This window comes from Triplophysa rosa, linkage group LG18 (assembly GCF_024868665.1).
Source record: "Triplophysa rosa linkage group LG18, Trosa_1v2, whole genome shotgun sequence".
Classification (NCBI taxonomy): domain Eukaryota; kingdom Metazoa; phylum Chordata; class Actinopteri; order Cypriniformes; family Nemacheilidae; genus Triplophysa; species Triplophysa rosa.
This window is the reverse complement of record NC_079907.1, coordinates 5,003,210-5,063,705: the sequence shown is the minus strand read 5'-3', so window position 1 is coordinate 5,063,705 and position 60,496 is coordinate 5,003,210. Positions and strand designations below refer to the sequence as shown.

General features: G+C 38.6%; 2 protein-coding genes across 2 annotated transcripts; both read right to left on the bottom strand.

Annotated features, from left to right (window-relative positions):
- Positions 1-25,621: 25,621 nt before the first annotated feature.
- Positions 25,622-31,453, bottom strand: kcnj2a (potassium inwardly rectifying channel subfamily J member 2a). Its single transcript, XM_057359345.1, has 2 exons — positions 31,296-31,453; positions 25,622-29,052 (listed from the first exon to the last, which is right to left on the bottom strand). Exon 2 carries the CDS (start codon positions 28,793-28,795, stop codon positions 27,512-27,514), a length of 1,284 nt encoding a protein of 427 aa, XP_057215328.1. The 5' UTR covers positions 28,796-29,052; positions 31,296-31,453; the 3' UTR covers positions 25,622-27,511.
- Positions 31,454-34,592: 3,139 nt separating this feature from the next.
- Positions 34,593-45,687, bottom strand: kcnj16a (potassium inwardly rectifying channel subfamily J member 16a). Its single transcript, XM_057359088.1, has 2 exons — positions 45,586-45,687; positions 34,593-36,075 (listed from the first exon to the last, which is right to left on the bottom strand). Exon 2 carries the CDS (start codon positions 36,062-36,064, stop codon positions 34,901-34,903), a length of 1,164 nt encoding a protein of 387 aa, XP_057215071.1. The 5' UTR covers positions 36,065-36,075; positions 45,586-45,687; the 3' UTR covers positions 34,593-34,900.
- Between the last annotated feature and the right edge of the window lie 14,809 nt (positions 45,688-60,496).

Genomic DNA, 60,496 nt, shown 5'->3' with positions numbered 1-60,496 from the left:
ATTAAAGAATTCTATTTCCATCTTTGATGCGATAATTTTGGATGTTTTTTTTGTAGCACTGTTTACAAATGGGTTTGATTGATGAGTGTTTGGCTAAAAGGTGTTCAGCTGGGTTTAGGTCTAGGCTTTATACAGACCAGTCAAGTTCTTCCACATTAGACCTAATCAATCATTTTTTTGCTTTGTGCACAGGATCATTGACACATTGGAATGGATAAAGGGTCCTGACCAAACTATAAAATTAAAAGCACTCAGTTCTCTAGAGAATCATTATACTGTATGCTGTTGCATTGAGATTTGTGCTCACGGAAATGACTAAAGTAGTCAAAGCTGTTCATTAAAATGAAGCGGCATCCCAATATTTTTGTACATAGATTTTTGAGATTTAGAATATTTTTGTACATACACAAATCTCAATTGATATCAGTAGAGGAATTTATGTGTTCATAAATGTGCCAGAAGAATGTGTGACTCATATTTCGAGCCTTCTGAGGCCATAAATAGCACTGAAAATATTCCCTCAAATCTTCACTCAATTCATTTTCAATTTAATTGACATTTATTTGTATAGCATTTTTTACAACTCATATAGTTTCAAGGCATTTACACAAAAAACTGAACTAGACCTCTGCAAAAATATCAATAACTGTTGAGTAGTTTTAATGTAGTTTTATATAATTAATAAACAATAAAATAATATGAATTAATATTAATTACATAGGTCAGAAGTTAACTTCGGGCCAGGCACGTGTCCAATTACACTGTCTATAAGATAGTCTTTTATAAGAGAGGTGATGTCAGAAAGTACAGTTGTAAGATATAAGTATAAATTATAGTATTTTACATATTGCAAAATTAATGTAAAGCAAAGATAACGTGATCATAGAGATTATGTGTGTAAAATATGTCATGCTCCATCAGAATCCGTCATAAGTTCTCAGAAGTCAATTTTGAGTATGATGTAATGGATTTTAATGTTTTAAATTCAATGCGAGCACACACTATTTCCTTTCTGCAAGAAGCATTTCATTAAAGAAAAATATAGCGAGTTAATGATGACAGAACTGTAATTTTGGACTATCCTTTCAATGTAAACCAGATTTAAATGCATGAACCTCATAATACGATTATAATGAGATTTTGGCAGTATTGCAAATGTAAAATTAAATGTTCACAGTAGGTATTAAAGTCCCTGTTGGGTAATTTGATATAGACAGTTTTACAGTGAATGCAGGTAAAAACAGTGTACATCGTATTTTGTGACTGAATCTCTCCAAACACATTCAGAGGCAATGACACAGATAATTTAAAACATGCACAGCTGAAACTCACTTAATACAGCTGTTCGACAAAAATAACGCAGATTCCACTCACACATCACAGCTAAATTAAAATATGCAACTATATACAGCATGGAGGAATGGACACGGGTCCCGTTAACACAGAAATGGAGAATATGACCTTGTCCTTGTTTTGTATTTACAGTATGCAGAGTTGCCATGCCAACCTAAACTTATTGCTTCCAGTGGCAGTGGATCTGGCATATTGAGATTAATGGTGTGAGAGAGGGGAAGGTGATGTCTTTTCAGGTCGTGTGGTGGACAGCTCAGGAAAGATGTCACACGGTCAGCTGTGACGCTTTCTCCACCTGTCCAAAACAATACACGGAACCAGCTGCTGCTGTGAGAGTCACTACAACACCAAGGACCCGACTGAGGACCTGTTTACCCGTGTACAGCCCCACCGTGCTCAAGCCGGACACACACACACAAGTTACGCCACTAGTTTATCAAGTATCCCCTTTAGCCTGCATGTGATGCTGTTATTGTGACAATCACATCTCACCTTCAGTTTGTATACAGTAACAACATAGTGATCTGAACACGTTTTGAAGATCTGAGCAAAGACATTTGAAAGAACTTTCTTTGTTGTTAGCAGACAGCACACCCACACAAACCATCAACAAAACACTTAACCGTCTGCTGAATATAGCACGCATAACTGGCAAGCATTTATTTACACATTTTTAGCTTTTTTTCAATTATTTTTTTAGCTTTCTCTAACGTATAGTTTCCTGTTCTGGCCAATAAAGGCAAAAATGCCCCTAAAAATATGTTTTAAAAAAGTTCTCAAAATAAATTTTGGACGCAGCCATCGCATCTATTCAGCCAAATAATTCATAAATATAATCATACACTTAAAAAAATAAGAAAAAAAACTTTATGAAAATGTTAATGTTTCTTTATGAACCATTCACTCAAAAATGGTTCGTCTGTGGCATCACTCATAACGTCCTTTCAGCATCCTTCTCTCGGCTGCTTCATCCTGCCCTTTATAACTTTTTATATCCATTAAGTAGTCCCATGGGATGGAAATCGTATTTCAAGTCGAGTTTCCTCCTTGAGCGTGACCTTTGAACCCCCAATATGCTTACATGTTACGATTATAGGAACTCACAGTTAGTAAGCGGTTTTGAAAACTTCTTTTGGCTAATTGTGTTAAAATGTGGTATTTAAAAATACTAATATTGCAGGATGTTGCAAGTTGTGATTATATATCCAAAATGAAACTTGCTCATTGTTATGCAGACAGCAACAAATAATGCAAAAGATGCATAAATCAATTTAAATGAAAAAAAAACAAGATTATTAATAACCCACATATATCTTTACAGCCTGATGCAGTGTGAGGAATCTGGGAGTTCTGAGGAACTCTCACAGTCAGCTGTGCTCATGAGTCTTCTGCAAAACTGCAATGAAACAATGTATAGATACTACAGCACGTGGCCGTGTGGTCATGTGGCCCTGGTTTCCAGGTGATGCTTACTGTGATAGAGGCTTCGACACAACAGGAAATCGATGAGAGGATCGAGAAAATTGCACACAAACACACTCCCTCACTCTTGTGTTTCCTGAAGGTAGGATATGACACTTTATATTTGGATCACAGCTGTTCAGCATAATAAAAATATTCAAGGACCCTTGTGGCCAACGGGAGGTGAATGAGACCATATGCACGACAGTTTCTGCAGATGTCTGGCTAGCTGAAGTAACATGACAACTACAATGAAGATTTTTAAATATTTTGTTAATATTGATCATCTTAATACAACACACATGCAAATAGAATTTCTTAAATTGCTTGTTTGTAATTGTAATGTTGGATTAGGGTTATTTTTTGTTATTAAAGCTCCAGTGTATGAAATCTAGTGGTATCTAGTGGTGAGGTTGTGAATTGCAACCAACGGCTCACTCCACCCTTCCCTTTCGAAGCACTACGGTGGCTCTCACAGAACGTCGCATTTTCGCTTCTTTGTCGAAGGAGATAACGTATTTACAAAACGAAAAAAGCAGTTTGTCCGTTTAGGGCTGCTGTAGAAACAACATGGAGAATTCTATGCAAGGGGACCCTCGGTGTATGTAGATAGAAATAGCTCATTCAAAGGTAATAAAATCATTACGCTTCATTATGTAAGGTCTTTATACACCTCTGTAGACATAGTTATATTATATTGCATTTCTGTCAATAGATCATCCAAAAAAATGACACGTTGGACCTTTAATTTTTAGACATTTTTGATGCTCCAAGGATGCCCCATCACCCAACGCATGAATTGTCGGTTTGACATCCGGAAAAATGAAGCAGGTTGGCATTTGTTACATATCTTCTATGTTGACCCAAATGTCCAAAGAACTCTGTTGCTACCAGTAAAGATATAATAAGAACACAGACTGGAAAACAGGGCTTACCTAATCTATTCTTAGACATTTTTACTGGAAGATAGTAAAGATCAATACTCTTTCATTTTGATATTGCATTTATTTTATTTGAATCATGCATCAATACAGTGCCGTATAGATAGTCTTGAATATTGAATCTGTGCATTCTGTGATCTACTGGCATCTGTAAACCATCGGTATATGGTGAACCGGGTGGGAAGTCTATGGACATCCAGACATGTGTCTTTGCTTTCACGAGGGTCAACTGTATGCGTCCCACCCTGGGATTTCCCATTATAGTGTCTCTCTGTGTGTGTGTGTAAGAGGAAAACACCATATTGACCTTAGCTAAGTGTGTGTGTGAGGCAGCTGCTCATTGCAATGCTAGGCAGCTGTTAGAGACAGAGCGAGAGAGAAAGAGAGAGAGAGTATTGGATTGTGTGCGGCTTCGAAAGAGACAATCGCTGTATTAGAGCCGCTTGCTGTTTTTAAACTCTGTGTGTCCCGTTTTGAGTGTGGTTCTGAGTTTCCAGGCCAGAGAGGGAAGTATTTTGACCAGCTGAGCGGGAAAGCGGAGACAGCTGTGTTGAAATCTGAAACAGCATCAGACAGGCTTTTAAAAATAAAACTTTCATTCCTTTACTAGAGCTGTTTTTATTCTGTGAAGGTCATTCAAGGGGGAAAGTGGGGTCTTCCTTTAATTGTCATCTAATGACAATAATAACAATAATGCCTCTTTTCCATAAGGCAGAATATTCCTAAAAATATAGCAAGGTGCAGATCAAAGGGAAATAGGCACATTACTGTAATGTGCGTGTGAAATTGATGGAACTTTTATATTTAAGGCCTATATTTTATATATTGACCTTTTAGTTTTTTTCCACTTCTTTCTTCTATTTTTATAACTTCAAAAAGTGCTTCACGATGCCATAGAATAGCTATGTTTGGCTGAATGGTTCCATAAAGAACCACGAACAGAGAACTGTAAAAGTTTCTCTGGAAAAGGTTCTGCAGATTATAAGAAATAAATAAATAAAGAAATAGTTCTTCTAAGAACTTTTGAGTAAATGGTTCTTTGAGGAACCAAAAAGCATCACTGTGCACCATTTGTAGCACCTTTATTTTTAAGCGTGGAAAGGTAAAGTTTATTGAAAACTTTGACTTTTTATGGCAACGACAAATGTGGATGGTAAGACAAATATGAAGTGGCAATAAGAGGACAATAAGCTGTGAAAATGAACAACATAAAACATCTGTGACAACTTGCCCCAATGGCATTAAACCTGGCATTTATAAAAAAAAACACTCTTGTTCTCAGTGCAGAGTTTCCCCTCTAAAACAAAACGTAACTGGGTTTTATTAATGTAATGAAACATTGAACACTTAGTCATTATCAGTGACAATAAATAACATTTCTAAGGGTTATATCTGAAACTGAAAGTTCTAAAACAAACTGACATCTTCAAAATGTCCTCTTATTTTCCCACACGGTATCTTCCACCAAAAACTCCCCGCTATAAACAAGACAACGTCTGTCTGCTTACGATATTGATTCTTGTGGATTTACCCTTTTCAGTGTCCAGAAACAAAGCTGAGAGGAACTATTAGGGTAGTGAAGAGGGGGGTCTTTGTCTTTTACTTCACAACCACAGCATTAGTTCCCGCGCAACGACGTCATCCAAAACAAGTGTCCAAAGAGAACATTGTTTCAAAATTACTCTTCAAAAAGATCAATCTGAAGACAGGGTTGAATGGCCGTCTGAAGCAGGTCCTCAAGTTCCTTGGGGAGTATCAAACCCTTCTTCTGAGGACACTTAGCTTTGAAAAATTCCCCAAGTGGCTGAAATCTGATTCCCGCAAAAGGGACACGGGACCCATCAGTTCAGGCACTGGTCAAGCTGAACTCATTCAGATGGAACAATGAAGCAGGTTAGCATCTGTTAAATATCTTCTGCATTGACTCAAACCACGTCTTAGCACACTCTTTGTGCAATAACCTTGCTGCTCTACCACTAAAGCTAAAATTAGAACACGGACTGGAAAATAGCACGATGTGTTATGAACCATTCAAGGGCACACGTTGTTTTGACAAATCTGATTCTGGATATCTATGCTCAACAGAACGAACGGGCCTTGAATTTGATGTTGCTCATTGCTGAGTATGAACCTGGAACATCTGAACATAACCTGCTTGCCAAAACCCATTTTTAGTTTGAAAGGAGGTCAATTATATTCAGTTAAATAACAATTGTGGTATATTCACAGCAGTAGTATTTCCATAAGTTTGATTTCCTGAAAGGGATGGAAGAGAAGAGTGATCACAGGCTTGTGATTGAGGATCCGCTTTGGTAACGTAAAACAACTGCAATTCGATCCAAGACAGAAGTGACCTGTGAACTGCAGAGTTACTGAGACCCCTTCGGATTGGTTATCTTCTTGTCACCGGCAAATCTTTAAAAATTAATGCAATGAATTAATGCCGAAACAGAATTGTTATTCCTTCATAACATCAAGTGTAGAAAAGATTTTAGCAATTATTATTATTATTATTATTTTTGTCTGAACAAAAAGAAGATCGGTCTGTTGCCCTAGGTGATTGAGGCACTGTGATGTCCATCAGTTTTAACCTTTGAGAGAAGGATGGTTTCCCAGACACTGATTAAGTCTAGTCCTAGACTTGTATATATATGCATATGAGAGCTGTCCAAATTGAAAACAACTTGCATATCTTAAACTACATTAGTACCATTGTGTTATCTCAAAATGCACACAAGAAATGTTTTTATGAAAGGCATGTTTGTAAAAACTACTTAATTTTCCTCATTTAAAGGGACAGTTCACCCAAAAATAAAAATTCTGTCATCATTTGCTCACCCTCGAATTGTTCCATATCTACACAAATTTCTTTGTCCCAATAAACACAGAGAAAGATATTTGGAAGAATGCTTGCAACCAAAAAGTTCTTGGTCACCATTGACTACCGTTTGCTTTGCTACATTCTTCAAAATATCTTCTTTTGTGTTCAACAGAACAAAGAAATTTTTTAAGCATGTTTTCCTACTATGGTAGTCAATGGTGTACGAGAACTGTTTGGTTTTAAGCATTCTTCCAAATATCTTTCTCTGTGTTTATCAGAACCAAAATCTATACTGATTTGGAACCAGAGGATGAGTAAATGAAGACAGAATTTACGTTTCTGGGTGAACAGTAAAAATTCACACTGAATTTCACTTTATTAAAAGTTGCACTATACAGCAAATAACTGGTTAAAACCCATTAAATAGCACTGATTTAATAAAACCCAGTCTGTTAAAACTCATCTTTAGTTTGCTGGTTTTCTCTCAGACCCTCCGCATTGACTTTACCGTTAATACACAGAAGCTTACTGTCAGCCTATTTTAATGTCTCATTAACTTTCATTAGGTGGACACTGTAACAGCTGTTAGTACTGCCATCGTCATGACGACCAGCTGTGAGAACACCTCTCAGCTCTTGTGTGGGCACAGCGCACTTAACCCGATGCTCCGCAGAGCTACGGCACTTGTTTTTGTTCCTTGTGAAAAACTTAAGGAGAACAGACAGGTTGACTGACTGTGATATGGTCTGTCAGGCATTTCTTGAGAAAAATACTGCTGAAACAGACAGTGACTTCAACTTGAAAAAAGACAGAAGGTGTCTTAGGTGAGCTTCTTGGAAACCAAGGAACAGAGAAAAAAAATTAATGAAAGTGCAAAATTAACACAGATTTTCATATTCTCAAAGGGTCATTGTAAGAAAAGGAACAGGGAAGAAATACACTTGCATTGTTGAATACCCATTAACTACCATAGAAGCTATTTTGTAGAATGTAGGAAAGCAAACAGTTCTGGGGCACTTTTGACTACCATTGTCATTTTTCCTACTATGGTAGTCAATGGGGGGCAATAACTGTTTGGTTACAAGCATTCTTCCAAATATCTTTCTCTGTGTTCATCAGAACAAGGAAATTAAAACAGATTTGGAACAACTCGAGGGTGAGTAAATGATGACAGAATTTTTATTTTTAGGTGAACTGTCCCTTTAAGGGTGTATATTATATAGTATATATTATGGGGTCCATTAATGTCAAACCTTTATTTACAACAAATTAAAAGTACAAGTTATAATATAAGAATAACAATTTTGGAAAAAAGTTAAATTCCAAGATTTACATGAATTTTAAATAGTCTTAGAAGTTGACGCCCCCTTTTGCGTTAATGACAGCTGGCATAGACTTGAACATGATCCATGTTCCAAAAAATGTTCCAAGATCATCTTGTGCTTCAAAAGAAGTGTAAAACAGTTTGCATGAAACAGTTCATAGTCAGCGTCACAAATGTATTCATTTGATTAGTGATCTAATAATAGTGCAGAACATCTTCAGGACATGTTGTGCTGCATAACATTTTTGTTCAATTAAAAAAATGTGATGGCCTGGCCATCTCCGGGTGTGTGCTGCCTATGGCTCAAGATGTTGGGATATAATACATACAGCCCTCCTGTGATCCAAACAGGATAGAATTCTCAAAGCGATAAAACTAACAACCAATTGGACAGTCAATCTCGGACTTTTGAACCCAACAGTATTTTATATACTACAGACCAATAGTAGGTCTATATATTATGAAGACTCCATAGGATTCTGTGTGTCATGCAAACACAAAAGGGTGTGTGTGAGAGGAGGAGACTAAGAATGTTTAATTAGACTGATTAAATTGTGCCTCTTCTCTCAATTTCCCTTTCACGTCAGCACTTGAATCTTACACCTTAAACACATGCTCATGTACTGCAGAGACCCAGAAGCATGTCGTGCTTGAACGAACATGTAGGTGACTTGACTGTATATTTTAACAGAGATGGATGGAAACGCGCACACACAAATGCTGAAGATTCATGTTCTTTGGCCTCTCCCGTTACATGTCTGCTGATTAGATGTGGAAAACCATCCTTTACAGCATCTCTAATGCCGCTCTTATCTAATGGGGTTGTCTATCCCATGCTGGACCAATAAGGTTAAGATCACATTAACTTAATGTATTAGTCACTGTGCGTGTGTCAGTTGGGTCTGTTCTGCATGGAAAAATGCACTTTCATTTACAGACGTTGTGTACATAAGGTGGTAGGGATCCGATATGTGTGTTTGCCTTTTGTTTGAGGGTTGATATATGTGTGTGTGTCATTCAGTTTGCTGTTTAGCAACACCCAGCAACTTCAATAGCACATTTTCATTTCATCACCGGTGTGATTGTCTTGACTGAAACCTGATCTATTGCAGTAACGTACAGAAGATGCCTCATCGTGTCGGGTATCAATATATTCAATCCATTTGCTGCACTTCTCACAGTAACCCGCACTACAAACATTTACTTAGGGTTTTTATTACCTTCTTTTTCTAATGATACTCCAACAGGAAATTAACATGCCACTGCAATAAATTATAACATCTATTGATGGAAAATTATAGGGAGCTGTTAATGTGAGCACAAGTGCTTTGTCATTTTACATGCGTATAATGTAGTATCCAGTTTCATAGCACTTCCATGTGATGTGGGGTGCAAAAGTGCAGTGCATAGGTTGGATTTCTTTCTTTTTTTGTTTTGGAACACAGGCCCGGTTTCATAGACAAGGCTTAGCCTAAGTCAGGACTATGCCTTAGTTAGTTTAGGCTATTGAAGTTGTTGTTATTAAAATGCCTTAGAAACAACATTACCGATGTGCATCTTGAGACAAAACAATGGCACTGACATATTTAAAGATATGACAGGGCAAGATATTTTCAGTTAAGACAGCTCAAAATTCCTTTTAGTCTGGGACTAGCCTTAAGCCTTGTCTGTGAAACCGGGGCATAATGTTTTAGGATGGTAAAAAAGTGAAAACATACAGTACAGAAGTTTCTAGGTTGCTATAGCGAATTTGTAATATTGACCCTGTTTAAACACAAAAGGTCAGATTTTTTTGCTAGCACACTTACAGAAAAAGGTACCAAAGCTAGTAGGATTTACTTAAAAAAAAAATATGACAAGTTTTTCATTTACTTATCACAAAAGATGTGTGCAAAAAGTAAGCAAATTGTCACAACAAATTAAGTAAATTCTAGTTGTACTGGTACCAAATGTATACACATCTGTATACCTAAATGGTACATTATAGGACCTTTTTAAAGGTGCGTTCCCATTTTTACCTTTTTCTGAGAGTTCACATGCTGCTTGTTTTGAAGATTCTCAGTCATGGGATCAGTGTGTGTGTGTGTGTGTGTGTGTGTGTGTGTGTGTGTGTGTGCGTGCGTGTGTGCGTATCGCTGCTCTCCTTCTGAAACCTCATATCTCCATATTTCGTCATTTTAATTTTTGCCATGATTCATCCGTTTTTGTTTGGCACTGGGTTTTGCAAGTATCTAACTGATAAAAAGTATTAAAAAGTGATTGTCAAGTTTGACAACGCAATATAATAATTTAAAAACAGTGTTTTTTTCCATTTCCTGAAAAACAGCTAGGTTTTAGAAGGACTGTTATACTGTACATATAATGCATTAATATAAAATATTAATATACCAATTGAATTTCATTTATGTACTAAATTAGAAATGTATGTGCATTTATAAAATAGATTTGCTGTTCTTTGCTGTAAACAAAAATGTATAACATAACGCATGACAAATGTTTTTTTAAACAAAGCACACATTTTCCCTTCCATTTCAAAAGTTGATGAAAAAAACTTTCCAAGGCTGCATAGACGGTTAACTTCCGGTTTGTGTTTGGCTAGTGTATAATAATATAACTATTTATATTTATTTTAATTTATGTTAATATTAATTTGTATTATTATTTTACTGTATAATAATATTAAATAAACGATTTGTTGAATTGTGTTGTATGTTCATTTTATTAAATAAACAATTTGTTGAATGGGTTCTGTAGTTCGGTCGCATTTAAACAAACCGTATGGTACATTGACATCTAGCGGTTGAGCTTGGTATCGGAGTCTAAATTCAAAATATTGGAGAGACGAGTTTAGCCAAATTACGGTTCTTCTCGGTTTGATTGTTATCAGAAATAATCTAAAGGCACTCCAATGTTTGTGAATGTGTACCGGAAGTTCAGTTGGGGGTCACAAAAGTGCGCATGCGCAGTAACGTTTATTTATGTTGTTAAGATGAAACCGTCTATAGCTCTGCATTCGCATCTGTTTTATGGAAATGCATATATTTCTCTTTAGCAGGTGGCACAGGTCCACGGGTCAAATCCTGGCATTCAATTCTCATGACTCTGCAGACATGCGTAATCTAAGCCATTAGAGAACTTTCCCTGACACACCTCTTTCTCATCTTTTCTCCTCTATTTCTTGTCTTTTTCCCAAGGCTGTTAAACGTGCATTGTTTACCTGTCCTCCCATGCGGCTGGTTGCTATGACTGTGTGTGTGGGGGTGTGTGTGTGTGTGAGAGAGTCTGTGTGTGGTTTATAGAGGGAAGGTTCAGCTGACGGAAGAACTGCTAAGAAGGGTCAGGTGATGGGAGCAAACACTTACACCAAACCATTAGTGCCGAAAACAACACACCTAATGTTGACATTAATCTTCCTCAGACCTGTAAAGTAGGGACACTGTACAAGACGTTCCTGTCCCCTCCTATCCAAGTGTCTGGTTGCGTGTGAACAGTCTTTGTGTTACCTGTAATTCGTGCCCCGATTGTAGCTCGGTTTGGTATTGCCTGGTGCTGTCAATGCCAAGGTCATGGGGTTTAATTCTCAGAGAATATATGTGCTTGTGAAACTTATAACTTGAATGCATAACTTGTTTTTGCAAGCATTGTTATTAAGCAAAGTCTGCATGTGCTTCACTACGTTTCAATATGTTCTTTATAATAAAGCATCAGCTTGTGCTCACGTGCATATGTTTTTATTCTCACAGTGCTTACATCACCTTGTCTTTACCCTCCCATGACTCAACCCTGACTGCTGCAGTCGGTGCGTTGCCTTGGCGCTGTCTATGCTATTATTGGATGGTTAATTGGTTAAAGAGCATGGAGGAGGCACTGGCCCATTCTGCGCCACTTTTCCATGTCGGGGTTTAGTTTGGGTGATGATTCACAGGCTTCTAACAGGGTCCAGAGGTGACATGTGTCTCTCATTTACACATACACAAGGAAGTTTATCCACAGAGCTAAACAAAACGTTTTTAATTGAATAGCACAAGGTTTAATGGTACAGGTGTGCACATGTTAGGATAGAACATATCACTTACACCAAACACCTGTGATGATTCACTGTTAATATGAGTGAACTCTTCATATTATATTATATTACAGAAAAAAATGAATGTGAATATTATAAACTATAATATATATACAATGAAATAAATAAATATTTTAGATTAATATATTATATTATATATAGTCATATTTTATTTATGCGAATATTTAATACGTATATATATATATATACATATATATATAGACAAAAATAAAACATGCACACAGGCTTGTTATTCATCTGGCATGCATTTAATTAAAAAAATATTGTTAACCAACGGCTTATTTATTATTTACATGCCTCTTTCACTTTCTCTCTCTCTCTCTCTCTCTCTCTCTCTCTCTCTCTCTCTCTCTCTCTCTCTCTCTCTCTCTCTCTCTCTCTCTCTCTCTCTCTCTCTCTCTCTCTCTCTCTCTCTCTCTCTCTCTCTCTCTCTCTCTCTCTCTCTCTCTCTCTCTCTCTTTCGTTCTCTCTCTCCAGTGGCTATGTAGGTCTCCTGTGAACTTCAAATGTGCCTGTAGAACAGTTGTTGGTGCTCAGATACTCTTGGCTTATTTTCCACAGTAACAAAGACGTGTGGGAGTGATTCGGTTTGAACGTGAATACATATGTGTCAAGTTTATCAAGTTTCTGGGTCTCAGTGGAATCTTTGTTGCTGTTTTAAAAGATCTCATTGAAATGCTAATTGCTGACATTTTAGTAAATGCTCAACCGAGAATTTTGAATATATGATATGAAAAATGCTGAAATTTGCTATTTGTTTACTTTATTCAGGACCACGAGCGACACCCGCGGTAGTCTGTTTTGGAAATTTCTGCGCTCGCAGCTGTCTTCTCAAGTGGCTGTGTCTGATGCGGACCTGCGTGTCTCAGCTGACTGATATACCCAGGAAGCCATAGAGATGGCCACACAAAAAGTGTGATCGGAGATGTTTGCCAGACTCCTGGCACACTGAACATGCTCTCCAAAACAATCTCATCCTCGCTACAGCTGTTGTTTTCTCTTTACACGCCCCATCCTTCCCATATCGTGTCTTTGCACCAAGCTCCTGTTACCCCAATGAACCAGATTTAACATTCTCATATTGACTTTCACATCAGCATTCTGACCCACACACACCCAATTTTTCCGTCTGGTAAAGTCATCTATACTTTTTTGGACTGTTCACTTTTCTAAAAAAAAAAAGTTGGTGAAGTCAGTATCATTCTATCTATGAGTCATCTAACTTGGATTGCTTTTTATTGTTGTTTTATTGTTATTTTATTTCTTATTTTATTTTCCGGCCTGTTTACTTTTCTTCTAGACAGCTTGAGGATATAATGATATAAATTAATCATCAATAATAGTTACTACCCAGTGCAACTGTTAATTTCAGAATGCTTTTCATATGGTAAAAATACAAATATTTTATGCACACTTTCTAGTTACTGTATATCATGAAGTAGATGATCTTCATCAGTGAATGAAAATTCTACAAAGTAAACTTTTTGCCCTTGTAAATAGCCCTTGTAATTAGTCATACATGGTATGCAACCACAAAGAAAACAAATTAGATCGCCTGTTTCCACTGTCATTTATACTATTGTATATACTGTAGCTATCTCTGCTGATTATAGTAAAGACCTATCATCAGCTATTGTTTTTTTCTCTTTGTTATATAACAGGGCTGCAGATAGCTCTCTGAACAATACCACTTGAAGTGCAACAGAGTTATTTTTAAACCGTTGTTTGACCTCTTAAACTCTCCGCAGGACTTTTCGCATTCTTTTAAACACATATGTAACTCATAACTGCGTGTTTATATCCATGAGCTTGCACAAAGCCAGACTTCAGTTACAGACACAATGCTACTGGACTTACAACTCATATGACATAACTGTGTAGGTTGATGACCAACACTGGATTACATGTTGATCCAAACGCATGGTTTGGAGAGGTTTATCAGCGCAGTAAACAGCAGTCTGACCTATGATTTGTTGACTGTCATTGGGGCTCAATCAGTCATCCTTATGTTAACTCGAGTAGGTCAACATTGGAAGGACAAGCACATTTCCCAAAGTCCTTCCAGAATGGCTTCATAGATACAGAAACGTGTGTGTCCTTGACATTAAGTCTGGCTTCAATACACAGTGACACCTGTTCCGGCCTAGGTGACTGTTGTTACTGTTGATAAAAGTATCAGATGTGTTGTTATTAGTCCTGTTTGATATCAAAGCTATGGGTAAAGAGACCGAAAGAGAGGGGTCAAGCGAGCAAGAGAACCCTGTGCAGAAGCGTGGCTTCCAAAATTAGTGTCTGTTGAAAGATGCCCAGATGTCAAATGGTCCTGCCAGCGCTTGCGGGACAGAAGTGATAGATTCTCACTGGCATTATAAACAGACATGCATCTGCAATTGCACACCAAGAGACAAGCAAAAGCCACATAAACAACCAATAAAAGCACACAGAGACCCACACATGAGGTCTGCGTTTAACTGCAATGCAGCATTGACCAAGCTTTAGTGTAGACTGTTCAGAAATGCTGCTCATTTACAACCCTTAAAGGGATACTTCACCCAAAAATGAAAATTCTGTCATCATTTACTCACCTTCGAGTTGTTCCAAACGTGTATACATTTCTTTGTTCTGATGAACACAGAGAAAGATATTTGGAATAATGCTTGTAACCAAACAGATCTCAACACCCATTGACTCCCATAGTAGGACTCCCATTATCATTTTTTTGTTCTGTTGAACACAAAAGAAGACATTTTGAAGAATGTAGGACAGCAAACAGTTCTGGGGCACTTTTGACTACCATTGTTTTTTTCGTACTATGGTAGTCAATGGGTGTTGAGATCTATTTGGTTATAAGCATTCTTCCAAATATCTTTCTCTGTGTTCATCAGAACAAAGAAATGTAGACAGATTTGGAACAACTTGAGGGTGAGTAAATGATGACAGAATTTACATTTTTGGTTGAACTGTCCCTTTAACTTCTTAAAGCTGCTGTGTATCATTTATTGACAGAAATGCAATTTACTATACTTAACTATGTCTACAGAGGTGTGTGAAGACCTTACATAATGAAGTGTTATGTTTTTATCATCTTAGAATGAGCTATTTCTATCTACATACACCGCGGGTCCCCTTACATGGAATTCATCATGCTGTTTCTACAGTAGCCCTAAACGGACAAACTGCTCTACAGAGCGTATTTCGTAAACACGTTATCTCCTTCGGCAAAGAAGCGGAAACATGATGACATAGTTCTGTGTCAGCCGCCACAGTGCTTCGAAAGGGAGGGGTGGAGTGAGCCATTGGTTGCAATACGCAACCTCACCACTAAATGTTGATAAAATCTCCACATTGCTCCTTTAACAGATACATTTTACATTTTGAGATTACATTTAATTTCCTTCTAATACATTACAAAAGACATATGGGTCAATGACTAATCATGATTGGTGTGATTTGTACTTTATTCCTTTGTTCTTAAGGTATAAAAATAAACATCATGTTATTGACCCATATATCAAATTTCACATCTAAACAATACACATTATGGTGACCCATAAAAAAAAATATGTACAAACGTGACAAGTGTGCTCATAGTTTAATTTGTGTGCTTTTATTGGATGTGTTAGTCAACATTTGCTTTATAAGTCAGATGCTGTTGTACTGTGCGGACAGGATGAATGCCAGTCCCTCATTGCTGATGAATCTGTTTTCATTTTAAACATTTAGTCTGTGAGCAGCGAGGCGTGTAAAAGAAAAGAACAACTCTAGCGCACGGGACGGCACGGATAGCTGCTGTGCATCTCTCTCAGATGAGCTCTGACTCAGGGATGAGATTCATCAGATTCAAGGACCAGGATGATGTGTGTTTTTCCCTTTCCTGTCTTCATCATAAAATATCAACGCAGCAGCAGACAACACCAGCCCGGCTAATGCTGGCTACTACCTGTACAACCAAACAACTGTTGTGCTAATCACGTCCTCATTTGAAATTCCCATCAAAAGCAAGCCAGACAGAAAAAGCTCTTCCTATTGTTCGTGAAATTCCTGACCTCGGTGACCTCTCCTGATCCCTGATCTGCCCATACTGTTGGCTCGGTGATCCCAGCTGTCAGGGGTCTAGCCACTGTTTACACACCCTAAACACAGCACAGACTGTGTGTCACTTTTGTCTAAAACGACAAATTGCAGGTTCATTTAACATCCCTGATCTCTGTTTGTTATCAGTTGTACAGATCTGTTTTTTATTTATTTATTCTTTTTGTAATCCAGAATAGTGTAAGTACAAAGGAACACGTGCCACATTTAGTGTTGGAGTATTTGAGTATTACAGAGCTCATGGGATTTCTTAACTATTTAACAAGGTGGCTAATTCATATGAATTCAGACAATATGAATCATACAAATTTGTATGATTAGTAGAAAAATGCAATACTGAAGTCCCACCCTTAAGCCGCAGTCAGACTTGACTTTGAGCATGCAAAGATCGTTCGGACGGTGGTACGAAAATGGGCGAAAATTTCTCCATTTTTTACATTTCTGTACCGAGAGGTCACGCTGTGACGTTTTGATCTTCTATTGGTCTCACGCACACATGTGACACGAATTCGCAGGTCAGAGTTCAACAAACTTGAAGTTTGCTACACAGCGAAATGCGAAATCGTTGGACGGGCTTGCGTTTCCTGTCTGTTGCATTCGCATGCCTATGAATGGAAGTCAATGGAGGGAAAAGTCAAGTGTGACCGCGGCTTTAAACTTCACTTGCAAGAAAGCAAATCATACTAAAGCATAAGCATATCAATGAGAGTCCACGAATTCATCAGGGTGCGTTTCCCAAAAGCATCGTTAGCCAATATGGTCACAAGTTCCGTCGTTACAGCATAGTTCAATGATTTAAATGTTCCCAGAACAATCGTTCCCACGATCAATCGCAAGCAGCATTGCAAAGTTGCGTGGTTGGAACTACAGGTCTAAAGCTGTGGATAGAAGCAACGTTCCTTATTATTATGACATGTAGACTTACATGCATCAAGCACAGTTTTCATGCGTCTTCTCATGCTTTCAGTCTTTCACATTGCTTTTGGATGACTTTATGTCACTCCTGAGGTTTGATTATATTGAAATTCAAAAGACACTGGACCGGAATGGACACAATATATCTAGAAATGATGATTAAATTAACATCTGGAATGGATTTTGATAGTATGTGTGTGTCCACAGTGTGCTACCAATCAAGCCTTAGGAATTTTTAAACGAAAAATGCTTGGTTGTAAAACATTGGTATTTTGCATATAAATTGATCACCTTAAATAATACTGTAAACAATCTAATTTATTTTATTTGTGTAATTCTGTTCGTGCTGAACAAACATAGTACTACACTTTAAAAAAATGCTGCATTGTTTTTAACCCATGGTTGTTTTAAATTAACCTAGAAAATGTCCATATTTGACCCAACCATGGGTTGAAAACATCAGCATTTGGGACTGAAACATAGCATAGGTTAGTTTAAAGCCAACTCTGCATTTTCTGTACTAGCACTACACAATGTAATAGCTTTAATCTCACAAGGTGGGTGAAGTGTGAATTCTGCAATCACCCCATGCATGCTGTAATCGCAACCATTACCAACCACAGGAATAGCCCAGTTGGCATGAACACTATGTGACCTATTCAGAGAAGTCTGAGCATCTCTTATACTGTCATAGCTCAGATCTGTCACTGACTGTACATCTATACATCAGTGTCAACAAAAGTTTAATATGTGCGATTGTCTAAACTGTCACTAATGGGTTGAGAGGTGGTACATAATGTAAGAGCCCATAGGCCCACTGTGGCTCACAACAAATTCCCTGTTCTGATAGAAATCATCTACACAAACCACTGAAAAATGTAATTAACACTACATTGCGGTGTAATGTTAACTCATTCAAGAACATAAGATGTTTCATAACCCTAATGATGAATTCAGCAGTGTGTTAAAATGGCATGAATACTCCATATTTGTTGTATTTAAACTCAGTGTTGGTCTACATTTTTCCCAACAATGATGTTGTTTTTCTGCCGGACGAATTTTTTATTCATCAGCCGGTTTTGAAAGCAAATCAGCTTTATAAAAACATCCTGATCACTGTCATATCCTTGCGAACACTTCCACATAATCTCTTCAGCTGTGAGTTTTTACTGTCACCCAGCAGTGCATGCTGGGAAAACATCTGCACATGACACATTTAAATGTGCTTCTTAGTCACCAAGGCAGATGTGCTTCCTATTAACATAACGCCTAACATATGCATGTTGCTGTTTTGTCTTATTTTGGGCTGTTAAATCATTTTTTTGCATTACAGTGCTCAAAGAGGACACAACAACATAGTATAAATTCAATTAGCAAATTGTAACCTTGGCATCAGAGAGGAAAGAAGGTTGTGTCATGTTCTAAATTTAGACTTGAGGGTGGCCAGATCAAATTAACTCAAGGATCTAGCTCGATAATGATCTCGATGATGATGATGATGGCTCTTCCTGGTTGGCTGTATGGAGCCGTGTTGACGGATGGAGCTGCAGACTTTCACATGGTTTGTCAGTCTGCGTGAGTCAGTGGCACAGTGTTGTTCAAAACAGTTGTAGAAAAAAAATAATTTCCTATTTCCTGAAGTATGTCAACCATTAATCAATCATCATAAAAACACAGACATGACAACAGTGTTTATTGTGCTTTTTTGGGGGAATATTATTGCTTTTATTTTTAAAACCAAGCTCAGATATATAATTGGACAACAGACGGGTTTCTTGACCTACTTCAGAATGTCAATCTTACAGTCAAAGCGTTAAAAATTCTACTAGTTGCAGTCACCATTACTGTTTGAAACATAAAACAGCAAGTTACTTTAGGTAAAATCAAATAAAGTCAAACTGACAATTTTGTATTTACTTAAAGTGATAATTCACCCAAAAACGAAAATTCTGTCATTGTTTACCCATCCTCCTGTCATTTCAAACCTGTATGATCTTCTTTGTTCTGCAAAACACAAAAGAAGATATTTTGAAGAAAGTTGAACAGCGCTGGCACCCAATCAATTCTGTTGAGTGGACACAAAACCAATGCAAATCAATGGGTGCCGGTTATCAACATTCTTCAAAATATCATCTTTTGTTTTCTGCGGTAGAAAGAAAGTCATACAGGTTTGAAATGTCAAGTGGGTGAGTAAATGATGATGGAACTTTAACTAATTTAGGTTTATTTGTAAAAAAGTATGGATTTTGGCTTCAATGAATGGTTTTAGAAAAGACAGAAATATTAAATGAATCGATTAATTTGAATTGCCAATCAGAATACGCATATGCAAATGTGAATGCACCGCCAGCGAGTCTAGAAGTGTTCGTGCTCACAGACCATATTTCAGGCCTTACAGTTGAGTTCCTAAATTGGTTAAAGCAACACATCTTAAGTTAACATTAGAGTCATTTAAACCACAAATTAACATCAATATTCTCTTGTTTGCCCTGAAAAAGTTCCAAGAAGAGCACTCAGCTTCTGTGCTTTAGTTCCTGGCAATTGTTAAGTTAATTGGTTTGAAGAGGGAAAGTGTGCGTGTGGTAAAATAAAGTGTTTGCTGTGCGCTATTTGAGTCTCCATTCATCATTTCAGCCCCGCTCTGAATCTGAGTTGCGATGAAGCTGAGCAGAGGTTTTCTCTTATTAAACCCTGATGAATTAAAAGCAGTGATGATTTCCAGTTTCCTGGCACGAGCAAAACCAGACTGGATCTTTTTAGCTCTCCTATCTGACAGGGATGGATATACATAGGCCAATAAATGCCAGTTGATTGATTTACAAACAAAAAAAACACGGACGTATGTTTAGTACCTCACGATTTTGAGGATCCTTTATCAGGACGTGAAGATACCTGGGATTTACACTTCAGTTATAATATAACAGCTGACTAGATTCTGCCTACAACAGATCTATTTCAGTCAGGAGTATTACGGTGGGACAGACGGATGGAAAAATACTAATTCATCATCATCTCTTTACCCCAGTGACCCGTGAGATGGGAGACATGACTCAGTGGAATGTCAGGAAAAAACTTTACCCCATAGTACATCTCAGTGAAGTCTCAGGTTATAACAAGCCTTTCAAATGGACTTTAAGAGACGTCACGATTGTTCTCCGATTCTGTGCAACTGCTGAAAGAATGCTGCAGCAGCCACAAAAGAGGAAATTAAAATCAGACATGCCTTGTTTTTGCTGGAAAATTCTGACCCAGCCTCTCATATCCCATAAAGAACTGGGACTTGGAGATACCAAAGCAATCATCTCTGCATCACTTGTTCCTCTTCCTCTCACTAAATGAGAGTGACCGAAGGAACATTTGTTGGGTTTTAACCCTTGTGCCAGCTTCAGTATGTATACCAGAGACCAGCTGCCAAAAGCCTGAACTCTATTCGGCTCTGTGGTCTCATCAAGGTCATGACTGCATATGCCTGGTCTATCTCCTGTCCATCAGGGCTAATTCTGTCCGACACGGGAGAGAAAACATGAGGATGTTTGTTTAGAGGATACACAGACAAACAACAAAAGCGGGCCATGTCCTCCCCTGCTGAAACACTTTTAGTGGGTCAGTTTTGTGAAGAGCCATTTGATTTCATTGACTACACTGTATACCATCTATCTATCTATCTATCTATCTATCTATCTATCTATCTATCTATCTATCTATCTATCTATCTATCTATCTATCTATCTATCTATCTATAGAATTTTGCAATTTTTCTCATTGTGCTGTAAAATAATGTTGCATTTTCTTCATCACATTTACTTTTTTCAAGCTTGATGTGTAATTTGTTGACAGACCAACAGAACAAGTGTAAAGTGAATACTGTTCAATCTTTTGCTATCAGTGTCACACATACAGTTACGTAACTTTCAGTCTTGTGCATTATCAATGAGTGTCATTACAAACTGAAGCCATAGTTTACATCCGAAAATACTCAAAAAAATAAAAAATAAAGCACCTGTTATATTGACAACATGGCTAAACATTTTGACTGTCTTGTTCAAGAACAATGACACAAGGACTTGCCATTTTCATGGGACTGACATGTTCACTGATGTAAAAATTTAATTTTGAGAGATGATCTAAGGATTTTGAACAAGTTACACGCTTTTGCAGGAAATCCATGATGTTGTGCAGTTTGTACAAATTGTTCTGAGAAATGCACATATTATTTAGCTAATTTTAAGAATGATTCGAGAAATGCTCCAAAGCGACTGAGAAAAAAAATTGGAAAAGTATTTTATTTTAAAAAATGACCGTATTTTGCAACTTGTCCTGCAGCCTGAAAGCCTAGTAAAACTTGACAGATGTTTAAAATTCTCAATATCTTATAAAACTGTCATTTACTGTCATGTGTAAAAATTGTCCAGGAATCATTTGGTTTGATAACTGAGATATAGGGCTATAAGATTTTTGAGCCAGAGCTAAATATTTGGTCTTATTACTTTTAACAGGACATTGTGAAAGAGAGCAGACGGAACATGGAACTAAAACTTTGGATATTAGCGAGTTTGTCCTGTTTACGTAAAGGAAGCTCAAAATCACGGTTTTTCCCAAATGGTGTAAAACTAAGGTATATCATTATTCAACACTAAAGTTTGTACCTCTGTCATATATTTTTAATGCATACTATGTGTGCCAGTTATCTCGACAGCTTTTGGTCCATACCTTACATTCTTTCCAATGACCCGCAAGCCTCAAAAGAAAAATAGCCTGTTTAAAGAACTCAGTGTGATTTATAGCTACTCAACATTAAACTTCTGCAAAACGGTCCCTGCGGAATTTGCAGGCCTTTTACACCCTCAGGTTTACTGTACCCACATGCAGGACAATGTCTGTAGCCTGGGGCTTGAAATAACCAGATGCTAAAAAACCTTATGGGAGTTCTCTTTCAGATGGTGAGACGAAGGGGTCATACCAAATATTCTGATAAAGTTTTAGTAAGTAGGTTAACTCATGAATTGTGCATATCATGAAATATATGGTGTATAATGTACAGTTCAGCCCAGTTATACAACAAAGCTACCTTCTCAGTTACTGGTGCTAAATGCATTATTTGCATGAAATATCATTTTTCCAACATTTTACAGTAAATGATGACCCTAACACTAACCTAACCCTGACCTCACAGTTTATGCCAAAATATTCCTATTACTGTAACCAAATGATGTAGCAGGGACTGAATGACATTTCAGATTTCAGAAAATGATGCTGAAGTACAGTGCATTGCCACAGTTAAAAGTCTGTGCTTTGTTGTATGCATTCATTTAGTTAACTGTAAAAAGTAAGTTACTGTAACATGTAGTTTCATGAAAGGTGCTTTATAAATTAAACTTATTGGTGTGATTATGAAAGATAGTAGTGTTGTCATTTTTGCAATATTTAATGTAAATCATTCACAGAATCTGTTATTCAGTGGTTTCTATTCTCTTAATTCTCTCTTTCAGGTTGCATAACTACTGTATTTCTGATCTGTCCCAACCTCACAGTTTGAGAATATTCTTTAGCATTGAAATTTTTGCTTTGAAAGTGGAGCAATTGCCCTCTGCAGTGCATTTCACTGAATGACATTATAGGCCTCACTATCTCACCAATTAAAAAAAATTCAAGGAGTTTTGCATGCTTTTTCTTGTCTATGAAAACGCTTAATATACAGAGTTTTTTTTATCCATCTCGCTTCATGTTCCATCATGTTCTGCATTCTTCATATAGCAATTGTGAAAGTTGTGTTTTGCACAATGACAGAAATGTAGGTCTCTTAGGGCTCTGAAAGACGTTACTGCAGGAGATCGTGTGAAACCGGAACGGTGTGCTCTATAAACAGGCACAAAAGCGTGAGGTTCACAGACCTGCGGCAGCGCTTTGAGTGTCTGAAAGCCATTTCCCAGACGGTGGCTTGTTAGAAGGTTTTTCCGGTGATAGTTTTCGGTACACAGATTGTTTTGTGTTGCCTGGACAGAGGGCCTGTGAGTTCAGCATTGTTTACCCTCCCTTCAGATCACAGCTGGGCAGAAAACTTGAAAGAAATCACCTGTTTATGATGCACGCAGAGCCTCTTCTAGATCCACCACCATGCCCCAAAACTTGAACCTGTGCATGGACGCTTGGTTGTTGGTCAGATATTTTTGGAATACCAAAGTTTAAAGGCACTTGAACATTTCCATATGGGAGAAATATAATTATTAAAAGGGGTCATATCATGAATCATTTGAAGAATTTTCCATGATCATTTGAGATAAAAGAGCTCTGAAATGTTTTTAAATTTGATTTATTAACCATGAGCTTCAAAAAGGTTTTGACAATAATTATTAGCAACACAAGAGCAAATGAGCAAAAAAATCCTTCAGTTTCTGTCAGTTTATCCACCCTGTTACAGCATATATTCTTTTGTGAATCGAAGGAGTATGTATGGCTGTTTATGGCACAAAAAACATTATTAACAATGGAATCACAGAGGAAAAAATATGACCCCTTCATGATTTTGATTTATGAATTAAATGACTTATGATTCATAATGATAAATGGCTTAAAAAATGATGCATAATTAGTTTTTTTTTTTTAAGGTAAATGATAGTGGTGCACTTAATGCATGTTTTATCAGAACATCCCATGAGCTTTGTTGCAGCTTGTTTGACTCACAGGAGAAATCTAAAGCATGTGGGTGGAGAAACGGGAAGCAAAAAAATTCACCTAGTAATTTCTGTTACTCTGCATCTTGCCCAACAATGCGATCCTTTCAGAAAGGAAGCACAGGCTCAATGTGCCTTTCCTGGTCACAGCGTTAAATGAATAATTCAATAAATAAATCGAATATTAAATGGTGTGACCGGAAAACGGGTGACACCCTATTCCTTATTTTCCCACCAGTATGACAGCATGTCCCGTATGAGCCAGAGCCCTCAAAGTGCGCTGGGCTTTGTGTGTGATTTATTCTGCTCGGATTTTTCATATTGTCAGAATATTCACGTTTATGCTATTTTTTCATTTTGTCATATGTGAATTGTTTCTGCATTAAACCAATAATCACTCCCATTTTTCATGTTTAATGCACTTTTAATTTTTCAGTTAAGCATCATTTCTTCATTATGTCTATAGCACTGTAGAGACATTTATTGTGGATGTGCAATATTTTCCTGGTTATTATTGTAGCACTTCAATAGAATTTGTATGTTTTTTATACGTTTAGCAAATTTTCAAGTACGTTTTACTTTGCTTTTTTGGTATTCTCTTCTTGCTGTTCCTCAGAGAATCACATCAGAGTATCTACTAATGACCACTAACGAATAAAGCAGATGAGCTCTCTCTCTCTCTCTCTCTCTCGCTCTCTCTCACACACACACACACACACACACACGCACGCACGCACGCACACACACACACACACACACACACGCACACGCACGCACACACACGCACACACACGCACACACACACACACACACACACACACACTTGGTTCCTTCCTTTTCCATCGCTCCACAAATCCAGGCTACCTCAGTTGACATTAGTGTCAATCTAACCCTCCTGTGTATACACATATTTTTCCATGGCACTCATTTAAATCCAGTTTCTCCTTTTTTTTTCTAAAACACAAATCATAGATGTGCAGCGTAGAACCTCCCTATTAGACATTATGAATGAACTCTTTTTCCCTCCTTAACAAACTGTAATCTCTTATATTGATGATGTCGATGGGATGTGATCAGTGCTGGTGCGAGAGGTGTGAAAGAATGTCGTTTTAAGTGTTTAATAGTAGCACTTATGAACAGACGTGACATTTTGAAGGTTGGTCATTTTTTTAGTGAAGTCATTCTTAGCAGTCAATTAAAGTATAAAGTAGCCTACATACTTCACTCTGTAATAGAATTTAATACTTTAATTTGAACTTTTAAAATGAAAACTGTAGTAGTTGGTTATTAAGATCCATAGAAGATGCCAAAGAGCTACTTTCAATAAAAAAAGATTGGAATGGAGACTTTCTGTGAGAAATTGAACCTCTGATTCATTCTTTATCTCACAGCAGCATATTGAGAGATTTACGTAGCTAGTTCCTTTAACACGACGGGATACAGTTGACCTCTTTGAATGAAAATCAGAAGCACCATAATAATATATCGACCCCAGTGAGAACGAAATATATTTGGAACGGCGGCACTGGCAACACACGAAATGCCAGGCACAAATTCAACCCAGTGCATTACATTTGCTTTCTACAGTAGGCCTATCCCAGTTCAGGGACACATAACAGTAACATTATAGTTTCATTGTTGATGTTTTGGTTTGTTTGGCAGTAGACAATCTTCTGGGTTGCGGCGCTGTGCCGTCAAAAACAGAGGAATCGAGCAACTTAAAGCAGCTGTCTAGAAGTTGTATGTGCTAGTCTTCAAAATTTTTAAAAGATAAAGTTTTACTTTTGTGCCACCTTGCTCAATTAAACAAATACGTCCCCTGCTCACATTATTGCTTCATGTTGGTGATTTCAATATAGTTGGAATGGCCTAGCGATTCATTTCTGCATATCAAACTAAGATCAAACTAATTTTAAAAATATAGACACTTCACATAAAAAAAGATGACTTGACCATTCAATCTTGTTTTATTGAAAAAAAAAAGAAATAAAATAGCATGTACAATAATAATTACAATAATAATAATTATTATTATTATAAGAACAATAATATTAATCATAATATAAAAATCTGTACATTCCATTGTTTTATTTTTCAGTACATTGGGGAAGACTGATACAAAACGACTGCATAAAGTACGGGATATTTACAACAAAGAGAAACGCTGCCTATAGACATTCAGTCAATAAAAGAAGCATTTGCTTCCTGTGAGCCAGCAGAAGTCCGGTACACACCAGGCTTACTGCACGTTTGGCTGTTCGTCAAGTGTGAGAAACTACGGATGAAGTTGTACTAAAAGCAATTTATACTCTTTTTGTTAACACAGACGTATGATGTGAAAAAATCCCCTAATTTATCGTCTCCTTTTATAGAGCTTTCAGGAGAACGTGCTCTAGCGGCCGTCTTTGAATTACTTCAGGCAGGCCTATTTAAGAAAACAGGATACAGGTTTGATATCACTATCAACGCGTGATATCACAAGTGCACGATTTCATGTGCAAGTGCGGTTCTGAGCTCAGATTCTGCATTCTGATTGTCATTGGATCACAGTACCATGATCTCAGTCTAATAACCCAGTCTTACATACCCGGCTCTCGGTACACCTGCCAAATGAGTGCTTTGGGTTGTATTGCAGTTTGTCAGGCGAGGTTAGAGTTGATTGAGAAATAATGAATTATTAAAAAAGGTTTAAATCAGACGAGAAAGTGAATTTCGTTTACGTTAAAAAGTCTATAAACCCAAACCTTCATTACACACTCACACGGCCTGTAAATGAATATATGTGTAATCCATGCAAAGAACCTTACATCTAAAGGTTTTCTAGCAACAGTTTTCAACCCAAAAATGTATGTAGCACTAAACTACAGTAACACTGAAGTTAAGGGAAGAAAATAAGAGATTACCTGAAAATAAGGTAGGCTAACCTGTAGCTTGCTTATTTTCAACTTTATATTTTATCTTTGTCCTATACACATTTGGCTTTGAATGAGAAAATAATTGATAAAATAGACCATACGCGTGCATTAGCAAACAAACAACTTCAGTCCACTTACAAATATATATATTGTACTCCATGTTCTGACTTGTCTGTCGTCCTAAAAATAATTTAACGAAAGATCATTTTGAATACTCTTTGGTTTAAGCCTAAAAGTCGATTTAAAATGCAACATAGCAGCACTTGTAGAAAGACATTCAATAACACGTTCACTCTATTTGTCTCTACCGACAAATGTCTGTGATGTCTCTGATACTGATGTAAAGACCCTGTCTGATGTATCGCAATAAACAGGCATGGTTTTGTGCGTTTTCGCCCACATCTTTAAAAGCTCGCATTCCTAAAATGTGCAGAGGGCCACTGACTACTTATTTATCAAACAAAATCCGTCATTGCAATGGGCAAAACTGGATAACATGTGGGTGCAAATTTCCATGCCGATTTAAAATGTAAGGGAATCAACTTTCATAACAGCAGCAGGAGTGAATAACAGAAGTATTCATATGTCAGAGATATCAAACTTGTTCAGGACAAATGCACACGGACACATGCCTCCTCATTTTCAAGTTTTGCCTAGCACATCTCCCAGCTTCGTGTCATTTAGAAGCAACGGTCTAATTGGGTAACCCTGTCTTCGCTTTGACGTGCATTCTTCAAATAGCTATGCAGTGCCTCTATGCGGTGTTTATTTAACCATGCATACTCGTAAGAACACTTCTGTACAGTTTCTCCGATCGATCTTCCTCGTAACTGTACCGTTAGCTTGAGTCTGCCTCGCCGAAGGGCTCAGTTCAGCTCAATGTGCCTGAATGAAAAGGTGTCTGTTAAACCTTTCCGCAAGTTCTGCACAGTCATATTTCAGATTCCCGCCTCAAAGGCCGCGTTTCTAAAGGAACGGTGGCCTGGCTGTGGTCAGAGTCCGAGCTAGTGTCTGTGTTCGTCCCCCCAGGACTCAAGCTTTCGCCTTTCCCTTCCTCTTTCTCCTCTTTGTTTAAAAGGGCCACCTCGTTCTCATAGCAAAACGAATTTGAGTTGGAGAGGATGTATTTTTTCTCAGCGAGATCCCTTGCACTACACAAGGGGGTGCTGGGCACTTCGTAGGTCTTGTGAAAGCGAGAATAGTCTACTTTGTAATAGTTTTTCTCCTCAAAGAGGACGGGCTCAAAGCGGTGTCCCCAGAGGATCTCGCTGGCCACGTAGGAGCTGCGACACTGGGTGGTCATGGCGGTGGCTTCCACCATACCTTCCAGGATGACGACGATTTCAAAGTCAGAGCTCTCCATCTCCTGTTTGCTCATGTCATAGAACGGACTGTCCTCGTCAATTTCGTGGACGATAGTGATGGGCGACACCAGGAAGATGCGATCGATGCCGCTGTCGAAACCGACGTCAATTTCCATTTGGTCCAGAGGAATAAACTCGCCCTCAGCAGTGGTTCGAGACCTGAGGAGTTGAGCACGAACGTGGGCTTCCACTAAGTGGCTTTTGCGCAAGTTGCCTACGCGCCACATCAGGCATAGCTTATTGTCCCTCATGGCCACCGTAGCGTTGTGGCTGAACACCAGCGTCTCGTTCCTCTTCTTGGGCTTTGCCATCTTAGCCATAACAGCACCGATGATGAAGGCATCAATGATGCAGCCTATAATGCTCTGAAATACCACCATAAACACCGCGATGGGACACTCGTCTGTAACGTAGCGATAGCCGTAGCCGATAGTGGTCTGCGTCTCAATGGAGAAGAGAAACGCCGCCGTGAAGGTGCTTACGTTCGAGACGCACTTTGGGCTGCCATTTTCCAGGTCTCCGTGAAATATGGCCACCAGCCAGAAGATACATCCAAAAAAGAGCCAGGACAGCAAGAACGCCGAGCAGAAAATAACAAACATCCATCGCCAGCGAATGTCCACGCAAGTTGTGAAGATGTCAGCGAGGTAGCGCTGGCTCTTCTCGCTGACGTTGATGAACTGCACGTTGCAGTGTCCGTCCTTCTTCACGAACCTGCTCTGGGTCTGGTGACGGGTGTGGACCTTGCTCTTCCCGTTACCGTACCCATTGGGCACCGCAGCAGTGGCCAACTTCATACCGTCCTCCTCTGATGACACAATGCTGTAGCGGTTGGCCCGCACACTTCCCATCACCTCAGTCTGGGAGGTCTGTGCTGTTTCTGCTTTGGAAAACAGTCTTAGTTTCTGGAAAAAGCGTTGGAGAAACAGTTTTGAAACACTCACGGGGACCAACACAAGCAGGAAATGGTGGGGTTATTCAGAGCCGGACGCAGGAGGCGTCTCTTTGCTCCAGTAGGACCTTTTGATTGGCAGAAAGGTCTAAAGGGCCAGTGGTGGACTGGTCACGCTTGTCTCATCGGATCTGGTGATGACATATATCAAATTTCCTATCAGAAACAAGAGGCAAGATGCAACAGTTAGAATTCGTTGACATAAAACCAAAGCAACATCGTCATTTCAGTTTGGTTGAAAAAGTTTAGCTTAAATCACAACAAAGGAAAATCTGGTTCAGACGCACGTGTCTCGCGATGTACATAATTCTCACGCATTCTCATGTCTCCTCAGCTTGAACTTATAAATTTGTACACTGATTAGATCATAACTTTCACATTTTCATCTGAATTTAGCATCACGTGGAATAAAACTAACTTTGATGCATGGTATGTGCTTAATCAAATACTCGTACTTTGAAACTTAAGAGGATCCTGACCATTCCTTCCAGATTTAGAAAAAAAACAGCACAGTGAGCCAACAAGACTTCACTCAAAACAGACAAAATAACAAAGCTGAACCAAACTCTGACTTCTTTCAATCTGAAGTTCAGTGAGGCTGCAAAGAACGATAAAGGCTAATAAATTATAAAGCTTCCTTTTAATGGTTTGATCATTCATTATTTTTGTTGGTTGTGCAGTGATAACTCTTTCAAAAACTGTTTTTTTCCAAATGCACTATTTTTACTCTTCCATTGAAAAGAATTGCAAATGTACTGCATTGTCACAATAGGCAGTTTTCCAGGAATTTTACGGTCTTTACAAAACAGTACTGCACATAACTTGTTAATGCCATGGCAGCCTGCCTGTTGATGCGCTTTCATTTGTTGCCTTATTGCCCACAGGACCATTAGTAATACCCGTTTTCACATACTGTGGTAATCAGACTTTGGGTGGATGGAAAATTGTTTTGCTCAGTCATGTATGTCTCTTATCAGAGCACTAATGCAAATTGGCAAAAAAACATCTAATCAACGGTGGAGTCCTGAAAACTCTTCAGACTCTTCTTACTCTAGACCAGAAGCCTTTATAATACATTTTAAGTCTGCTGAATGTTAATAAGAAGCTTTCGATACGTCTTTTAAAGTAGATTTTACGTACAAAAAAGCCTGAAAGCTGAATTTGCTTTGTGCATCCGTTTTTTTTTCATTTACACAAAGTCTTTGATATTTTACTCTTTGTCTCAATGGAACTTTAAAACATGCATTCTGATGCAAATATACTGTAGTTTGTGCCTGACCAAATCAAAGCACATAACATTCTGAACTTTTGCTTAAACATCACCAAAGGTAAAAACAAGCTAAGACTGGTTTTCTGTAGGGTGCAGAGCAGGGACCGACACCAAGCTTGTTGACTTGAGAGCTTGTCCTTTGGGAACTCATCTTCTCTCTCAGCAGTATAATGACAGCCCTGTGACAATTCCCTGTGGATGTCTAAAACACTACTCATTAAAGCTTCTATTCTGCCTCCAATGTTCCTACTAGCAACCATGACTGAAAAAGGTTGTTTTTTTACTTACCCCCACTCCCTTTTCTCCCTCTTTTTAAATGTGGTCCCTAGCAGGTTGATAGATGCAAATATTTCTTACATGAAACGAAATATGACAATGTTTATATCCATGAAAGAAGTTTATTTTGTTGGCGTGGAATAGTGAAGACCAATGGAAAATGTTACATAAAAGCCTACATTCTTTTAAGTGATCTAGTTAGGATGTTCTTCAAATGCTCGTCACGCTGGCTTGCGTATTTAGGGGAATTTCCTTTCCCCGTTATACTTGGTAACAGTTTACAGTTGGTGGTGTGAATAGTCTTGACAAAAAAAAACAAGTTAAGATGCAATTTAGATGGCAATTGCAAGTTTAGGCTTAACTGGCGATCGTGCGTCTGTCCGGCGACTGACGGCTGACAACTGCTGAGCGCAGCTGTGCTTCAAATAGACAAATGCACACGTAGTAACAGTCAGTTCAGAAGAACAGACTACTAAAAAGCAACGACATTCAACATTAAACCCTGAGGGTTGTATGCAACTATATGCATAACACGATAACAGACCGCACTGAGAAGTCAACAGGTGCGGGAGAAAAAATCGAGTCATTCCATAAACCGTTTCCCGTATTTCTTTCCAGTGACTAGCCCACATGCCAGTCCGAAAGCATGTCATTTGAAGATATCTAAGATGTAGTATTTTAACAGATCGATCGCTTGCATATTCCATTAAACTCTTGTGTCTAATGTACTTCAATTGAGTACGGAACAATGCAATCTTCATGAATGAAAACTTATTTTAATCGCCACTTAATCCACATTTATTAAGGTATATAAAATGAAATGCACATATGCATATATGAAATGCACACTTACCTAAGTATTTGTAATTGAAAAGAAAGCGGTTCATATATATCCCCTACGAAACGTTTACTATCCACAGTGTCTTCTCATTGATGATGTTGTCTCCACGAACGATATGTAGTGTTTTATATAAACGAACAGAAATCTTCACTTGTCTCCACTTGTTAGTAGCGTGCAGTAACTCATGTGCTGTTGCTTCTAGGCTTCAAAGCATTTAAATAACACGCACCGGCTTGCCACGCCCTCTCCCGTACAACCGACCAATCCGGAGAGAGTGAGAGTTTCACGCGCGCATGAAGCTCTGACTGGACAGCAGTGTCAGTAAAAGGCAAACTCAGGTGAGATTGAACTCTGGGAGACAACAGATTCCTTCTCTTGTTTTCGAGAATCCGCAGTGGAGAACCGAATGAATCACAATATAAGATTTATTGTAGGATATTAACTTGGCACATGGTACGTATTTTTTGTGTATAACAAACAGTTGGGGCAGTCGTGGTTAGAGAGTCGGACTCGTGACCAGAAGGTTACCGGTTCGTTTCCCAGGGCCGGCGGGTAATGACTGAGGTGCCCTTGAGCAAGGCACCTTACCCCTACTTGCTCCCCGGGCGCTGCAGTGATAGCTGCCCACTGCTCCGGGTGAACGTGTGTTTGCTGTGCGTGTATTCACTAATCACTGGATGGGTTAAATGCAGAGGTCACATTTCGGGTATGGGTCACCATATCTGACTAATAGGTCACTTTCACAAACGCACCACGCGCAGCACAGGGTTAAAGTTACGTGTCAAACACGACAACAAGTTGACCATTTACTGCATTAAGCTCGGAATGAAGCTAATGTAAGCACGAATTTATAAACGTTTCATTGTATACCACTGCATTCAATGTAGCCTATTTAAGAGTAGACGTGTTTTGTTTAAGTCAGAACAAGCACAGCCAAGCCAAACATTATAGATTGATTTTAATATGGTTATAAGAAATAATGCCTGTGAAAGCGCGCACAAAGCACCACCAGGTTTTCTAATGTTTTCATTAGACTTTTCTTGTCGTATAGCTAAAATAGAATTACAAAATAATAATTTTAAAGGTCAGAAGGAGCGTCTGTAATGCACCTCAAAGTTTCGCCACCCCTATGGTCTCGAGCAAGGTGTCTGTGCAAGAATCCTATAACTCACTGTATTGTTTATTTTGGGTGAAATTACGTAGTTTGGGACACTTTTTGATATTGATGCAGGACTGTGAAAACCTGTCCATAATCTACCAGAATTCACCCTATGGCATAATGACTACATCGTGTTGTAATACGAGACCCCTGTAAAAGAAATGAATGATGTTTACTGTACAGTCAAAAAAAAGTTTCAATGAAACTCAGCAGTTGTACGTTAGTTTCACAGGCCTTTGCTCTTCCTGGCTGCTGCGTGTCACACACTGCTTACTTATCATATGTAATGAGCCGTGCTCTACTTGTGTTTGTAAAGCTGTTTCAAAGAGCTTATTTTAGTTACTTTCTTGTTCTAGTCTATAAATAATACGGACTATTTATAGGCAAAACGTGGTGCGGTGAGCTGTCCCTTCTCTGTTTACCTTTCAGCCTAATTTGAGGCGATGCTTGAACAGCGCTGCGTCCAACCACAAGGTGGAGAGCTGGAGACTTCCGAGGAAAATCTCCCTACACCCTACAGTTTCGTTTTATTTATTCTGATGCCATGTGTTTTTTGTTAATAACTGACGAAATACGTGCCACTGTTTCCTGGTGTATCTTAAGAAGGACAATCGATACATACTACAGTATGGTAACTGTTATAAATACAATATATAATGTTAATTGCGTTTATTAACGTTTATCAATATAATGGTATATAAAAATGTATATATAGGAATAAATATATTATAAATACACATTTTTTAAGGGGCGTCTATTACTGGAACTAAGTCATTTGTCACTGCTGTACTTTGAATGCTTCTGATATCACCTGTTAAATTGTCCTTGGGGGGAACTGGATGCTTGCTGTGTACCATTGCACATTGTGACGAGCCTCTGTTTCCAAAATATTTTATTAGCTGTTTGGACTGAAAGGTTAACTGCAAAATAAGGTGGAACAATGTTCTGGACTTCCTCAGCTGATGCCAAAGAGACTCTGACCGACCACAGTTGGGTCAGGTTAATGTCAGTGTCTTTAAAATGCAACCATAGCCTCATATGTAGATCAAGTTCAACCTTAAAGGTTGTAGAGTAAGAGTCTGTAATGCACCTGTCATTTCAGCCTGATGATCTGACTGTTTCTGCACGCATTTCATCATGCCTAGCCGACATTTCGCTCTGGATGAACGACCATCACCTGCAGCTGAACCTTGCAAAAACAGAACTGCTTGTGATCCCTGCCAACACAAAGATTCATCACAACTTCTCCATTCAACCATCAGATCTTCCAGAACGGCCAGAAACCTGGGAGTGGTGATCGACGATCAGCTTAACTTCACAGATCAGGTTGCCAGCAGCACCCGGTCCTGCAGATTCATCCTCTACAATATTAGGAAAATTAGACCTTGCCTATCCGAGCATGCTACGCAAGTCCTAGTCCAGGCTCTTGTTCTGTCCAGACTGGACTATTGCAATGCGCTACTGGCTGGACTTCCAGCTTGCACAACCAAACCTCTACAGATGATCCAGAATGTAGTGGCAAGATTGGTTTTCAATGAACTGAAGAGAGCGTACGTTACGCCTCTCTTCATTAAGTTTCATTGGCTCCCTATAGTCGCTAGAATCAAATTCAAGACTCTGCTCCTGGCCTACAAGACCACCACTGATCTGGCACCCACTTACCTTCACTCGCTAATGCAGACTTATATACCCTCCAGATCCCTACGCTCCGCAAATGAACGACGTCTTGTGGTGCCATCCCAAAAAGGTAAAAAATCTCTCACGTACCTTCTCTGGATCGGTTCCACATTTATGGAATGATCTGCCCGCTGCTACAAGATCAGCAGATTCTGTGGCCATCTTTAAGAACCGTCTGAAAACACATCTCTTCCGTCAACACCTGACTGATCAGTTCTGACTTCTATCTCTTTTCTACTCTTTCAAAAAAAAATACTGAGCTCTGTATACTGTGTTAGGCTATATGAGACCAGTTTTTTATTGCACTTATGCTTTTTGTTGTCCTTATGTTGTTCCAATTGCTTCCATTGTTTCCCTCATCTGTAAGTTGCTTTGGATAAAAGCGTCTGCTAAATGACTAAATGTAAATGTAATGCACCTCAAAGTTGTATTACCTCTATGATCTCATAGCAAGTAAATATGTGTGTTTTTATTCGAAGAGTGTGTTTGTGCAAGACTGCTACATTAGATACACAAAAACATACAGTAATTCAAATACACTGAATTATTGGTTTCTCATCAAGGCCAAAAAAACAGATGGCTTTAAGGTGATGATTCCAGTGTAAGTCCAGGCGCTATTTTTCTTAGAAAGGGGCATTTCAAGATTGTCCCACTCACTCACAGCACACCCTTAATACTTAAGCTAAGTTTAAATACAATATTGTTACATTTATTGATGCCTTTTGAGGAAGCCCCGTTTTAAAGTGCTTTATAGTAGAGTCAAGATATGTCAGGACCAATGTTATAGCTTGTTCTCTTGGACAGCACTGCTGGTGGATGCTTTTTCTGCCTCGAGACTATTCCCATTAACCAACTCCACAGCTGCTGTTGGAGACCTTATGTGGAGCGGTTTGTGTTTTGGCTGTTCAGTGCACTTCTTAAGGTCATACTCCTCTGCGCTTAATTCTGGGACCAGAACTTTAACCGTGTGGTTAAACAGGGCGTAGTCCACCCTGTAGTTTTTGCGGGTGACCCTGATCATCTCCTGAAAGTGCTGGCCCCACAGGATCTCGTCCGGAGTGTAGGATGTGCGTGTCTGGTGTAGTGTGCCTGTGCAGTCGTCCGTGTAGGTGAACGATACCACCAGCTCAAAGCTCTCTTTCCTCAAGTCCTGCAAGCTCATTTTGTACAGAGGGCTGCTAGAGTCGATCTTATGAACTATGGTTGTTGGGGTGGCCAGGATGATATTGCTCTCCTCAATTTTGAGATCTTTGTATGAAACGTCGACTTTCCCCGTGGCGTGTTCCTTGTGTTGCACCAGTTGGGCTTGTGCCATTCCATCTACCATGTGGTTCCTGCGAAAGTCGCCCACCCGCCAGGACAGGCACAGGTGCCCGTCACGCAAATTGACCACAGCACAGTTGCTGAAACCAACCGTTTGGGCTCTCTTACGGGCAGAGGCCATCTTGGCCACTGCAATACCAATGACAAAAGTGTCAATAAAGACGCTAATGACATCCTGAATGGTAACTACAATGATGGCAATCATGCAGTTCTCGGACATGCCCCGGAAGCCGTAACCGATGGTGGTCTGGGTCTCTAAAGAGAAAAGAAAGGCCGCCGTAAAGCTTCGAACCTCATACATGCACGGCTCATTGGTAGGGTCTTTAATGTCTCCGTGGGTCAGTGCAATGATCCAGAACACAACTCCAAAAAAGAGCCATGATAAAATGTAAGACAGGGCAAAGGTCAAGAACATGACCCTCCAGCGGATCTCCACCAGGGTGGTGAAGATGTCCGTGACCCAGAGGAGCCACTTTTCTGGAACGTGACGCACCTCCATGTTACAGCTCCCATCTTTTTTTACGTATCGTTTTCTCTTAGTGTAGCAGCCGTCTTCAGCGAGCACGCTGGGTACGTCATCACTGCACCTCACTCCAGAATACTGTGGTGCACGTGAGCTCATGCTGGGTCAGTCTAGAGACGAGAGAAATGCACAGTCAGATTTACTCATACTCATCACACCGCACTGACAATAAAGAAATGCAAAGAATGCAAAATCCATGTGTTGTTTTTAAAAACATAAATAAGGATTAAATTATAGTATCGCTAAATATATTTTTAGCTGCTTTTTCAAAAAGGAATTTGACATTTTCATTTTGCTAAGTTTCTCATGGTTAAATTCGTGAATGAATTGATAAAGTATGACTTCAGATAACTTGAATATACTGTAACTCTATAGTTTTATGACTTCAATAATACTTTTATGTTGCTTTTGCTTTCTTTTAGAATCTCAAAGGCCCATTCATTGTAAATGCATGGAAAGAAGAACGAACAAAATTCTCCAAAAGTTCTTCTTGTGTGTTACACAGAACATCATGGGAACAACATACTATAAGGGTAAGTAAATATGACATATTTGTGATGCAGTCTGTGACTGAAAACCCAGCTAAACTCATTTGTGATTTACTGTTTTCCTACATAATGTAAAGAACATTCTGTGAAGCTTTGATATTTATAATTGTCTGAGTAAGGCCTTGTCAGAGATTGAAATTGTAGAGAAATTAATGATAAAAATCAAACTGGGATGCTTGTTATCTAATTAAATTTTGCTGGGTTTTTACTGGGTCACATTTTTTCATTTTGAGTGAACTAATCCTCTAATTGGAGAAATAATGCAAAATCTTTGAAATCCCAAGAAAAGACATTTATTCAAAATCTGATTCCAGTGGTGCATTTGGTATACTGTATTTCTAGTGATTTTGACAACAAGGATGTCAGATAAAAGAATGCTTACACAAAACAGACAAAAACACTATATAATGATGGTGACTTGCACTTGACCTATTTCAATGTGGATTTGCATTTATCTAAATACAACCACAGGAACTAATATTTTGACATTTAAAATTTTAATGGGGAAGTTAATTTCTTTCTAGTTAAACAATTCTTTTTAAGTGTGCAACAGTGATTTTGATGAAGTTTGCTGGATTAATACAGATAAACTACATTTATTTTCCCGTATACATGTATTGTATTTAGATGCTGTTGTTGTAGTTTGTTTTTGCATTTGTCTCAATTAAAAGGCAGGTTGTTGTTTGTACGGTTTAGCAGTAAACATCCTATCATATCTTGCAATGGCTTGAGTTGGTTGTTTTTGTCGGTGTAAGTAAATCGGATTTACCCAGATTGCGGTATGTTGTTTAAGTGCATTTTTGCTAAATGCGGTAATCGCAAACCTTTACGAGAACATATTTTGTGAACACCACCATGTTTTGTCGCTTGGTGTGCCATGAGCCGTTTTGTTGGGGCCAACTTTTCAAGCTGTTTTAAGGCTGGGTGGTGATGTGTGGAACAGGAGACGGTCTGCGGTCAGTGGTTTGGCCATGTCATGCTGATGACTTAACACAAGCTGAGCTTGGGGATACCAACATCAGCCCAGTGTAGCGACCAGACGTTTTTGGTCCAAGATCAAGGAGTCAAAGGTGAATTAATGTCTCAATGAGGAGAAAGGTTTGGGGCTTACGGCCAACTCGCTGAGAAAGCAGCAACCTTGGCTGCCATTCAAATACATTTAAGTTTCTGTGGGAAAACAGGTGCCCCCTTTCCAGATCATGCATGGTTTCTCTGTATTTTCCCTGTAATGAAATGCAAACTATAGCTAATGTTTGCGTCCAAATTTGTTATGCAAACAGACATGTTCTGGCCACTTCATAGCGCTTGTGTCTGTTAATTTATCATCATAAGGCTCAAAAGTGGACTTTCCCCTTTAGCAAGATGATGTAGTTACTTGTTTGCCGTTTAGCCTAACACGAGTACAAACACACATGCACGCACGCACGCACACGCACACGCACACGCACACACACACACACACACACACACACACACACACACGCACACACCTTACAGTTATGAATGAGATGCCATAAAAATACGTTTTTGGTGGTAATGACACAGCAGCAAAACTTTGCCCATGGCAAAAAAATCTCTGCACAGACAACCACTTACTTTCCCCCACTTTTGCTTTTAGACTTTCTTTCGTACTAAAACACGCACACACCTAACCTCATGCACACATCACACAAGTTATGAAATTTTCCACACCACCCATAATAGCGTCGTCCGTCTGTGTTTAACGTGGAATAAACAGCGAACGGATACTTGTAATTACATCTCACGCACGGCATGTTCCTTGTCTTAGCGTGAATTCCTGGCATCTTTGATTTAAAAGTGTCCCTGTCCTTTATCAAAGGATGTACTTCCAGCTGGCCCTTCACGACTGGAAACAGCCTCAATCTAGTTGTACACTACGTAAACTGTTGATTTTTCAGTGTTCGGGGAACACACAATGTTAGATGAAGTATTCAGTTTTAGATGTCTCTATCTGTGCAAGGTCTTCAGCTTCAAGTATAAGTGAATGAGATATAGCCATGTTCCTCCTAAATGTACTTGTTTACTCTGTGACCCTCCACTAAACTGGTACTGTTTTTTATGCACTTACTGTAAAAGAACATGATGAAGGTAAAATGTCTTGAAAAGAAGAAAAATATGCAGTCTTCTGTCTCTGGTCTTTTGATGTTATACTAGTGGAATAAATACACAGAAGAGAAAGATATACCGTAGATGTGATTTTTGTAGTGGTTATTTTTTCATCTTTTCATTCATTTCATAAGAGTTTTGTCAGATGTTGGTTTGACCGGTACGTTTTGGCTTCCCGAATCTATTTAAAGATGACAATCTGGGAATGTTTACCATTTGGTCATTTTTTTCTATGTTCTCTTTGCTTAGTGTCAATACAGTTTATCATAATAGATTGGTTGTCTGGGGATACAGACCTCATTGCAACAAACCATTGTGATTTTTCCAGGTTGTGGGCTTCTTAGAAACGTCACATCATTGTGTGGAAGTTGTGTACAGAGAAATCCAATATCTTCAACGCTTGCTCTCTTTTCTTAGTCCCTTCTCACCTGATAACTTGGGTTGCTGAGTAATTCTTACACGTGCTTGTTTGTAATTTAAGTACTAATGGCGTGTAAATCTATTGTTTGTTCATCGTGAGTGATATTAGGTTTCATGTCAAACAAAAGCAACGTAAATTAAAGCTATGGGAAATCAATAGGTTATTTACTTTTCTTAATGGATGCTTCTGGCCCTTATTTTATATTTACATTTATGCGTTTTATCTAAAGCAATTACAATGAAATCATAAAGTAACAATGAGCAATATAGTTTTCGGCATGTATTAGTCCTTGTTAATGTTAAGATCAATGTGAACAGTTACAATGTCTGATTTCATCATATTTTTAGTAAATGCTTAAATTTACATGAACTAAGATTAAATGCTGTAGAAGTATAGCTCATTGTTAGTTCATGTTAGTTAATGCTTCAACTAATGTTAACAAATGCAACATTATTGTAAAGCATCACCGTGAGTTGCTTATGTCTGGGAAACTGTTGCAGTTGCATTGGTTTTTCCCTAAAATTTTATATTTGCCAGAGACAATTATGGTTTCATATAATTCACATTTTATCAGACTGCTATTATGCTGTCAGAATATGTTTACAGAAGTTTATTCTGGATTAATAAAGGGCTCAGAGGTTTCACACTGCAGGAAAGTAGATGCTCGGCTAGGGCAGCAGCAACTGTTATCTGGGTGGAGTCTTGAGCTTCTCCATTAACCATTAAAAGAAACTCTTTTGAACTGCAACACTTAAAGAGGATAGAAATTGGAAGGATCCTGTTGGGAGAGCCTTTGGCAGCTGTCTGATCTATCACAGCCAAACCACTGTAAACATCTTCTGTTCTGATCGCTGCTCCCATCCAGCCAAACCGGACTGCAGGTTCCACCAGCTAACTGTCGTAAGTGAACCAGAGTTCACTTCCTTCTGGACAGCCTTGCATGTCAGATTATTTAGCAATGCTTCTGTAATCACGAGTCAGAGTGTCATCCAGCTGTATTCTGTTGTGGAATACCAACATTGTTTTTTCTTTGTGAGAGGTTTTTGGTCTCCATCGCATGTTTGGGTGACAAGACAAAGCATATTGATTGAGTTGAAACAGTACAAATACAACTGTGAAGCACAATTGCATCTATTCACTAATAGGCCCTTTTCACAATGACGTCACTTAACTTCCGCCTTTTCGCAAAGCAGTGTATCATAACATCCGTCTTGCAACAAACAAGAAGAAGAAGAAGAACTTCCGTTTTGCCGTTGCGCTGGAATTTAACAACAGTGAAAAAAGACTGACAGAACACGTATTCAAATACTTATCCTAGCAAAGAAACCAAAACACTTACCTTCATAATCAAACAGGTACTGTTCAACGAAGAATTTGTATCCTTTCTCTAGCTTTGATCTTGTCGTTAGCAAAAATTTGTCTGCAAGACGTTGTACATCATCTGTATTTGTGGCAGATGTGCAAGGGACTTGGTAAACTCCATTCTGAGGCGCTAGCGGAAGTAACTTCTTCTTCTTCTTGAGTTTTACTGGCAGTTGGCAAACCAGCTTATAGGTGCATTACCGCCACATTATGAACTGGAGTGCTAGCGGAAGTAACGATACACTGCTTTGCGGCAGAACGGAAGATACGTGACGTGATGTGAAAAGGGCGTATTACCTCTACAAATAATTACGGTTTCCGAACAGGTCTGTCATTGGACAAGCCCAAGCCATTGCACCATTGCTTGAGCCAGCTTTGTCAGATTCTTGGACTCTTTTGGACTTTTTGAGTATGCCAATCTATCAATTGAATACTTGTAATCGACTCTGCATGCTTAGCTGTGATACAAAATAATATTTTGCCATTACATTTTGTGTAGCCACCACGGTATATATCCTGGGTGGGCATATACCCCAACCACACATACAGTATTTTTTTTTTCTTAATAAAAATTAATATACCGTTTCAAAAGTATTTCATTTTTTTTCTGATGAGAATGTTTTGGTAAAATGATCATTTTTGTTTATTTTTGTTAACTTTTGACAACGTTTCTCCCAAATTTCATATAAAAATATTGGAGAAAACAGGTCAAAATAACAGAAAAGATGATCTGCATTTTTAGTAGTTCATATTTAGTTTTAAACAACAAAAAACTAATGTTTGTACATGTATTAGAAAAAGTAAAAAAAATATGTTTTATGAAATAACCCTGATTTTTTAAAATGAGTTTATTAACATGCTTATCGGTCTTTCGCTGTTGACTGTCACTCTTGAGGTTTGCTTTTGTTGGAATTCAACAAACACTGCAATATATGACTACAATACATGCAGGATTTAAATGATTTATGATGTTATAAATATACAAAACAGGCATTCTTTACAGAAGACTGCAAGATTAAAACAAAATAATTATTGTTGATTATTGCCTTTTATATAGTAACTGTATAAAATTATTGATGTTTTACGCATTAATAAAGCAGTTATGTAAACTGGACATAAATAGAAACCTATAAAGAAAGCGGGCTAAGAACATTCCCCATCACTGAACAATCACTGACTTCTGTTTAATGTAGCAAAAAATCCTGTTTTGATGAATGAATCTGATTACACTGCACAATGAACTTTACATCATATCTGCTGTTGTTTATGAGGTCCGTGACCGCGCAGCGCGCCTAAACTAAACTATTACGCACAGTGTTTCGCTACCACCTGCAGCATGAATTGGGGTCTTTGAGATTGATGGATAGATGGAGCTTTCAGTATAAAATCTAGCCTTTATATTGCAAGCAAATAATAGCTGTTTGTTAAAGGTGGAGTGGTTGATTTGGAAAGGTGCTAATTTTAGCCTGCTAGCACTGAAATTATAATCCCACCCTCTATGCGATTCGCCGCCCAAAGCCACGCCTCCTCCAAACGCATGAACCTACACAGACCAGAAGCTAAATCGTAAATCCACGTAACGAATTACAAACTAAATCCATTAAATTCTTCTCGAAGCATGTACATACCTGTCCAAAAAAAAGAGAGCAATGGTATCGTTTTTCAGACCCTTTGCCTGCCGGAGCAGCTGAAACGATGTTAATTCGAGTTTTTCCTCTTTCATGATCCAGACGTTTTTTCGTCACTGCTTTTTCAAAAACTAACTTTTCGTTTTGTAGATTGACTTGTTGTCGGTTCAGCAGGAAAGTTTGATTGTTGGTGATTGTCCACCATTCTCCCTACTTTGACACAGACGTGAGCACGCTGATGACGTATGACGTCTGCGTGAACAGGGTGCACAGTGGTATGCAAAATATGTTGGCTGAAACTGAACATATGACCACTCGCAGCGTTCGGCCAGAACGTTTTGATAGGGCGAACGTTTTTTGGTCCTACGCCTTTCACGGGTGATATATAATTATAAAAATATTATTTGACCACTATACTTCTTGATTGCTATCAGGGTGTAAAGAGATTTCCAACCAGCATGACAATTTTAGCAATTTTACATGCTGTTCATAATAAACTCAAAGCAAGCGTGCAGCGCAGCTAAAATTCCTTTGCAAAGTAATCTGCTTCCACCTGTAGCATGTAGCATGCTTCTCTGTTACAAACTAAAGCCGCTCTGTGAGTGAAGAGTGACGTTGCTTTCAGCCAATAGAAAATACTGCAATTTTTGGTGTTATTTTTTTATCCTCCTTGGGGGGGGGCAAGACAGACGTTTAGGTTGGCTCAGCCCTGACCATAAAGCAAATGAATTACATTTATTGAGCCTGTGATTTAAATGACAGTAAATATGGCTACTGACCTAAGAGTTTTATGGCTCAAGTCTCCACACTCAGAATACTGGAGTTGGTCATATACGCGTATCATGAATGTTCCAAATTAAACACAACATAATTTTCCGTCATTTCCGCTACTGTATATCTGTTAATCATACACTTTTTCTCAGAAAAAAATGTTTGTGAGTTATAAGGACTTCTTCACATAGCTTTATGAGAAAAGCTATTAAAAGAACAATGTTGAGATTTTAGCTGCATGTAGCGGTGAGGTTGTGAATTGCAACCAACGGCTCACTCCACCCCTCACCCCTCCCTTTCGAAGCACTATGACGGCTCTCACAGGACAAAGATGTTGTAGCCTTTTCACTTCTTTGCCGAAGGAGATAACATATTTACGAAACTTGCTCTGTAAAGCAGTTTGTCCATTTAGAGATGTTGTAGAAACAACATGGTGAATTCCACGTAAGGGCACCCTTATTCTCATTCTAAGTAAATAAAAATGATTCATTATGTAAGGTCTTTATACGCCTCTGAAGACATAGTTATGCATATTATATTGCATTTCTGTCAGTAGATCCTCCTAAATATTACACACAGCACTTTTCAGTCATAAATCGGAGAGTTCTTAGCTTGGGTCATCTCACCAAAGCCTTTTGCGTTTATGCATTTTTCAGGCACTTTTATTTGAAAAAGAGACTTAAATTGTGATTAGAAATAGGTACTGTCCGTATGCATGTGTTCCCTGGGAGGTAAACCTTTGACCTTAATTGTTACTGCCATGTTTTACCAGATGAGTTACAAGTTGATCTTAATTCACGGTTGCCAAGCAAATATGTCCACAAAAAAATACAGAATGCTGTTCAAACAATGCAGTTCCCCATCTTTTAGGCAGGTTGTGCACGTACTGTATGTTTAGGTTGTCTCTCTGTCCCCGAATGCTCATGCTCAGCTGAAGGGTGTAACCATAAACTGCTGATGGGTGACATATGGCAATGTTCTGAATGTCAGAGTCCTAGTATAGTCTACCTCCACTCCGCTTCCTGCACTGCTCCAGGGCTTAACAAGACCATTACATGCCCACTTAAAGCTGCATAACGTCCTTGTAGCTACACAGGGCTCAGTGGCACGAAACCATCCCGTGTGTGGGGAGCAGAAGTTCTTTGCCCTGGGCCCTGTCTCACCCATAATGACCTTCAGCTTCAGTGTTCCCAGGAAGTTTGAGTCACTTAATTTAGCTAAAGTTTTACCAGTACTGTCGCAGGCGCATGCGGACCAGAGCAGCTTTGAATTCCTAAATATCACAGATTTTGGAAGATGGCACATCACAGGTGAAGTTGATTTATATTGTCAAAGTCATGGTTTGGCAAGTTGATCACAGGGTTTGTTTTCAGCAGAATTGTAGTGGATTACATTGTTTAGTCTTTGGTAGGACGTTTTTGTAGTATTATACGCTTAGCGTCACTTTAACGCTAACATGAGTACTTTGTTAGCTATGCTTCGTTAATCTTTGCTTGTAACACTTTAACAGAAACAGAGATGTTGACATTTTAATGTCCCTGGAATAAATGAACGATAGCGTTGCGTAAGTTAAAGATCAGTAGAAACAAATTAGCTTGGAATGTTTATGCAACATTATGTTTTATGCACGGTCAGGTGTTTTGACATTCTAAAAAAACAGTCCCTTGGGCGGTCTACAGTACAAAAGTTAAACAACACGTATTACTGCCTGTGAAGAATTTCATCTTAATGCACACATCACTATTTATATTTGCGAACAAATATTTGTAGCTTCATTTATAACAAGTAAAAGTGTAGAATTCACTGGTAAAAAAAGATCTATTATTCAGCGTGTGGGTCTTTCGGGTCCAGTGATTTTCCTCCGAATACAGCATGTTCACCGGTTGCATATGACATGTACATGTACTCCCTAAATACAGCTCAAGTGTCGCCCATATCCTGACTCAGCCCTTCCTCTAACGCCCCGAAAACCAGACGACTCTTTATCTCTGCTCACAAGCCCCTGATCTCTGTATGACAACAACAGGAAGCAAGGAATACCATTCGGTGGATGACTGGACCTTTGGACGGTGGTTTCACTCATTTCTGACCGCACCTCGTACCCATTTAAAAACAAAAAATGACAGTACTTTTACGTATAGTCATTCCCCCGATTCTGTAAAATTAGTAAAGCGTCTGTCATCGTAAAACCTGATTGACCGGTATTGTATTAAGTGATCAGTGTCAGTCGTCAGCAGTTTAATGAGAAATGTTCAATTCTGTCATAATTGACTCCTTATTTCATTACAAACCTCGATGACTTTCAATTTAAGTGTTTGCACTCTTGTCTTCTAAAAAATGCAGGTGTCATTTATGTGCTTTAAATTGAAATCTGCCTTTGTGTGAGGTGGAAAAAGAAATTTAAGCTGTTGTTCACTGCGACTGCTGCTGTCAATAAGGATTTTCAGTTCACTTTCGTTGAACGAGAAACCACAGCTTTGACATTGTGCTGTAAATGAGTCCTTTTGTGTTCCAGGAAAGAAAGTACAAATTCAAGAAGGCATGATGGTGAGTAAATAGACAGACTGATGCACGCAGTTTCCACTTAGACTTACTTAGATTCGTTCTTTGCCAAATTTGAGTTTAGGTAAGTAAGGTAGTAAGTGAGCGCTCAACTGCTTTGGTATGATCAGCATGTATTGCTTGTATAATGTATTGTTGTCTCTTACAGATCAGCAATGGTTGCTGTGCATAAATAAGCAGACTGAGAATATTGATCCCTACCTGCTCTGCGTCTTCTGCTGTCGCTGTGAGAGTGTGGCGTGTTTTGAAGTTTTCACCTGTGTCCTGCACACAAACCGCACTGGCTGCAGAGTCTGGATTGGGTGTGTGTGTGACAGATCCAGCCCACCTGTACCTATGCTCAGACAAAATTTACACTTGCTGTGTGTGTGTGTGTGTGTGTGTGTGTGTGTGTGTGTGTGTGTGAGAGAGCATGTGCGTGGTTGTAGAAAACGTGGAGCCATAGTGCCTATGCTAATGGATTTTACACAACAAACAAACAAGATTTATTTTAAGAAATTTTTTATTATAGGTTTTTTTTCGTTTTCGTTTTTTTTCTGCAACAAACTGTGTTGACATTTTCTTTTACTTAATACTTAAATGAAACGCAACTGGGAAATCCGCATCAAATCTTCTGAGGAATGAAAGAGGAAAGAGACCTTTTCATTCAATTGCAAATTTATGAATTTCACCTGGCTATGACCAGGATTAATGGTCATCCCAGACAATATCCTCTCTAATGTGTCTTCATGTCTGTCTAATACAGACAGGCAACTCAGATTTGGCTTTGGTATGTATACACAAATACATACAAGTAACAAATTGTGATTTATTTATTGTAAAATAAAGCTGTGCGTGCTCTCGGGAGTGAGGCCATGTTGTCACAGTAAACAGTACCTGTATTGCTTGTTGTTATGTCTAGAGTTACAGCTAACTTACCATCAGGGACACAATGGCTGTCAATGATCCAGCCATTCATACTCTCAAAAACTAATTTCATATAGGTCTCTATAGGCCACATCATTTGGTTATGGCCACTTTAGTTAGAAACAGGCCCTTCCTTTGATTTCATATACCGTCTCGCCATGGCTTGAGAAATGAAGTATAGATAAATTATAAACCGACTTCGGGCAGGTTGCTGCTGCTTTGCCTGCAGGCAAATTTATTGCAATGGAAACAAGAGATTATGGCTCAGTGTCCGGAACTTTTCCATCCTGCTACAAATAAAAATGACCCATAAATGTTAAAGCTCAAACTAGAAATACACATGTCCCTTCACGCTAGGTTTTTGGTTGCCTTTATTTACTAAAATGCACCTCTTGCATTAAATAATTAAACGCTTCATTCAAAAATCAATCAATAAATAAAGTTTTAGTTATTCTATATGAAGAGCAGTAATGTATTACAGCGCACAGATAATTCATATGACAATTTAATAGAAACGCGTTTTAGCCAGTGTTCTGTGAAAACCTGTGTCCGACGTAGTCTTTTGTTAACCATTGATCTTAAAGGGGTGCTGCAACGATGTGTCATGCATTCTGACTTCTTTACAATGTTAAACGTGCTGTCTTCTCATGCTTAACATGGTCAACTTGTCAAAAAACGAGTTGGGCGTATTACGTAGTATTTCTGTGCTCGACACACTCCCCCAGTGATCGTACAGGTTTCAGAAAGGTTTTTTTGAACATATAAAACTGTTTCGTAACAATTTTTCTTAGTCCCTTATTGGACAATTCTCCCGGAAAAGCACGTGGCACGCCCACGCGGCAGCAAGGAGAGCAGGAGAAGGAGCATGCGCAGACGTCACTTTCACTTGTGTGCAGGAGAGAGAGAGAGAGCATACATTCGCGAAGTTCAGGTTTTTGTTTGTTCACTGCATTTGGGTGATGAATGTTATGTAAACGCTGGATTTGGAGATCGTTTGAAACTGATATATGGAGCCGTCCCAGCGCTAAAAGATGCCGGACATGAACTGCATGCGGTGAGTGAAACTGATGTCTGTGATTTGTTGGCAATGGGTGCACACGTGCTTCAGTTCAGCCTACCCCTCCCCCACGCACGCGCTGTATGATTTCGGAAATACTCGTACAGCTGTATCTATCTTTTATAAATGTGATCAAACTAAATACTCTTCGAAGATACAAAGTATGCAATACTACTCTACAGGTACTCAAGATTAATATGAGATTGGCAGAAACCGCGTGTGTTAGGGCCGCTTTAAAGTGATTTGGGTCATTCAATAGTGCAGTTTCCACACAGGTTTTCGTCTGTTTTGCATACCAGCATAGATGTACATTGTCTAATGTGTTCAGTTTATCCCTTGTGAAGTGAAAGTATTCAGTCGGTATAATGTTTAATAAAAAAATTAAATATCAACATTTAAGTGTCCATACTGTATATCTCTTGCTAAATTGTCTCTTGTTGCATGCAATTTACTCTGTATCTTTTACATTATTATGGAAGACTAACTTTCTTTTTATAATTAAAGCAACCTAGTTTACTCCTATAATGTAATATATATATTTCTGAAAAAAAAAATTGGTGGTGTTGACCTAAAGACAAATATTTAACCTAATGAGACTTTACTACTGTAAATGGTAAAATGACTGCAATGTCTTTATTTAGTAAAATTGTTGATGCACACCTTGACAAAATATAGTTGCAAACCAGATAAAAGATATGAGACGATAAAACCCTTTTACAACATAGCCTACTGCAAATACTATGTGCTTTTATTGTTTTAAACAGAAAGAAGTCTTTTATTACATCAAATCATTTCAACTTAAAAAAGAAAGAGCAAGCAAGTGAACACACTGCAGTCTAAGATTAGATTTCATTTGTTGGGAACCTTCCCAATGTCTTGGGAAGACCTTCCCAGAGTCTTGAGTAGCACAGGAACCTTTTCAGTAATAGCCAAAAACACTAAATTACCAAAAATGATCGATTTTTCTTTCATGCCAAAAATCATAAGGATGTTAAGTATAGATCATGTTCCATGAAGATATTTTGTAATTTTCCTACTGTAAATATATCAAAACTTTATTTCTGTGAGTAATATGCTATGCTAAGGACTTCATTTGGACAATTTAAAAGGTGATTTTCTCAATATTTTGATTTTTTTTAGCACTATCCTAACAAACCATACATCAATGGAAAGCTTATTTATTCAGCTTTCAGATGATGTTAAAATCTCAATTTCGAAAAATTGACCCTTAAGACTGGTTTTGTTTTCCAGGGTCACATATGATCTACAACATTTGTTAAAATGTGCTGCATACAACTAGAACACACAGCATGGCATATTGTATCCCACAATGCAGTGTGCTTAATTGCCCAATACGATCAGCACAAGCGCTGTGGTTAGTTGTCACCCAGTTAAATTAGCTTTGGCCCTGATAAGTGACCATGGTAAACAGTAATGATTTAGCACTCATTCTTCTAAGGATTTTGAATGCTTGTGCGTGTCAGTGAGTATTCAAGGTATTTGGTGTCCAATGGTTCAGAAAGCATCCCCTATTTAAGTGTCATTCTTCAAGTTAACCGAACAAACAAATAAACAAACAAACGATTGTACTGCAGGGACCCTGTGGGCCACCCTGTCTACAGAACATTGTGATGGTGTCAGTCCTGGTTCACTGTGGGTCATTTGTTTGTCTCACATGTGAGCTATTAAAGAGAAAAACAGGAACCTGAGCCAGACTTCTAGAGAAGGAGCTTGTGTCAAGTGCTCCTGTAACTTAAATTACGGTAACTGCACAATGGTCATGGGTTCGATGACCATGGAACACGTGCTGTATTGACCACCTTAAAAATGTGAATATTTAGTGTTTATAGCATTTTACAGCTACTTTTGACTTGAATGTATTCCAGGGTGCACACTAAAAACGTGGCTTTTTAGTGTGAGTTGGGTCCTCCTGTGGTCCATTGAAGCTCACGTTTATGTCCCAGTTTCATACGGTTCTCACGTCACTGCCGATGAGGCCGCGTGTTGATGCTAATCTGATGGAGCACAGCGAGGGGAAATAGCCACTTTTCCCTGGCCGTTTTTCACCCTTCCTCAGCCCTGCCCGTGAGAGACCCGGCCGCTTGGCTCCATGCACATGTTTCCATCTCAGACCTGCTTTTCCGTGTTATATTTCACATTCGGCCCTTTCTCTTTCCATTTTTTGGTTCTAGCTTATGTCTTTATTATCTCATTTCTCTGTCAAAATCTGCATGATTTAGTTTCCCGGTGATTCGAGTTAAGGCTTCGGAACAGCGGTGAAACTGAAAGGTCTGCTGGCTTTCGTGAAGTCCTCATAAAGATCTCACCATCCTGTCAGACTGTTTTGCTTCTATATTTTACATCTTCACGGTCACACGTTGACCCGTTAGCGAGACGAGAGCTTGTTTTTGATTGCACAAATACAGACGCTATTTTTAATGCCTGTGTTTCGAACGTCATCGGTCGCCGCGGTTATATTAGCTCCATCAAACGCTCTATTCGTTTTTCATTCAAAATAAACATTTCTGTCTACCGTTTGTTATGTTTTATTTGTGTAAATTGAACATATCGGCCTTTTCCAGCCCCTTAAATTGAGTGGTTTTTAGCAATTTCACTTTTGGAAATAGTCAGACGTAAATGATTGTTCTCCATTGCACTAAAAATACCATTTGTTTTCGTTCTGCGCGGTGGTCTGTGTGCTCTTTACTAGCTTACTTTGGATACCTCACAGAGAACATTGGTAATGTTGCAGGTTTTTCAGAACGCATGCAATATTAAATTAGACTGCTGCACAATTATTTGACCAGTTTGTCTTTCTCTCTATCACTTTCTGTCTCTTTTCTTCTCCAGTTCCTGCTTGGAAAATGATTTCCACCGTGAATGCCCGGCAGTCTTGTTTCCATTTGCGCTTTGGAAGGGCTCAATATGCTAATTAACGCAGGTTAGTGCAGTACGTTAGGCCAGAACAGTCTAATGAAGCATGATGCATCCACCAGTCATTTACCAAAATAATAACTTGACAACTGAGAGCAAGAAAAACTTCAAAGAATTGATAGTCCCTTGGCTATTGCATGTTGTGTGCTATAAAAGGGACAGTTCACCCAAAAAATAAAAATTCTGTCATCATTTACTCACCTTCGAGTTGTTCCAAATCTGAAAGATATTTGGAAGAATGCTTATAACCTTAAGCTTATGAACACATAAGAAGATATTTTGAAGAATGTAGGACAGAAACCCGTTCTGGGGCACTTTTGACCACCAATGTAAATTTTTCTACTATGGTAGTCAATGGGGTCCAAGAACTGTTTGGTTACAAACATTCGTCCAAATGTGTCCATGTGTTCAACCAAAAAAAGAAACTTATACAGGTTTGGAACAACTAGAGAGTGAGTAATTCATGACAGAATTTTCAGTTTGAAAATTCAACAGACAGCTTAAAAACTGTCAAGTTACATCACATGTCAGGTTACATCAGTCAAAATATTTTACGCAGAATAAGTACTTCATTCATTCCCTTATGAGTACACATTCTTTTTATGTCTTTTTAGTGATTTTCAAATACTTTTTGTTCTTTATATCATTTACTTTGATTTATCTTGGAACTTGTTGGTTTGTTTCCAGGCTCAGAATAATCTCTATGAAATGAATAGGGAAAAATACTTATTACTTAAATACTCTAGCACTGACTGCTAGAGACGTGAGTTGACGCTGCCCATTATGAGCATTACCTTTTTACTTTTATTACAAATGTTTCAATGATGAATCAATTTTCAGAGAAAAATGTTCTGATCATGTTTGTGGAAATATGTTTTTTGCTTGCCTTTTATAGTGCATTTCTTCTAGTGCGTGCATGTGTACAATATTTACAGCGCTCGGTATGAGTCACATAGTGTTTTTGTATCTTTCTCACTTTATCTCTGTCCTCTCTAACAAACACACACACACTCTCGGTGTTGCACATAGCATAGGAAAATCTGCTGTTTATTTGCAAATAGAAACACAGGAGAAGAGCAGTCATGTAAATGTTTCCAGCGATCGAACTTTTCCAGGTTTTCCGTTGCTGAATGAGATATTGTAACCGCTGAGATAATGTGTCGTGCATTTGTTTTTATAAGCAGTTTTTTATACTAAAAAGACATGTGACCTTTGTACAGTTATAAATGCAAATTATATATATATATATATATATTATAATATATATATATATATATATATAATTATTTTAATTGAATTATATTGTTTGTTTTTCTACTGCAGCATACATCATCACACTGGACTTGTTTCCAACCAATCTTCGAGGAAAAAATCGTTTTGAACAACATTCTGGCAGGTGGGATAATATCAAAAAGCAGACATAAAAAATATGATTCTGTTAAAGGAACAATTTATGCTAAAATGTCCAATTTGGTGTAACCACAGATTACGTTCTTCTGTAAAACAAAGAAAAAAGATCTTGTGCAGAATGTCTGAGCTTGTCCATACAAGGAAGATATCCTGGATCGTAGCATATGGACTTTTGACACTTTTATGATACTTTAAAATACTGAGTCATAAAACTTTTATGCTTCTTTTTTAACCTTTTGGAGCTTTGCAGTGTAAGTCACCATATACTTTGTATGAAAATCCTTGTATGAAAAACAGAAGCTGTGGCATTCTGCCCAAGATCTCTTTTTGCGGTTCTCCGAAAAAGAAATAACCCGGGGTCGGAATGTCATGAGGTAATGATGACAAAATGTTCAATTTGGAGTGAACTATCCCTTTAATGAGTAAACAGCCAGTTGATTTTTCAGGCAGATTACGTATATTTACACAGAGGTCCTGACCTCAATCCTTCTCTAAAGTTCTGTGAAGTATAATGCAAGACAGAGAAGCTGCTTTAGCATGAAATCATAAGAGCGAAAAGACATGGAGGAGAGAAACGAAATGTTGGATTACATATGAAGAGGAACTGTAAGAGTAACGTTGGGTTTCTTGAATATAAAGTCATAACACGGCACTAAAAAGTCTAGGATTGGATTCAGTATAAATGGAAAAATTTCATTCATTCACAGAAATGGTAAATATGTCTCTGTCTCTTACTCTTTTCCTCTTTCTCTCTATCATGGCCATAGCCAGCTATGAGGTCACGAGGTCCGGACCTCGGTAATGTTTCATATTGAAAAATAAAATGTGAAGCTCTGAATGAATATTCATTATTCATTCATTCGTTACACATATATAATTCAGTCTATACAGTTTACAAAGTAGTTTATTGTCAGTGGTGTAAAAGATGGATTCATTTCACTTGATGCGGGAGGCTGGCGGCGTCATCCGATTGAAAGAGTTGTGAGTGAATGCGTGCGTATGCAATCTCCGCACTGTATACCCGTAATGACACACTCGCATACACGTTTTCACGTAATGACACATAAAGTGTGGAGTTGCGCATGGTAACATTTTTATTTTGGGCATGTTTTTCGAAGCATGGTCTCACAGAATGCCATTGTCATATAAAATCATTTCCCAAAAGCAAAATTGTTGACCGTGAAAATGCTGGGTGGCTAGTGAAACGGAGGCCAGCGAGAGAGAGCTGTGCAAGTAAATCTGACTCCCCGATTTCAAGAGGTGCCCTAGCGACAGACACTCGTCTCCCACACCGGACCGATGCTGATTCGCGACCCGGGTAGAGTAGGACCAGTTGCATTTTTTGGAAAACCACTAGCCACAGTATCAAGCCATGTTTATAGGTATACATTTATCATTTGTTTATTTACTAGTCATTATGTTTACTAAAGTAGAACGATTTATAGCATTTATTGGTAATATTAGGTATAATTATTGACACCCCACCATGGACCTCACTCATTTTCAAACCCTGGCTACGGCCATGCTCTCTATTATTAGATCCCATAAAAGAAAGTGATGAGAGAAGATTTGTGATACTTGGCTAACCTTTCGTCAGCTCCAGAGGGAACGAGAGACTTTATGCGTGTACTGCGAGTTCCTGTAGATGTCATTGGTGCTCAGTGGGCTAGTCTGGGTTCTGATTCTTGAGATTGGGCGTCTGGGTCCCTTAAAATCTGTCCTAGGATGAACCGGGACATCAGCTGTTTGGTAAAAACAAGAGCTCAGCCAAGACTCACCACACTGTCTGGCAGAGTCTTTTCTATCTCTCTCTCTCCATCCCACTATCATTCTCACTTGCAATTACGCTCTACCCCAGCCCATCGTTTTCCTGTTTTCTCCATCTGTTGCACGGGCCAAATCAAATCCCACTCCTGTCGCCAGTGCTGTTTACACTGATCTCCACAGGGAAAATTGACTTGACTCAGTACCACTGAGTAGATGTTATCTTTATTCCGCTGATGTTTTTGAGCTGTGATCGATCTCGAATTCAGTCATCTGATCATTTGCTGCTCCTTCGATCCGTTTTACATCGTAATAATTAGTTTTCCAGTGGCACGCACAATGACACTGACAGTATAGATAACACTAGTAAATGATGTTTTTATTTTAGCTACAGCGACTGATAGGAAATCGTGACTAAAACTGTACAGTTAGTTAAAACAAGACTTATTAGAACTTTTGAAATTGAGAATTGCCTTTATATAGCACTTCTGATTTCAGTTTTTATTTCATATGATTTTTTTAATCATTTTTAAAGATGAACATTTTGATTCGGTTTTAAATGTTCTGTTGGTTGCATTTTGTTCAAACCTGTGAAATAGGAAAACATTGTTTACGTCTTCCAAAGTGGTCTTTAATGTCTTTAAAATAACAGTTCAATGCCTAATCAAAGGAATAGTTCACCCTAAAATTCTGTTATTATTTACTCATCCTCTTGTCATTTCAAACCGTATGACTTTCTTTATTCCATAGAACACAAAAGAAGATATTTTGAAGAATGTTGGTAGCCGAAAAACGGCGGTACCCATTCACTTCTATCGTATGTACACACAATTGAAGGAAGTCAATGGCTACTGCCGTTGTTCGGTTAACATCATTCTTCAGAATATCTTCTTTTGTGTTCTGCAGAAGATAGAAAAGTCATACAGGTTTGACATGACATAAGGGTGAATAAATGATGACAGATTTTTCATTTTTGGGTGAACTATCACTTTGAGGATGCAGAATTATAATTTAAGGCATATCATTTTTTAACAATTAAAATTAAATCATATAATGTAATTGTGTAATTAAGTACAGATTTTAAAGAGTAACAAAATAATAAAAATAAAATCAAAGTAAAGTAAAAAAATAAATTAATAATATATTGTTTTATTTATGTCATTATTCAATATGATTTACCACTAAACGTTATTTTCTAAACATTATAAAATGCTACTGTGGTGCCGCGATTCAAATCCGGACGAAATACCAGGGAGCCGAGCCTTACATTAAGAATGTGATTATTAGGTGAAGTTTTAACCTTCGGCTGAAGTAAGGGTAGAAATGTTCCAAACAGGGAAATATTTCCGATATCTTACTAACACTCTCTCTATTTCTTGTAAGGTCAAAGGTCATAACTTCAGAGCACTGTCAGAATGAAGGCCTCTGGCAACGTAGCGCACACGGCAACAAATACAGACGCGCAACCACACACTGGCCGACAGTGACGCTGGTCCCTACAGCTGGGTTTCCAGCACAGAGTCGTACACAGTGGTCCACCTGTGACAATAAACACTGTGATTACCTCCTAGAGCCTTCTGACGCCATCCAATACACTGAGGAGATCATTACAAGGACAGGACGGCCAATCCTTCTGTCTTTCTCTCTCTCTGCATCTTCTGACCCATTGCCACCATCTCCATGAAGAACAGAGGAGCCTCGGGGGAAGTACACTGGCTTGGTTCCCACTTCATTTTCCATCACTGAGAGCAGGAGGTGAGCACCTGTCGTGCCATTTCAAGAGCGGACAACGTTTGCGTTGTGTTTTTTGCAGAGTAGGTTTTTCTTTTAAACTGATTTTTATGTATTGCACACATAACAAAACTCTAAGCAATATTGATGATGTCACCCCAAGCAGAGCGGTGGACAGAGACTAAACGCATATCTACTCTCCAAGTTTGGGTTTTTTAAGATAAATCTTTTATTTTAAGATTTTAGAGAGGTCCACCAAGTCTTCGAATAATTTTTGCAGTTTTTCTTTTTGTTGTATGCTACATTTTGTTGTGTGTTTCTTGTATTTTTGATCATTCTTGTGTGTTCTTGTTTTTTTGGCAGGCCATTGAAACTGAATCTGTAACTTTGGACTTGTGGAACTCAATTGAGGTATTCAACTCAAATCAACTCAAATCAACGCTTTTTACAAATTTCATTGTTACAAATCAGCTGTACATGAGACATATTGACTATAAGCAAAACAATTAAAGTTATACCTGTAAAAACAAGAAAAAGGTGAAAACACAGAAGACAGACACACCCACATACAAAACACTCCACACACACAATATGCACACGTACTAACACACATAGACATAGACACACACACGGACGCGTAGACACACACACACACGCAAGCACCGCACATACACACACACAGACACGCATGCACACACACAGACGCACACACACGCACACACACACACACACACACACACACACGCACACACACACACACACACACACACACACACACACACACACACACACACGCACGCACGCAGACACGCACGCACAGTGAAAGCACACATTTAAGATTCAATTCAATTTTATTTATATAGCGCTGTTCACAATGTGCATTGTTCCAAAGCAGCTTTACAGGAGCAAATAAGAAAAACACAGAAAGGTAAAACACAGCACAGTGCATGGTGTTTATAGACCAGATCATTATAATAAATAATATCTAATAAATAAATGAATAAATAAATAAATGCAGTCCCCCGGTGAGCAAGCCAACACTGCACTGCTGTGGCGAGGAACCCAAACTCCAATGATGAATAAATGGAGAAAAAGAAACCTCGGGAGAAACCAGGCACAGCCGGGACGGCCAGATCTCCTCTGACGTGTCATAGCTGCACTCAGTGACCCCGACCAAAGCCACCGAGCAACGTCCACGAAGAACAGGGAGAGCCCACGAGCCGCGACCCAGGAAGCCCCACCCGCCGAAACCGTGCAGGTCCAACCCGGTCCCATTCCGCGATCAACAACAGACAACAGAGGGACAACCAGGGAAAAAATAGTAATGGCATAATTACTGTAACTTTATTGCTCTGTTGTCCGACATCGACCACAAAACAAGACCAACCAGACCAGACCCACACAGTCCCAACAAATGAAACGCCCCGAACCACAACCAACAAGCCCCCCCACTCCCTACAAACACCCATCCAGCTACCTCCAATCAAAGTCACTGAGTGCAGCCGTAACTTCAAACTGCTGTCATGTGATGTAAGTTTAGCATTAAATACCAAGTATTGTAAATTTAGCATTAATGTGACAACTAGTCCGTTTTTGCTCTCGGATGGGGATGGATTTGTCTGAGCTGGGCCGGTCAGATGGTCGCCGGTCAGAAGATAAAGGAGAGAGAAGCACAGGTCAAATATTAAACAGACTATAAATTCCTATATGCAATATTAATTAAGTAAAACTTTAAAATTCTAAAGCAGCCCCCCCCCGGCCAGACAAATAGTGCAAAACAGTATGCAAACGGTGGCGAGGAACCCAAAACTCCAATCGAGAAAAAAAAAAAATTCAATTAAACTCCTGGCCTGGTTAAAGCTTGCACCTTTAAGAAAATCTATGCTAATGCTAAAATCATTCTAATGCTAGAGAGCATTTGATTTCACAAGTTGAGTATTGCAAGAGTCATCAGTATTTTTCGCACCTTGTCATTTCCATTCACAATTATTTAGTGCTAGAATTTACATTAAAAAATATATAAAGGCCTTATAATATTGCTGGAAAAATATACCTGGTTTTTTGCATAACATCACACAAAATGCCCTCCTCTGAATTCGATCTGAAACTGAGACACAACCCCAGAATCAAAACAAATCAATAATCCCAAGCGTGTAATGTCTTATCCATCAGTCACCACCAAACGGCACTATGAACTCCATAACCTTCCGTCACCTTTGCTCTAGTTTCCATCTCATACTGATTTAATTTCTGAGCATCATTACGCTCCTCTAGACTGGTATCAAGGTCCCAAACGCTGTCAGTCAGTACACAGTAGCCCAGAACCACATGTTTGTGTAAATCAACAGACAGCCAGTAGATTGATGCATCTGGAGTCATGCATCTCAGATGTACAACTCGTTCCAGCCCCGGTGGAAACTTTGTGTAATCGCTTTACGGGCAAATATATTTTCTCGTTTAAATCACGACATGTACAGTATTTCTTGCCCGATCCTAACAACTGTTTCTAAGCCATTCTTCCATATTATATTGATTGATGGCCTAGCTTTTTGCCCCCTATAAACATTTTATTTAATCTTTCGGGTTGGCAGTTGGCGGTATAGTATTTACCGGAGCTGTTTTGACTGATTTATTTCCTTCGCATGACATCGAGGGGGCAGGTTGCATTAAAAACAATTAAGCGAAGAAGGTTGGTGTAATTTCCTTCCTTCCGTTGCGCTGCCCCCCCACACCCCCCCCCCCCATCTCACTGTCCTGTTGTGGGAGAGCGCTAGCGAAGGCTTTGTAGATTTAGGCTGCTAAAGAGCCACACACGTGGTTTTCCTAAGCTGTAAATTTTATGGATAATTTCTGATGTGGTTAGAGATTTATACCCCCCAACTAAGGCCGGCATCTGCAGGTAATTATTCCAACACACACACACAGGTCTCTGTTGTTCTCGCTCAAACACACACACACACACACACACACACACACACACACACACAGACCTTTGAAGATGTACGAGTGAGGACGACTTTCATGGACGCAATGTTTTTCATACTGAGATAGGGATATTTAGGAAAATGTTATTGCTCCTAGGTTGCTTTTTCCAAGCTCAGTGGATTTAATAGAGTTCTCAGTTGTTTTTATAAGTATCATCTTAGTCTGAGATGTTTCTCCTAGAATTGAAAGAAAAACAAACGAGACAATTGTTAAAAAGTATTAAAGTGATAGTTCATCCCAAAATGAAAGTCTTCATCATTTACTCACCCTCTTGTCATTTCAAACCAGTATAACCCTCTTATATATTTTGAAGAAAATTGGTAACCGAACAGCGCTGGTACCTATTGACTTCAATTGTATGGACACAAAACCAATGCAAGTCAATAGGTGCTGGTTGACAACATTCTTCAAAATATCTTCTTTTATGCAGAAGATATAAAGTTATATAGGTTTGAAATGACATGAGGGTGAGTAAAAGACGAAAGAATTTTCATTTTCAGGTGAACTATTACTTTAAGATTGTGGAGCTGTAAAATGAATGTAGATTATAGGTCAAATAATCTGTATTTGGGGAAAGTTCATATTGACATCGAGGTGAGTTTGAGACATTGTTGAGATCTCTTTTAAAACTCTAAAGGACACATTTGTTAGATTTCTGGCTCTTTTTTAAGGAGAAATAGACTCATGACACGTCAACAAAAGTTTCCATTTGCTCTCATTGATGTCTTGAAGAAATAATTGTGATAAAAGAGATCTCATCTGTGATAATTCTTATGGGATACCTTTAAGCTAACCCTCAATATTATTATATAAAAACAATTGTGTCCATTTGTCGTTTTTATTATACAGTAGCTTTAAATGTCTATACGTGTGTCTGTGTGTGCAAGTGTCATGGCAGTTTTTTTAACAATTGAATCAATTTGCATTAGGCAGACACTGGTTTTCTAAAGACGTGACTAAAGATTAAATATTAAATATGATACCTTTAAAAATGTACATGTCCAGAGAGAACAAGATAAAGTGAAATTCAAGAAAGGATTCTGTTTCTCTCGCTCAGTCCTCCGAGGCCTCTGTAAATCAACTTCAGACTTCAGATCTGTCGGAAGGGTTTGGGTTATGTCATAATTCACGAATTTGCCCGACTGCAAGCGCAGCCAAACCAACTCATTAGGGAGGCATGTATGTGTGTGTGTGTTTATGTGTGTGGTGTGTGAGGAGGTAGGATCTGAGGAGATCTAATGTTTTTCTGGAACTTTTGTCATCTCGGAGGCAGAGCGCTTTGTATTATTACAGTATCTCATGGAATCCAAATACCTGTAACATTTTCCGTCCTGCTAATATTTTCCATGATATTTTCCCACATTGTTCACTTTCTCGTACACGTAATATCTTTTTAATTATCCGGCGGTGGGTCCTTGCGCAATATTTAGTTCAGATAGGATAAATCACTGCTTTCGAGGGCTGATTCTTGATGTGCTCATTGGGTTTTTTACATAACTTTATTAAAACGCTGATGGATAAAACATGGCGTCGAGAACATTAGAGAAAGTTCACAACAGGTCAGCCGATTTCAGTTTAGCATACTGCTGGCATTCAAAGCTTATTCATTAAGCGTTCATTGATGAGACAATCATGTGGCGATATTCTGTAAGGAAACCGGTGTATATTAATCCAAGAGATTTTATTTGAATGTCACTATTGTCACTATATGTAATTGATGTACTTACTTGTCATCACACTAAAGTTCATCATGTGCTTTCATTAGGGTGACCGGTGAACTGATGCGAGATCTTGTTCACCGCTGGGGTCATTCAAGGTTGGACTGAATGAAGTTCGTAGACTTTCTCACTCCTGCACACTCGCTGACTGTGATGCTGGCAGTCTTTATGGGATGGAGGTATGACCTCTTTCACCCTCTCTCTGGCAACAGTTGGTATTGGATACTTGCTTTTCATTTACTGAATACTGCTCAGTGCTGTCAAATAGTCTGTGACATGACATCACTACATTGTTGCATTGTTGTCACATGTTGCCTGTTTAAAAGGATAGTTCACCCCAAAATTAAAATCATTTGTTCATGTGGTTTAAAACCTGTATATGACTCGTTCTTCTGTGGAACACAAAATAAGATATTTGGAGAAATGTCTCAGTGGTTTGGTAGCCATACAATAGAAGTGCTGTTTGGTCACCAGCGTTCTTAAAAAAATCTTTTGTGTTCTGTTCATACATGTTTGGAAGGTGATTAAATGATGAAAGAATTTTTATTTTTAGGTAAATTATCCTTTTAATTCAGTGAGAGCTGTCTAGTATCTTGTATCTAATTTA

Coding starts and splice junctions, on each gene's coding strand:
- kcnj16a (XM_057359088.1), bottom strand. CDS start 36,064: ATGAGCTCACGTGCACCACAGTATTCTGGAGTGAGGTGCAGTGATGAC.
- kcnj2a (XM_057359345.1), bottom strand. CDS start 28,795: ATGGGAAGTGTGCGGGCCAACCGCTACAGCATTGTGTCATCAGAGGAG.